Source organism: Cajanus cajan, chromosome 2 (assembly GCF_000230855.2).
Source record: "Cajanus cajan strain Asha chromosome 2, NIPB_CcT2T_4, whole genome shotgun sequence".
In the NCBI taxonomy this organism is placed as follows: domain Eukaryota; kingdom Viridiplantae; phylum Streptophyta; class Magnoliopsida; order Fabales; family Fabaceae; genus Cajanus; species Cajanus cajan.
The window spans coordinates 705951-767365 of record NC_138518.1 but is presented as its reverse complement, the minus strand read 5'-3'; the positions used below and the strand labels follow the sequence as shown (position 1 = coordinate 767365).

At 33.3% G+C, this 61415-nt stretch overlaps 2 protein-coding genes and 2 long non-coding RNA genes across 5 annotated transcripts; 3 read left to right on the top strand and 1 right to left on the bottom strand.

Annotated features, from left to right (window-relative positions):
* Positions 1-2720: 2720 nt before the first annotated feature.
* Positions 2721-4596, top strand: LOC109817257 (alkane hydroxylase MAH1). Its single transcript, XM_020382474.2, has one exon. The coding sequence runs from the start codon at positions 2757-2759 to the stop codon at positions 4257-4259; it is 1503 nt and encodes a 500-aa protein (XP_020238063.2). The 5' UTR covers positions 2721-2756; the 3' UTR covers positions 4260-4596.
* Positions 4597-16254: 11658 nt separating this feature from the next.
* LOC109818136 (F-box/kelch-repeat protein At3g23880) lies at positions 16255-17388 on the top strand. The gene has a single exon (XM_020383541.3). The coding sequence runs from the start codon at positions 16255-16257 to the stop codon at positions 17386-17388; it is 1134 nt and encodes a 377-aa protein (XP_020239130.2).
* Positions 17389-30174: 12786 nt separating this feature from the next.
* LOC114914964 (uncharacterized) lies at positions 30175-34063 on the bottom strand. Of its 2 annotated transcripts, none has more exons than XR_014431256.1 (5): positions 33741-34063; positions 31716-31784; positions 31189-31362; positions 30974-31071; positions 30175-30408 (listed from the first exon to the last, which is right to left on the bottom strand). It is a non-coding gene; the product is annotated as an uncharacterized LOC114914964 (long non-coding RNA). The 2 variants fall into 2 exon arrangements; XR_014431255.1 differs by having other exon boundaries at positions 31716-31790; positions 33741-34062.
* An 8758-nt stretch (positions 34064-42821) lies between these two features.
* Positions 42822-44671, top strand: LOC145954085 (uncharacterized). The gene is made up of 2 exons (XR_014431254.1): positions 42822-43993; positions 44366-44671. It is a non-coding gene; the product is annotated as an uncharacterized LOC145954085 (long non-coding RNA).
* Positions 44672-61415: the final 16744 nt, after the last annotated feature.

The following is a 61415-nucleotide window of genomic DNA, read 5'->3' as shown; positions in this document are numbered from 1 at the left end:
TATAGACGCTTTGTTGCCCGATATGCGTCAATTGCACAGCCCCTCACGGACCTCCTCAAGAAGGACAATTTCCACTGGTCTGATAGCGCACAACAGGCCTTTGACAGGCTCAAGAATGCACTTCTTGTTGCTCCTGTTTTAGCTATACCTAAATTTGATTTATTATTTACTGTACAAACTGACGCCTCTGGTACAGGTATGGGAGCGGTGCTATCTCAGAATGGGCATCCAGTTGCTTACTTTAGTAAACAGTTCTGTCCCAAGCTTTGCAGCTCTTCCACTTACGTGCGCGAGTTGTGTGCCATTACCTCTACTGTGCAAAAATGGCGTCAATACCTCTTGGGGCGTCATTTTGTTATCCAAACAGATCAGAGATCAATAAAAGAACTGCTCACATAGACAGTACTGACACCAGACAGTACTGACACCAGACCAGCAGAAATACTTAGTCAAGTTACTGGGCTTTGATTTTGAGATTCAGTATAAACCGGGGAAGTCTAACAATGCTGCTGATGCCTTATCACGCGTGGATGGTGCGCCTGTATCTGATCAGGGTTCTTTTCTGGTGCTATCAGTGTCTCATCCAGACTTTTTGATCGATCTAAAGTCTTCCTTGCACTCTAACTCTGACTTCACAGCATTGCGTGACAAAATAACTGCCTCCCCTGATGCTTTCCCTCTTTTCTCGCTGCGCGATGACTTAATTTTATATAAGGGGAAGACATGGTTACCCTCATCCTGTACTTTCATTCCCTTACTCTTACAAGAATTCCATTCGACCCCCATGGCTGGTCATACAGGCGTCTCCCGCACGCTTAGCAAGCTTGCTGCTAACTTCCATTGTCCCAGCATGAGGAAAGATGTCCAAGGGTTTGTGGAACAATGTGCCATTTGCCAACAGACTAAGATACCAACGCAGCGTACTCCGGGGTTGTTGCATCCTATTTCACCTCCTTCGCGTTGCTGGGAGGATCTGTCCCTTGACTTCATCGTGGGCCTCCCCCCTTTCAAAGGCTTCACCACTATACTGGTAGTTGTTGACCGGTTTTCTAAGGCCGCCCACTTCGGGATGCTTCCGAAGTCATTCTCTACGATGAGTGTGGCTCAGTTATTCGTTGACATTGTTTGCAAACACCATGGTCTACCTCGTAGCCTTATCTCTGATCGTGACCCCATTTTCCTCAGTCAGTTTTGGCGAGACCTTTTCAGGCTCAGCGACACCAAATTGCGAATGTCAACTGCGTACCATCCGCAAACAGACGGACAAACCGAGGTGACCAACAAAACATTGCAGCAGTACCTTAGATGTTTTGTCCACCACAAGCCATCACTTTGGGGCAAGTTTCTCTCTTGGGCTGAATGGAGCTTCAATACCTCAGTCAATGCCTCCACTGGATTTTCTCCCTTTGAGGTGTTATATGGTCACAAACCTCCACTCTTGCCACCAATTGTCCCCGCGGATTCAGCAAATGCAGCAGTTCAGTCAGAGCTCTCTACTAGAAATGACATTCTGAGCAAACTCGAGTCTAACTTGCGGAAGGCACAAGACTCCATGAAGAAGTTTGCTGACCAATCCCGCAGGGAATTGAATTTTGAGGTTGGCGACTTGGTGTATGTGCGCTTACGCCCTCGCAGGCAATCCTCTGTTTCGGGGACACATTCCGCCAAACTGATGAAGCGTTTCTTTGGGCCATTCAAAGTCACACAGAAAATTGGCACAGTGGCTTATGAGCTTGAGCTCCCTTCCTCTGCCAGAATACATAATATATTCCATGTTAGTTTGCTCAAGCCTCACAAGGGGCCCGTTACTTCTGCCCCTCTTACCCTTCCTCCGGTTATTGAGGATAACCACCCTATTTTAGAGCCCGGTGCCATCCTCAATTGGAAAATGGACACGTCCTCCAATCCCCCACAGGTGCATGTCTTAGTCCATTGGCAAGGTCTTCCTCTCGAGGAAGCCACTTGGGAGCCTTGGAACCAACTCCAGCAGCAATTCCACCTCGAGGACGAGGTGTTTCTCGAACCCGGAGGGGATGTAAGGGACTCAAGGTCCTTTCCATTGGTAGATACTCATAGCCCAACAAAGGCCCATACTGAATTGCCTCATGCCCCTACTGTCATGGCTGCACCAGAGGGTAGCTCCAAGAGGTCTCGTCAACAACCCCAGCACCTGAAGGATTATGTTGTCACGTGTCCCTCCTCCCGTAGAAAGGGCAATTCTGTTAGAAGGGAATGGTTGTAATATTCCTTTTTTATTAATTGCTTATAATTAGTTTGTGTGGTGGTTACCAATTGGACTATATAGCTCACGTTTGTATGGGTAAAAGGCACAAAAGAAATAGAAAAGTATTTTACTTTCTCTCTGAAGATTTCTCTCTCCTTTCTGTTATTCTCTGCTGCCACTTTCTTCTTTCTGCAGTACCTTTCACTATCTTAAATATATTTTTGAATACTTCTTTTTCTAATTTGATAAAATTTAATAGAAAATATAAGGGTTGGTGGATTTCATAATGTATTTAATTTTTATTCTCTTAATTTTATGATTTTTAATAAATTTTAACTGATTAAAAAGACTATGGAGATGAATGTGTTAGAATTATGTTTATAGTAATAGTGATCATTAATCATGTCTCATAGCATGTCGTTTATTTCTCTATATAAAGTGACGATATCTCACAGAAAAATGTCAAGCCATATATCCACATTAAGAACCCTCTCAAAACTCAAAAGGAGAAACACTTTTGATAATTTTCGACATGGCTTTGCTTCTCTACGCAGCCATATTCTTCTTCTCCTTATTATACTTCTTCAACCGTAGAAGAAGCTGCAAACACCCCCTCTTGAGTGACTACCCTATCCTTGGCATGTTACCACCCGTTCTCTTCAACTTGTGGCGGATCCATGATTTTTTCACTGATATTCTCACAAAACATGGTGGCTCTGGTGAGTTCAAAGGACCATGGTTCACCAAAATGAACTATTTGGTCACTTGTGACTCCCTCAACGTGCAACACATGTTGTGCAAGTGCTTCGATAACTACATGAAGGGACCCGAGTTTCGTGAGATTTTCGAACCCTTCGGAGATGGTGTTGTCACTGCCGATTCAGAAACATGGAAGTACGTTAGAACCCTCCTTCATTCCTTGGTCAAACAAAGGAGGTTCGAAGCGTTTGTCGACCAAACCGTTCAAAACAAGGTTCACGCATGCTTGCTTCCAATACTTGACCATCTGCAACAACAAGGGAAGGTGGTGGATCTTCAAGACGTGTTCAATAGGTTCACATTCGACAACATATGCTCCACAGTTGTAGGGTGTGATCCTATGTGTCTTTCCATCGACTTCCCCGAAGTTGCAATTGAAAGGGCTTTCAATGAGTCAGAAGAGTCCATATTCTACAGACACACAGTGCCAATGAGTGTTTGGAAGTTTCAGAAATGGCTCCAAATAGGTCAAGAGAAGAAGATGACTGAAGCAATCAAAACGTTTGATGAGTTCATATATTCATGCATAACGTCCAAGCGAGAAAAATTAAGCAAGTGTAGCAAAGAAGAAATAGATGAAGCTCCATTTGACTTGCTAACAGCTTTAATCACAGCGGAAAAAGGAGAAAAACGTGTGCATAGTGACAAGTTTCTAAGGGATGCTGCGTTTAACTTCTTTGTAGCGGGGAGAGAAACCATGACTTCAGCTCTCACGTGGTTCTTCTGGCTTGTTACTAAACACCCTTTAGTGGAAGCAAAGATTCTTGAAGAGATCAAAGATAACTTTTATGACAATGAGGGGGTTTTAGGCATGGAGGAGGTGAAAAAGCTAGTTTATCTTCATGGTGCTTTGTGTGAAGCCCTAAGACTTTTCCCTCCCATACCTATTGAACGCAAGCAAGCAATTAAGGCTGACACACTTCCTAGTGGTCACCATGTGAATCCAAATACGATGGTATTGTTTTCTTTGTATGCAATGGGGAGGTTTGAAGAGATATGGGGAAAAGATTGCTTGGAGTTTAAGCCAGAAAGATGGATATATAGAGGAGAGGTTGTTTATGCACCATCTTACAAATTCATTGCTTTTAATGCGGGACCAAGAACATGCTTGGGAAAGGACTTGGCCTTTGTTCAAATGAAGATGGTAGCTGCTGCTATTTTACTCAAGTATCGTTTCCAAGTGGTGGAAGGTCATGTTGCTGCTCCAAGCCATTCAATTGTCCTTCTCATGAAAGATGGTTTGAAAGTTAGGATAACAAAAAGAGAATCAATTTGATGGAAGTGGTTCTGTGATGCATGTGTATATGGTTCTGATTAATCTTTACGTGACAAGTAATCGAATTTTGTTAATTTTTGCTTATAGATTAAAAAAATTTGACTACATGTAAAGATTAATAGACCATATATAAAATAAAATTTCAATCTATTTAATAATTTATCCTTTAGTTTGTGTTAAGAGATGTGTATTCAACATGCATGTACAATAAAATGCATTGGGAGTGGGAAATATGTAAGGACTTGGTTTTTTTTTTTTTTTTTTGAATTTAATGGTGTACTATTTTGCATTTAATTTGGATTAAGAAATCTGAATAAAATTAAGTGGTTCTTTTTCCTGTCTTTATTTAATTTATTTTACAAAAAGAATGAATCGTGTGTGTATTAGAAAAATGTTTGTATGTGGAAGGTCATGCTATTCTAACCTTTTAAAGGTTTACATAACAAACAGAAAATTTTATAGAAGAATTTCAATTTATAAGGAAAGAGATATGAATGTTGTAATAGACATTAAGCATATCATGAAATAATGTGCATTTAATTTGGTCTTTATCCTAGATCATTAAAAATGGACTACCTGCTATTTATTTATCTATATATCAAACCCAATAGTGTTGGACATGAGAGGGTGTATTGGAAGAAATTCAAGTCCCACATAGACTAGAGATTAAACTATTAAATAGTATATAAGTGGAAAATAACTCTCACCTTACAAGCCAGTTTTGTAGGTTTGAGTTAGGTTTAAATTCACTATTTTATTAAGATGATATTAGAGCTATCCTATATTCTTAAAAAGAAATGGGTCACCCACCATTGATACATACACTATAGGCATGAAGGGATGTATTGAGAAAAACTCAAGTTCCGCCAATCCTAGATCATTAAAAAGGCCCACTCACCATTTATCTACGTACCAAGCCCAATATTTCTGGACGAGATGGGGTGTATTGGGAAAAATTCGTCTCACATTGACTAGAAATTAGACAATTCAATAGTATATAAGTGGAAAACAACCATCGCCTTACAAACTAATTTTGTAGGGTTGAGTTAAGCTTAAATCTACTATTCTAAGATGGTATCAGAGCCATTTAGATCCACTTTAAATGGGTTACCCACCATTAATACATGCACCATGAGCATGGGGGTGTATTGAGAAAAATTCAAGTCCTGTCAATCCTAGATTATTAAAAAAGGCCCACTAGCCATTTATCCACGTACCAAGCCTAATAGTGTTGGACGTAAGGGAGTGTATTGAGAAAAACTCAAGTCCCACATCACCTTACAAACTGATTTTGTAGGGTTGAGTTAGACTTAAATCCACTATTCTAAGACTTTAATGATAAAGTGTAATTGAATTCAAATTTTATAAATAAAAAAATATATGATTAGAAGAAAAGAATTAACTACGAATGGAATCAATTTTTTTTGACAAGAATTAGTTAAGTAAAGTAAATAGATTCAAACTTAAGTCGAATCTATTAACTTTACTCATACATAATTTTCATTAAGGAATCTAGTTTCATCTTTAGCTAAGTCTTTTATCTCAACCACGAAATAATGTGCATTTAATAATCAATAATAGGTTGTTGGTTTGAAAGGTACACTAGACTCGGTCCTTTTATATAAGATTTCATATTTAAATGATGGAAAAAATATAGTTGAGAGGAGAGACCTAATAATATATACATTTCACAAATATATCAATTGATATAGTAATAAAAAGGACAATAGTCCAAGTTATTGATTCACATACACTTGCATTTATAGTTATTATATATAATTATGATACTAAATAGGTAAATTAAAAAGCAATTGAATTGAATTACTTAAGAAATATTTTATTGTAAAAATTAAAAGAAAACCTAGGATATATAAGTAACTGTAAATACAAAGATCACAACAAAGCTAGCAAGAAAATCTCCACTTCTCACCTCCTCTATTATCACTATACATAAAAATAATTAAAAAAAATCATAAGTATTTTTAACATATAAAACAATTAAGAATATATATTATCAATAATTGAAGATAACTATCACAATAATTAACAAAGAGAGTAACGTCACAATCTGAATTAGATTGATAAGTTGAAGGTAAATTTGCCACAAAGATGATCAACTAGTGAGCTTATCCTTTATATTTGTTTAAATAAATTTCTCCATAAATATTTATAAATAAATGAAGTAATTAAAATAAAATTAAATAAATTTTTACATAAACTAATATTAATTTATACATTATAAATTAATTTTAATTTTTGGATTTCTTCTTCATATTTTTCTTTTCTACAAGTATTTTTAAAAATATTATGCCAACTTACTCTTAGAACATTAACAAGGGTCTGGTTAGAGGTTTCATCAACTTCCTTAGCCTAATTGAAATTCACAAATGATAATAATGCCAGCAACACCAACAGAAACAACATTCATCATTCGTTTATACATAGAATCCAATGCTATAGAGTGCTCAACATTTTGTTTGTACACAAAATCAAATTTCATAGATCAAGAAAACTATGAAATTGTGCGAGACACCAATTAAAAATACAAGGTATATACCAGTGCAATACACCAATTAAAAATACAAGGTATAAATCAGAGAGTCCAGAGAAAATGTAAAAAGCACAACTCACCAACGAGAAATCCAACAGAACAATGGTAGAGAGTTCTTATTAAACAAGTTCATGCAAGCTCTCCAATGGGAGCAACAACAAAACAATTCTTAAACTTAAACTCTCTCGGCCCAGTACGATTCATACACAATGGAAGGAAGAAACCCTAAACTCAATTCACATATATACTAACCTCAAATCGTCCAAAACCCAGAAAATGTTCAATTCAATCGGTCAGAAAGACCCACAGATGTCGAGAAGCCGTTTGTCGGAAAGCACAGTGACCGGAAACGCCCACACATAGTCGACAAACCCTCGCCGAAAATCGCACCATGAATAAAAAGCTTCCTCTGTTGTGTAAACCTTGCACGCGCGAAGAAGACGAAGGTGCTGGAGGGGAAATAGAAAGCTTTTTTACGTCGGACTACATTGAGGCCGACGTAAATTTCAAAATCTACGTTGGATATCAACCACATTAGACCTAAATTTTGAAATTTACGTTGGCCCCAGTGTAGTTCGACGTAAAAAAGTATATTTTATTTTCAAAATTGTCACCGCATCTTTTTTATGTTGGATATTTTTATGTCCGACGAGAAAACGCTGACGTAGATTCTATATTTTGTACTAGTAAATGATAATGAGACTTAATTGAAATATTTTTGTTCTATTGTTTTATTATATTTTTTTCTCGTTTATTTTGATTAATAGTATATTACAAATATGAAGGTAGTTTAATATGATGATTTTTATAGTATAATTTATATTATGTCTCTTTTATGTTTTTATAATTCTATTTTAATATCTAGGTTTTGTAAAATATAGAATAAATAATAAAAATTAATTTGAAAAAGAATTATAAAACTTTCATCGGCTTGACCGACTTGACTAACTCTAGGTATCTAATTTGGCGTCGACCTTTTAATTATGTTAGCATCATTATATTTTAATTACTCAAAATTTTCACACTAACATTGGGGCAATTACCAAAATTGAAAATACTGAAGCTTAAGATTAGTTTTGCAAACAGTTATTGGGTCGGCTTAATATATATAGTATAAAATTAGAGTACTAGCTATCACAATGTTTTAAATCCAAACCTTGTTATATAATTTTTTTTATTGTAAAAGAAAAAGATTAATTTTGAAAAGAAAAAATTGTTTCAACCACAATTCTGTGTCCCTTTCAAAATCACACATAACAACTGTTAAAATTGATATTTACTGTTGATTTTCAATAGTTAGTGTCATCTTATGGTCAATCTTACTTTGAAATTTTTGAGTGAATTAATATTTGTGTATACATATGAATATAAAATATTGGAATTATAAGGTAGTCTAGGTGTTGTGAGGAGTGACATAGAAGAAGTGAGTTCATCAAATTCTCACAGGTATCATAACTCATTAACTATTATTTATCGAAAACAAAAAATAAATTCTAATATAAATATTTTATTTTACTAAAACACCAACAATAAAAAGGAAATTTAAAAATAAAAATAATTTTTTACTAAAAAAAATCGACAGGTAAAAAGGAATGGGTGAGTATTGTAACAAAAGTATAAATTTGGATTTAGTTGTAAAATTTAAAATCATAAAATTTAATTAAATCTTTTTAAACCCAACAGATCTAATTAAACTCAATAACAAATTAATTTAATAAAAAATATTTAAAAGAAAAGTTAGAGCATAAAAGAAAATTTTTAAATATAAACAAAATGACGTACATTATAAAAAAAAGTAATTGTTGTGAAGAAAAACTCTATTTGAAGTTAAAAAAATTATTTCTTCAAAAGCTCATTTTTTCTTCTATTTTTCATGAGCATCTTTTAACATTTAATTAAGATTTTTTAGTGTCTTTGTATAATTTTTCAAAAGAAATTATTATTATTATTTACTTATTTTATTTTCGTTACAGATGTGAGATATTTAAAAAAAAAAATTGTTGATGATCGATTATTGGGAAAAATTCAAGTCTCACATCGACTAGAGATTAGGCAATTGAATAGTATATAAGTGGAAAACAACCCTCACCTTACAAGCCGATTTTGTAGGGTTGAATTAGGTTTAAATTCACTATTCTAAGATCCATCTCTTCGAAAGAATGATACCTATCATGGGATATCTGAACCTAATTTCATTTCAACCAATATAGTATTATGTATTTCCAAACATTTTAAAGGATTATTTTTTAAATAAAAAGTAAAATTATAGCTAGCTTTTTAAAATATATATATTTTATTATTTAATAAAAAATTAACTTCTGCTTTACATAGAATTATAAAAATTAAAATCATAATTATTTATATTTTACTTAAATTTTATACATGCACCATAAAATAATAAAAATATTTTTTCTATAATTATCTCATTTTGACGTGCAACTAACAGTTTTTCTAATCTATAACTCCTCTTAATTAGGTTCGAATTCCCCTTTATAACACTTTTTTTTTTATCTCCTTACACCTGCAGCTTCTGTTAATAGTTTAAAAAACATTAATTGCACTAAAATCCAATACATTACACTTATATTCTTATAAAGAAATCGATTGTTGTAAACAACGTCGTTGATACAAGTAGAATTGAGTTTCTTATGCACCATATATTTTGAGTTTGAGTGTTGTATATAAAAAAATTTATTAATACGAAAAACTCTATTAATAATTATCAGATAAATATTTTCGTAGAAATTTGTTATCGAAAAAAATGTTACTATTTCGCACGATTAATATGATTAAAAAAAGTTAAATGAGTCATAGTAGGATATATTTATTATATTATAAATAGGTTTGCATGTTTAGGGTTTAGGAACATGAATTTTCTCCCAACCACCAAGGAGCAAGGGATGCAATACCGTGATTTAATTCCTCCTGCGTTTTGATTAATTTATCTTGTTTAGGAAAACTAGGGTTATGGTGCGACGTTGTGGACACCCCATAGTTATAGCATATGGGTCTCTTCGATGGACATTGTCCTCAAATGGTGTTGGGTTGCAGTCTCACCTCACCTGTCACCTTAATCTTTCATGGGCATCCATGATCACATGATCAATTAATATTGTTCGCAGATTATGGGTCCCAATAAATAAATAAATGTTTACAGGTTGGAAGAAGAAAGACCTGATCGCACTAGATGGAAAATATGTTAAGCAAAACAAGATGTTGCTTGAGATGAAAATGTCAAGAAATTAAAGACAAGTACATTTCGCACTCATGCTGATGTACGGATTTATATAATGTATAATATTTTATTTTTGTTTTAATCATTCGTTAATAATGATTTATGAAATTATGTTGACTATCATATTTTAATAAACAGATCATTTTGGCATACTTATAAAAAGAAACACTATTTTTTTTCTTGTCACAATTCTATCAACTATTGAGATAGAGACTGCTTTTGTTTGTACTATGATTATTCTTGACCTGAAAATTTTTTGTACACAGCATAAATTAAATATGAAATTTTTTGTTAAATAGATTATTCTTTATGTATGAGTACTAAATATTTAATTACTACGTCAATCCATCATTATATTAAATTAGCATTTAGTATCATGAAAATTTATTCCATAAGTTTAGTGCTTAAAAAATTGATGGTATATACCACTCACATAATATAAAATATTACTTTATCAAATTATTATAAATTAAAATTTAATTTTTTATGTATCTTAAATCTGTATGACGGTTTATAAAATATAAGACATGAGAATTGGATAAATGTAGGAAATAAAAAAGTAAGATAAATTTTAATTATAATATAGTAAGTTGGTTCAGGGTTTAGTGGATGTTAGAAAGAAGAGTATATAAGGTTTTTTCTGATAACAGAGCCTCATAAGCTCATTCTCAAAGGAATTCTAGAGAGAAGTTTTAGAGAGAAGGATTTTGGGTCCGTAAGCTCCTTTGTCTCCCAAATTTCTCTATTTGATTTTTTTTCTCCTCTAGATCACTAATTTCTTCTGTGTTTTCTTGAAATTTAGGTTAGGGACCTTGTTTTGGAGGATTGGAGTGCCCAGGCTGAGCTTCGGGGGAAATCTTCTTCTTCCTCCTCTTCTTGGCTGTTTTGAGCCAATTTTCTGATGAGGGAAGCTAAAATATAGGTTGATTGGTTGTATGTAAGTTTGGGAACTCAATTGGTGCATGAATCTTGAGAATCAATGGTTGAATGGAAAAACTTCTCATTTTTTTGGGGTTTTGGAAAAAATGAGGTTTTTGGTGATTTTGATGCATCGAATGGGTGCATGTTGAATCTGAGTTTGTTTTTTAATAGTATGAAGTCCATGTATTTCTTTCATGGATTTGCATGTGGTTGGATCTCCTGATTTTCAGGGTTTGGTAGAATTTTTGAAGTTTTTGGAGGCTGCTGTTTGAATTTGTACTAGGCGCATGTTTTTGGCACCAAACGTGCATTCATCAAGGGCAACCATTGCCTAATCACGTTGGGCACGAGATTAGCTGCTCCAAGCACGATTTGAAATGGAAGTCTCTAGATGAGTCACACTAGGCGTGAGGAAAGCCATGCCAAGCGTGATATTAGATAGTGGTCTTGTATGACATGTTACTGGTATGGCATCGGGCACAAGGTGGGTGCGCCAAGCGTGGAAACTCCTACGAGTCTCTACCTTCAAGGATGCCTGATGTGATAATTCTACGTCGGGTGTGGGAGAGTCTTAGAGTTCTCGGGTTGGGTTTAGGCCAGGCACGAACTGACTTACATCAAGCATGAGCATGTTTGATAAAATGTTGAATAATGATGATTGTTGTAGTATGATGAGAAAACTATGTTTATATTTGTGTAATAATATCGAGATATTATATGAATAATGTTGATATGTCATTGAGATGCATGTTTAGCATAATGTTGTAAACTAATTGTGTAGTTGAGTAGCTAAGTAGAGATGATATGAGTTGAAAAGTTGTGTGTTAACTGAGTTGTTGTTGTGCTGAAAATATAATGAGACGTTGTGTTGTTATTTTGAGTTGTTGAGATGTTTTGGAAGTTTCTTATCCCATTATGTGGATTGAGATAGTTGTGGTGCTTTGAGAGCCCAATTTGTTGAAAACCCTCCTTGGGAAGTTGTCCCTTGGAGTGGATGATGTGTTGTTCTCCTCTAGGACTTAGTTGATCCCGTGTGTGGGCAAGGTCGAGGTACACATATATGAAGCGACCACAGTATAGGGGCTAGGTTGAGCTATACCGATTACAAGCGACCAATTCGAGTAAAGTACGAAGTTGGAAACTTAGTTCCTAACCGAGTATCGAAGGGTTGTAGTATTTGGAGGATAGTCCGTAGGCTAATCCCATAGGTGGCTTAGTTAAGCTAGCTAATGTCGTGGTAGGCCTAAACCCAGCTGTCCTATCCTAACATAGTACTATATTTCCTTGTTTAAGTGGTAAAGTTTAAGAAACCGTTATCATGTTATGGATTTTTATCCAAATTTGTTGTTTACCTAGCAAGCCCAAAAAGGTTCGGTAGGACCTAGCCACTTAGACTGCTCACCTATATGTTGTAGGAGATCTCCAAGTTGTAATGCCTGACGACACATAAGTTGTTGATGAGTTGATTTTGTGTTGATATGAGTTGTAAATATGTTGTTGTGTTGTGAAGTTGTGGTTGAGTTGTGTGTTTTCATGTGTTGGACTGCGATGATTATACTATGTATGAGAGTAGGGAAGCGGTTGGTTGTTGTGAGTTGTTTGGAGGCCACTCGGCGGTAGAAGCTGGAGTAGATGATCTTTTTTTGTGTAGGCTACCTTCGAGTAGCATTTTGTCAACATTATATATATTTATTTGGCCTGTTGAGCCTTTATGGTTGGATTGATGTATATATTTTCTTATACAGACATATATATATATATATATATATATATATATATATATTCTCTTGATATACTATTTGGTATATATTATCGTAGTTTCAGTTGTTGTTCCGTAGTGTGACAACCAAGACAGGTCATTATACTTCTATGGTATCAAAACAGGTTTAGCCTAATGGACACTTTATGGGGGTAGTCCCTTTCAGGCTTCTATTTTGTTGAACTCTGTATTGTGTTGAATGTTGTGCTGATTTGTGTTGAGTAGTTGTAATGTATTGTGTTGAATGAGTTGTTATTTTTGTAGAAGATGCCTAGAGCAAATGAGTCGATAGCCCATGCCATGGAGATAATGGTCATGGCTATGCAACAATAGAATGCCTACTTTGTTATGATGAATGTTGAGAGAGCTGCAGCTGGTGTAGCAAGACTAGTTGGGTCACAGGAAAGTCAGGACTTGACTGAGTTCCGCAAGTGTCATCTTCCACAATTTAAGGGTGATGCAGATCCAGAGATAGCTGATCACTGGATCTGTGAGATGGAGAAAATATTTATAGTGTTGGGATGTCATCAGGAGAGGAAGTTGGCTTATGCCATTTATATGCTTTATTGGGGAAGCTAAGTATTGGTGGAGGGGCATTCATCAAATGTTGTTGGCTAGAGGAGTGGTTGTTGATTAGGAATGCTTCAAGAAGGTGTTCCTTGAGAAGTATTTCCCGGAGAGTGTGCGACATGCCAAGGAGGCAAAGTTTATGAGGTTTCATCAAGGGAGCTTGACAGTTTCTAATTATGCAATGAGATTTGAGCACTTGGCTCATTTTTATTCATAGGCTATCTCTGAAGCCTAGAAGTGTAGGAAGTTTGTTGAAGGTTTGAAGCATGAGTTGAAGAGGGTGGTGGTGCTTATGACCATCACTGAGTTTCTAGCCTTGGTGGAGAAGGTGAAAGTTGTTGAGCGGTTGGAAGGTGATAACTGGGTGACGAAGACTACTGAGGGACCAATTGGGTCCAGGAGAGGTGGAGGTTAGAGGAAACCTTATGATAGGCCCTAGTCACAACCAAGGGGTCCTGTTAGGAGGGAGCCTACTAACACAGCTAGAGGTGTGGTTTGGAGTGGAATTGTCAGTCTCAGATTAAAAATGTGGTGGACCTCACTTCATTCGTGATTGCCCTTATACCGAGAGCAAGTGTTTCAGGTGTGACCAGATGGTCCATGTGTCGACTAGTTGTCCTACAGGTGCCAGACAGCCCAGCGATGCTCCGAGAGGTGATAAACCTATTGCAGTTGGAAGGGTGTTTGCCTTGACCAGAGTTAAAGCTTCCACATCATCTGATCTAACGAAGGGGAAGGGTAAAGCTACTGGTAAGGATGTGATGATATTATTTGACTCAGGGGCCTCCCATTCATTTATTTCATATGCTTGTGTTGAGGACTGATCGACCATATTATAGGGTATTTTTTAAAATTAATTACGTAAATGAGGCTGTTTTGAAACTATTTACACCTTTGTGGCAATTTATTACAGTGTCATTATGGGCCATAGCGACCCTAGTGCCACGTGTATTTTTTTTAGAAGCCATGAAAACCATATTATAAAAGTCACAAACGGTAGCGCTTTAACTAAAGTCGTTACAGCCACTAACAACACACAACGACTTTTTGTTCGGCTAGAAATTTTTTAAAAAATAAATTAATGAAGTCGCAATAGTTTATAACGACACCAATTAATTATTTTTTGTATAAAAAATTTATTTTAAATTTTAGTATATAACATTTTAAAAAAAATATTTAATTATTTTTGCATAAGGTATAATTTTTTTTATATAAAAAATAAATAAATAAAGTCGTTACAATATGTAACAACACAATTTATTTATTATTTTTTAAAAATTTATTTATTTAAATTTTGACATATAGTATTTTTAAAAAAATTAAATTTATTTAATAATTTTTAAAAGTATCAAATATTGTTATAAAATAAAGAAAAAATAAATTTATTAAATTATTTAATATAAAAATATAATTATTGATATATATATATATATATATTTATTTATTTATTTATAAATTTAAATATAAAAAAGTGAGTAAAGTTTTTTCTTAACAACAAACTAAATTTTTTTTAAATTACTAAATAATAAAATTATTTTTAAATATTAATTAAATATAATAACGTCTTATAACGCCTAAAATTTTTTCTTAAAATATATATTTAAATAAAGTTCCTATAGATTACCACAACTTCAATTAATAAATTTTTTAATAAAATTAATTTATTTAAATATTTAGCATATAAATTTTTTTAAAAAAATTAAATTTATTTAATTAAGACTAACATGAATTGTTAAAAAATGAAGAAAGAATGAATTAATTTTTAAATTGAATTATTTAATATAAGAAACATAATTATAATATATATATATATATATTATTGTAAACATAAATATAATTAAATAATTAAATTTTTTTACTAGTAGTAAAATATAAAATTTTCATATAGTATTAAGTAAAAAAATTGATTTTATAAATATTAATTAAAAATATGAAATGTAATGTCCCTATGTTTCCTAGCGATTTATTTATTTTTTAGAATTTTATTTATATAATATGTAAATATATTAATGTTTTTAAAATATTAATTTATATTATAAAAAATGAAAGTAATATAATTTGAAAAAATAATAAATATAATTTTAAAAAATGAAGGTAATATAATTTTAAAAAATAATATGTAAAAATATTAACGTTTTAAAATTATAATAATATAAAATTTTGTAAACTTCATTATTTAATAAGAACTTTTGAAATATATTATAATAACCAATTAATTATTTTTTTAAACTAAAATTAACTAATAAACAAATAGATTAAATTTTTTTTCAACTTTTCCGGGAACAAATATTAAATAATCACTACTAGTGTTTTATATTAAATATTAAATATCTACCAAAAAATTACAATATTAAATAATTATTACAAATTAATCTGTTAATAATCGGGAAAATAATTGATAAATATTTAATCAATCAAATAATTCAACACATTAATTAAATACTTTAAGTTAAATTTTAAGTAATTAATTAATTACAATAAAAAAATGTCAAAACTAAATTAAATATATATTTTTTTTTACATAAATCAACCTACATATATTAAATATGAATATTTTCTTGTGCAAGAGCATTTTTAGAGATTTCTCTCTTAGGAAAGAATTTAAGTATTTTTTATAATCTTTTAACTGTTTAAATTTAATTTATAAACTAAATTTAATAATTTTAAAATAAATCATTTTGATATATTAAACACAACTATTTATAGGCGCAAAATATCTATTCCTCTCATTTTTGTTTTTCTATTTTTGTAGATTCCTTTAATTATGTTGATATTCCTATTTTTCTTCAAGAAAGAAATATGCAGTTCCATGAGTTTTTATTTTGCATGACCAAGTCTAACATTTCTTAACCTCTAGTTTTCAAAGGAGAGAATGTGAAGCACATAGCAATCGGGCCAATTCGTATAGGCTCTTATAAGTCTCCTTGGAGAATCAAATTTGTGTCTTCACTAAAATCAAATGTCTACTACTCTTGTATTTTCTGAGGAAGTTGTAGCGGAAATTTTGTCATGGATTCCGGTAAAAGCTCTAATGCGATTTAGGTGTGTTTCTAAGCCTTGGAATTCCCTCATTTTTACTCCTACATTTATTAAACTGCACTTTCAAAGATCTCCCAAAAACACTCGCGTCTTAATAGATGCCAATACTTTTGTGTCATCATGCTCTTTACCTGACTTGTTTGAGGACCCATCATCTGTTATTCATCATAGTTGTCAGTTAGTAGAATCTTCTCATTCAGTCTTAATGGTTTGCAAAGGGTTGGTTTGTATGCTCACTTTGAATTATAAATATCGTAAATTTCATGAATTTTGGGCACGATTTTGGAACCCAGCCACTAGGCTCATGTCTGAAGAAACGACACGCTACCAAATTTATGAAAACTTCGATTGTTTCGATTTGCGTTATCGAAGGTTTGGATTTGGGTATGATGATCGAAGGGACTCTTTCGACATGGTGTTACTCATTTTGGCTTGTAATTATCAAGAAACAGAGGTGACAGTTTTTTCCGTGGGTGACAATTGTTGGAAACTGATGTTTAGTTTCTTTGAATATGATTGTCCCATAGGGGGAGATGAACCTATCGGAGAGTTTGTGAGTGGCACTATTAACTGGTTGGTAACTGTTCCTCCGTGGAGTTCCCATCATCACAGGAAAACTGATGATGATACTATGAATCAGATAAAAATTTTTTCTTTTGATATGAAGAATGAGACATACAAATATATGCCGATGCCCATTCCTATTGATTCTGAGCCTAATCTTGGGGTTCTCAAGGATTGTTTGTGTTTTTATCATGATTACATGAAAACCCATTTTGTTGTTTGGCTAATGAGGGAATTTGGAGTTGATAAATCTTGGACTCAGTTGCTGAATATAAATTATGAACACCTTCAAATTTATGGACCTTATCATAAAGAAACTTTGTGCATGCCTTTGTGCATGTCTGAAGATGAGGATGTCATGTTGCTAAAAAACTGTGTAGATCACAATTTGGTGGTCTATAATAAAAGAGATAATGGAATACGCGTTGAAGAAGATGTCAAATTACGATCCTGCGCTGCTTACGTTCCAAGTTTATTTTTGCCATATTGAAATTAAGTTCTCTCGATCTGTGCTTTGCTTTGCTTATACGAATTTATGTTAAATTATGTAAGTGATTTGTAAACCTTTCCATTTTATTGACTATTGTTATTTGTTAATGGTTGAATATTTTTGGATTGAATGAACTTAATTAACTTTATATTTATATTTATAATAGTAATAATATGCTTGTACATGATTTAAAAGAAAATTGATTCTCTCAAATGATTTATTGGTCTTCAAACATTTTTAAACAAAATGCAGAAAGAAAAGAACATTTATTTTAGGGTTAAACATCTTTTTCATCTTCCAAAATATATAAATGTTTATTTTTTATCCTCCAATTTTAAAATGTTAACTTTTAGTCCTTTATTTTTAAAAATAAAATGTGTCAAAATTGTTCTAACTTTGTTAACCCAATTTAACAATTATCCTAATCAGCATAATTCACATCATCACACTTACTAACTTAAACTTCACACATATACACATTTAATCCTTGCAAACTTGGACTCCATGATCAACTAATTGTCCCAATTGTGCCAAATATCCCAAAATGCTAAAAGCTCATATCGTAGAATTGTGCCTTAGTGGTCAGAAGCAAAATTTTGACTTAGACTCTAACACTGATGAAATATTGAAAGAAGTCCTCTAAAAAGAAATCCTAACCATCTGATTCTTGCACTACAACAAAATTCATTTTTACCGACAATTATTTACCGGCAATAAATTAATTGCCTTTGTTTTATTATTTAATAAAAGTATTAGTGACTAATATATAATAGTCACCAAAAATATATTTATATCACACCAAAATTTACTATTAGCGACAATTATTTATTAAGAAAAATTTTAGTTCCACATCGACTAGAAATAAGATAACTAAAAAGTATATAAATGAATAATAACTTTCACCTTATAAGTTTGTTATGTAGGATTGAGTTAGACCTATAACTTATTATTCTAAATTAGTATGAGATTACTCACTATTATCAAGCTCAATAATCCTTAAACTTAAGGGGTTCGACTATTGATCAGAAAATAATATATATATATATATAATTAGAAGACAACCTTCATCTTAAAGTCCTACATCAACTAGAAATAAGGTAATTAAAAAGAATATATAAGTAGAAAGACAATTCTCATCTTACAAGTCCCACATCAACTAGAGATAAAGTAATTATTTATTTGTACTCATCTTACAAGTCCCACATCGACTAGAAAGTAAAAAATATCACAAAAAGATATACACTTTTTTCGACCATTAAGGATTGTGAAAATGCCGATAAAAGATTTTGTAACAATTTTTATTGCCACTAAAAATCATATTAAATGCCACTAAAAGTCTATTTTATTGTAGTGTTGGTCAGTGTTGCGCATAGTGATCCCAAAGATAGGTATTGTTTTAATAGAAGACCAATGTATATTTTGTTGTCGCTGTGGTGTTGTTGGCATATATTGGAGAGAATATTGCACAATGACTCTAGTGTGAAGTCATCAATCACTAAAGAAAAGCGTAAAGGTAATATTTTTTCTTTTGTTTTTTTTATTGCTTATGAGATGGTTGTATCTTTTAGGGTTCTATGTTTTTAATTCATTTTGTTTCGTTTTAGATTTCCTTGTACTGTTGTGTTTCTATTTTGTTTATTTTTTACTTGTTTATTTTTTTTCACAAATGGGGTATATGTAGGGGTATGGGGTTCTGGTTATTCTTCAGCTTCACTGCACAAGTGGGGTATGGCTTTGACCTTTCCATACATACATTTAGAAGAACCGTATTATCTATTTTGTACTACTTTTGTTTGTTTTTTTTACTTTTTTTTACTTTTTTTTTCTTTTTTTTTTTTTGCAAAAATGGGGTATATGTGGGGGGTATAGGTTTCTGGTTCTTCTTGAGCCCCACTGCACAAGTGGGGTATGGCTTTGACCTCTCCACACATACATTTTGAAGAACCGTATTAAAGTAATGCATATGTCATGATTCATGAATATAATCCATGCCTCGATCATATGATTTATGCAAGCTTTCATTTTAGTATAAAAGTAATGCATGCATGAAAGGCTAATTTGGGTTATATAATAAATGTACAAATAGAAGATATACATGCCACGAATGCTCATGTAAAATGTTTAGTAACTTTCGTTAAAATTTTGGACTTTTCCTTGTATTTATCTAACTCAGCTTTAATTTTTATTAAATGTTTTTTAACTTTAAAAAGTAGAATCATTACAATTATGTTTTCTAACTTAGAGAATAATACTATTTAGTCAAAGTTGACCTTAAAAAGGATGACCTAAATAAAATTAAGTCATTTTGGCTTCATTCGTTAAGATTGATAAGCCAAATAAGTCCAAGTCGAGCTAGCCTGTTAAAATAATAACTAGAATAATCTAAACTATCATCAATCTATAAATATGTAACATATTATAAAATAATATAATATAATAATAGTAATAGTTTTTCACTCTTTTGTGTTTGTTTACAAATTTTTACAAGCTTAAAGTTAAGGTTAGTCACACGTTGTGAGAGTTTCATTGCTCCCATTGCACACTTGATGTCTTGACGACTCATCATCTATTACTTTATTGTTTGTTGTTGGTACTACCCTTTGACAGTTCATTTGGAACACATACTTCAATACATTCATTTGAGATGATTTGGTATTTAATAGTGTAAATAATTGATATATTAGATGTGATTTGTATTAGTGGCTTTAGTTGGTGATGATTGTAAATTCTTATAATTTTTTGTAATTTGACCCACATTTACAAGCCATATTTGAAGTTTCTAATATTGGATTTTGACGTTCTTGATGTCCTTGGAAAGATAAAAGGGAGTTTTACAATTTCTCTGTTGGGAGAAATGGCCAATTCGGAGGTTAAGTGACCCAAATTACATTGAAAAGTTGTGGCCCTACATAGTATTTTCTTTTTATTTTTAGAATGTAATGTTAGGATTTGCTTCGTGATGTAATTATTTGATTTAATGGGTTGAGCCTTTAATTACTCTAATTAGGCCCATTAGTGTAGAGTATAAATAAGTGTAACACATATACACTTAAGAGGATATACTTCATCTTTTAGAAATTGAGTTACTTCTCTTAGAAACCTCCCAAAATTATTTCTCTCTCCCCCGCCCCCTAAATTCTGCCTCTCATATTTCTTTTTCTCTGTCTGAATTTTATTATGTGTTCACCTCTACACGAATTATGGTAGCATCTTGATGAAGATGTTTAGCTAAATTCATTCTATCGATTCAAGGATTCAATATTTGTGGTAACATTTCTTCTATTTGAATTTTAATTTCATTTTCTCTTTTTGAATGTGAACATCTTAAAACAACATATTGGATTCAATTCGGATTGAATTTCGTAGAGAGTTGCACATTGCAATTGCATTTACATTTTCGGTGAAATTTCATAGAATGCGATTGTATTCAATTTAATTTTTAAATGGTGGAATTCAAATTATTCTTTAAAACCTCAATGATTATCTTCTTGAATTGGTATTTCTCCAATCGAAATTCAAATTTTTTCCAAAATTTTCATACATTTTAGCATTGCATACAAACTGTTTGTTAAAATTCTCCTTGCTAATTCGCATTGTAAAATTCATGTTCAATGATTTGTCTCTAGATTCTGACCTAGGGTTTCCTATATTACAAAATTGAAATGGAAACTAGTTTAATTTGATAGCATATCAACTGTGATTATCACCCACTAGTTCCAACTCTTACCGATTACCAAGTATGTTATTTTATTTTTTTAAGACGTGTTGTGTGGACTGAGAATTATGAACTGAATTTTTGGCTTGTTGTTCCTTTATTGCTTGGTTTTGCTTTATTTATTGTGTTTGTTGCTTGTGAACTGAACTAAGAATTATGTTGACTTTTTGTGCTTTTATATAACCCATTGTGGGAACCTTGAACTGAATGAGTAAATTTATTTAATTTTGAATATTGTAGTCATGAATGTTGATAACACTTTTGATATGGAGGATAATTTATATACAATAGAAAGTACACTTAACACAATGAGAGAACATATTGTTACTACTATTGATAATTAAAGCAAGAGTAGGATTATTAATGACTAAGACGAAGATACTTAAAAGGATAAGAAAACTAAGTCTAATACCTATGAAGTATGAAATTATTATGAAAAGGTTGGTATAGTTGATGGGGTGGATAAATACAAATCTAATGTTTGTGAAAAATTGTATACATATAAAACTATTATGTGTTTCATGATAGTATATAGTATCAATTAATCATATATAATATAATTTTTGTTATTTTTCCATTGTAAAAAATATATTTAATTTTTTAAAATGTATATTTTTAATTAGGCCAATTTGGCTTGATAGCTCGATGGTCAACATGGGTCAAGTTGGGTACTAGTGAAAAAAATACTTTTAAGATTTGTCGTTTTTGACTTTTAAGATCGGTTCCTTAATCGATCTTAAAGGAACCGATTTTAGAAGTTGAACTTTTTAAGTTCGGTCATTAGCTGATCTTAAAAGTTATCGGTCACGTTAATAGTCTATCTTAAAATCTGGATTTTTAAGATCAGTCAACTCAATAGTCGATCTTAAAAACTAAACTTTTAAGATCGGTCATGGCAATAACCAATCTTAAAAGTTGAACTTTTAAAAGTTGGACTTTTAAGATCAGTCATGCTAATAGAAAATCTTAAAAATTAGATTTTTAAGGTTGACTATTACCATGACCGATTTTAAAAGTTGTGAATTTTTTTTAACATGATCAGCTTGTTTTGAGAAGATTCTTAAACAAAACCTATAAGTTAATACCAAGCAGTTGATATATTTTAATGGTTTGCAATACGTACAAAATAAAAGAGAATTTTTTTGAAACATATCCAATACATAAATGTATACACAATATATAAGTACATAATAAATATTTTATAAAGTATAAGTCCTAACTAGTTAGTGTTTCAATGAAAAATGTAGCACATTGTTCCCTAATGATATTTATATCTTTTGGTGAAAATGGTGATCGATCTATAAATATTTTTTAAGAAAAATTTAGAACAATTAGAAGTATTCATAAAACATGACAAAATAAAAATTTAAAATAAAAACTTTCAAAATTGTAAAACTTACTTCAATCCACCTAGACTCTATTTGTGAATTGACAATAATATGCATTGCCTTCATTACATAGTATTTGTACTCATAGTTTCTTATTTGTTTATGAGATTGCAAAAAGAATATAATAATTAATTTTAATAATAATAGTAATTCAAAAATAAATACCTTAGAAAAATATCATTACTAGAATAAAATAACTTATACTTTAACAAATAACCACTGCATTTTTTTCTTCGACTTTGAACCCCTAAGTATATGATATCCTCCCAATAATAAAATAATATTATTATTATAGTTTAAAAGAAAATGTAATGATAATTAATAAATATAATTTTATTAAAATACATTTATAATAATTTAAGACGTGTAAAATCATCATATAAAAAAATGTGTAAAATCAAAATACATATAAGGGAAGCTTGTTCATACAATACTTAATTTTAATCCACTACTTTGAATAATAGATAAATTGAAAATACAATGGATCGCCACACTTATTACTTTACGCCAATCATTCACCCACGAGGCACAATCACAAGTATGGATTATCTAGCTTGGAAAAGAAATATAATTACACTTTCCTACAATGTTTCAGGTGGAGATCATACATAAAGTGTTCCTACATGTTCATGATATATACTGTATGTGAACTTCAGAGAACGCATAGCATTTTAAAGTACACACAACAATATAGGTTCTCTTAATCCTTTTCAAAGATAGGCTATGTACAGTTTGAGAAAAAAAAGGCCAAGTTTCATTTTCTTTTAAGCAAGTATATTAGTTATATATATATATATATATATATATATATATATATATATATATATATATATATATATATATATATATATATATATATATATATATATATATATATGAGGAGGGTTCAAACGATACCGGTATAACTTTTACTAAGTGTTACACTATTCAATAACTTGATATTAATTTTGAATTTTGAAAATCATCTTGGATTAATATAAATTTTTGTATATATGATCTAAGAGATATGAACTTTCAATCTAACGATTGGATTTTCAAAATTCAAATTTAATATCAAGTTATTGAGTGGTGTAACACTTAGTAAAAATTACACCGGTATCATTTGAACCCTCCTATATATATATATATGATTCATTCTCAGCTTAAATTTGCAAAATCTGGCACTATATATGGATCACATTTATAAAATTGTGGAATTTTCACTTGTTGTTTAGAATCTATTAGATAATATTATACCACAACAAAAAAGTGTTTTTAAGCCAAATCACACAGAATAAAGTGCAATTTACCCAAACATAATACAAAATAGAACATAAATAAATTAATGAAAGTTAAAATTACAAAAGAAAAGGAAGGTAGAACCTGTACTTTTGGAGAATCCTAGGATATTTGACTCATGACCATGAGCAAGTCTATCAAACACTTTCATTCCTCAACTAAAGACTTCTCCTCCATCCACTAGTGGAAAAAAGATTTTTAAAATCGGTTATTTTTAACTTTTAAAATCAGATTCGTAACCAATTTTGAAAGAGTCGATTTTAAAAGTTAGACTTTTAAAATCGGTTAAACAACCGATTTTAAAAGTTAACTTTTAAGATCGATTATTCTATAACCGATCTTAAAAGTCTGGCCGTGGAAAAAAACTAAACCGGAACGGGCCGTTTCAGTCTTTTTAAAAGGGCTCAAAAGTTAATTTTTAGTACGGGACCTGAACGATCCGTTCTCCAGGGAGTACGACCTGTACTCCTTGCAGAACGGTCCGTACTCCTTGCAAAATGGCCTGTTCTCCTTGGAGAACGGCCCGTATTCCTTGCAGAATAGGCTGTTCCAGGTTCAAAATTTCCCCAAACTGAACCTACAACAAAAATAGAGACGAGAAAAGCATGAGAAAACGAAAAGAGACACAAGAAGAACATGAGAAGACGAAAATGAAAACAAAAACGACAATGAAATTTACCTTATTGGAGACTTTAGAAAATGAGAGCGTCATAGATTAAAAAAATGAGTGGAGGAAAAAATTAAAGAGAATGAGAATGGAGAGAAATATAAAAAATTTCTGACGATACTTTTAAAATCCATTATTTAATAACCGATTTTGTATACTACATACAAAATCGGTTCTGAAATAACCGATCTTAAAAGTGTCACTTTTAAGATCGGTTATTTTGTAACCGATCTTAAAAGTGTCACTTTTAAAATCGATTCTTTTGTAACCGATCTTAAAAGTGCCACTTTTAAGATCTGTTCTTTTGTAACCGATCTTAAAAGTACTTTTAAGATCGGTTAAATTTTAACTGATCTTAAAAGTGTTCATGTTATTTACAAAATTGTCTCTGCGTCACTTTTAAGATCGGTTAGCTTGTAACTGATCTTAAAATTCCGATTTTAAATCCAATTTTTGCACTAATGATCTAGAAAAAAAAAAACTTGAGAAAATATTATGAAAATTTATATATAATTTACATTGATTTATGAACATGCACTTCTAGCAAATAATAGTTAGAAATCATTTTAATTCTTAAGACTGCTCTGGACTTAATCTAATCGGTGCTTCCATAATCAATAAAGTTGCTGCACCAAATGCAATTATGCAAGTGATAATTTCTCGTATATACAAGTGTAGGTTCAACAGAAAAATAAAAATAATGATCCAGAGATAAAAAAAAATTAATGAACTAAATAAGAAAAAATTACACTACTATAGCCTAAGACATGCCCTTTTCATGTAAAAATATTTAGTTTATTGACTTTCATATTCTATACCACTTAGGCCCCTAGTGTAAATTGATTACCTTGATCCTTCAAATCATATACATATGATAATATCTTTCCTTTCTTTTAATATAATTAATAAAATCTTCAGTGAAAAAAGACTTCATTATTGAAACATAATATAAAGGAAAAAGTTTGCCAACCTCCCGTTGTACTTGCTATATTTGAGAAATAAATATGATGATGAATCGGGTTACCGAACACTTCAAAATGCTTCCTGTGCTTAAGCATCATGCCATCATGCTCTTGTTTCATCCAATTTTTCTTTTAAATACAAACAACAACGTTAATTTAGAGAAGTCTCTTATAGTTATTACATGACACACACTTCATTAAATTTGATGCTAGGTCATGGAGTTGTTGGGTGAATAACTCCTTCGACCATAGCCCACAGGCATAAATTTGTGAATGTTGCCGAGCCCAAAAGCTAAAGGTACTACTGTACTAGGATCATTCCTTCAATTTAGGTACTCTACTACCTTCATTTCTTGAAGCATTTATTGAGATAGATGGCATCCCAACCGCAAGATTTAATTTCTATAAAGTCCAACACCATATAGTCAACACTTTTCCATTTTCATCAAAGAACTTAACCCAACCATCATTTCACAATCCAACGTTTCATCACAACACAAAGCTCCTCATGCTTCTCACAATCTTCACATTCTGTTCATCAACCACCAAAGCCAAAGACAACAAAGTCAAATTGACGACTTCCAGGTTCAAAACGTAACCTTTGAAAGGATTTTTATTAGTGTTCTGGTGAAGTGCAGCCGCAACGTGAGATTCATGGACACTCTTTTCTAAGAAAACTTTTCGATTTATATATGCTCAATGCGTTTCTAATTGCACCTACAAAGCTTTAAACATCATCCTAAACCCAAACAAAAGCTTGACACGCTATAATGGAATCCTTGCTAGCATTGATGGAGGGATGATGATCAACGTGAAGGATACCTTGACTCCTTGACTCCTTGGATCAAAGCTCTTCAAGGGGGCGTGTTTTGGATGGATGGGCAAAAATGAAAGATGAGGGAAAAGTGTTTGATGAAAGGCTTAAGAATGCACTTTAGGATTTGGCTCACTCCATGGATGATGAAGGCCACTTCTAAAATTTTCTCTCAAGGTGGAGATAGGTAGGGTTCTTAGCTGAAATTAGACCAAGAGGGACTAAGAAAATATAAAGACACAAAAGGCTCACTTTATATTGATTTTCAAAGTATTTACAAGGAGACTAACTTAGGGTATTTATAGAAGGGAGGATGCATTTAGAGTTACATTTGAGAGTGCATGGCCGAGTAATGCAAGCCAAATACATTTCAAATGAAACCTAAATTAACTCTAAATGCTACTTGGTGGCTAAGAATAGAATCTTTGGGTTTGGTTAACATCTAGGTACTTGATAAGACCATGTAACCTAGGTGCCCTTCACTTGGGCCTAAGTCTTGCCAAGTCCAAAAAAAATCCAATGCCACCAAAAAACACGTCTAGGCCTAGTTTCCAACCTTAATAAAATATCCTAATTATAAAATGAAATCCTATAATCTAAGACACTCTATAACATAAGGGTAAAATAGGAAATACAAGTAAAAATAAATTCTATGACTAAAACACCCCAAAATACAAGAGTAAAATAGGAAATACAAGAAAAATAATTCTTATGTCTAAGGTACCCAAAATATAAGGGTAAAATAGGAAATTAAAGACAAGGGTAAAATAGGAATAATAAATTTAATGCTAACAAGGCTTAGGAGAATGATTAATAGCCATAAAAAGCATGTTTCTAGGAGTTTTAACTTTCCTATCCTCTTCCAATCTCTTAGTCATGAACTTAGTAATGGGTTCTACATGAAGCTTTAAGGATGATCCTCCATCACGCTAGCATTCCCCCATAAAGCCCTACCTCACTAGAACCCACCCTCCCCACACCCGCTCTCTCCAAGGACCTCACCGTCAACCAATCCAAGTCAATATTAGTGAAATGGTAAAATCTAACAGTAGAGTGTAGAGTAACTTATGGTTGCATGAAGCTATGAACAATAGCAGAGTGTGGAAAAGCATAGGCGAAGGGTTGTGTGATGCAAACAAAGGTTTGTGGAGCTTGGTAGCAACAAATATACATATAGTCCGGAGTGTGGAAAACACTAATCACTCATGACTTCGAGATTGTTCTAAAAGATACGAACGTCAGGTTCACTCCATTACCTCATTCACTTTTTTTTATTTTTTTTTATTTTAATGTCATATCAACAACATTGATAATTTTTACTTAAAGAAGTGATATTTAATATTAAAGCTATAATAGCATTTCAATGAGTTTTACTAAGAAATGATTTTAAATATTAAACATATAATAACATTTCAATGAGAAATGTTTAATATACATTTATTATATTTGGACTTAGTTTTTTCTAGAAGTGTTATCAAATATTTTCCTTATTATGAGTTTTCTTTCAAATTTAGAATGAACTTTTAAGATCGGTCAATATAGAGCTTATCTTAAAAGTGATACAGTAATATTTTTGTAAATAAGGTTACAACTTTTAAGATCAGCTAAAGTGTGACTGATCTTAAAATTTGTAACCTTATCTACAAAAATTCTACCGTGTCACTTTTAAGATTGGTTAAAATGTGACCGATCTTAAAAGTTATAACCTTATTTACAAAATTGTTACCGTGCTACTTTTAAGATCGGTTTGCTAATAATTGATCTTAAAACCTCGTTTGAAACTAATTTTTGTACTAGTAGTTAGAAAATGGTAGCCTAAAAAATATATATAAATCAACCTAGCCTAACCTAAAATAACATTTGGCTCGTCTACGTTAAGTTAAATTGGGCCAACCCAACCCATTTGACACCTCAAGCTAGAGAGAAGAAAGTTTATGAGTTGGTACATTATCTGTCAAACACAATATTTTCTTCACATCATAATTACATATCACTAATGTGGTAAATTCAAGAAGCATGTCATTCAACAACTCAACCAATTCGGTCAAACTTTTATTAGTCTATCCATTTTTTGTCTTAAGATTGAAGAATTTTGACAACGCAAACAATCATGTAAAATTAACGCAATTTGGATATAGAGATTTCTCCACATCACTTCACAAACTATTATGCACATGTGCGCATTGTAAGGAATCAATACAAACATCACGAATCATGTCCCCTAATATATCATCCATCTCTAAATTGACTTGTTCTTATCTTTGAGATATTTGTATGGTGACATCTCTAACAATTCACCATGCCATGACAATACACTATATAACTTCTTAAGAACTCATGATTGCATAAAACATCTCTCGTATAACTTTTATTGGATGTCTTTGAAAACTGAAACTTACAATTCGCACAAAGAAAATAGAACATTACATTTCTATTTGTAACATTCCTTTATTCAAACCAAAGAATCGCTTGCACTCCATATTCTCATATTCAATAGTGTAGGAACCCAAAAAATACTGATTTTATTCACAAATGCTTTTGACTTTTGTTTGAAAATATCATCGGTTAGGAAATGTCCGGAAACCAAAATAATCCATAATCAATGGTTTTTGAATAGAGTTCAAAAGAGTCGCCACCGATGTTTTATTCAAAACATCTGAAAAAAAAAAAGATTTTCACAAGTCAATAATGACCTTTATAGCCAGAATTGGGTTCGAGGTCGTTACGTGTAAGGAAGATGTTAGACACCCTACAATGTCCTAATTCGGTATCCTATAATGAATTTAGCATAATAATGAATAATTATTGAAATATTTTAATCCCTTTTTATTAATTATTTACATGTTGTTTTTATTACAAAGTAGGGGTATAAACCCCCAAAACACTACTAGAAAAATTAAAATTAGAGAGGGAACAAATCCGTCACTAATCTTCATAAAATCCGTCACAAATAAATTAGTGACGGAATTTGTGACGGAATTGATTCCGTCACAAAATTTGGCGTCACAAAATATTTAGTGACGGATTATTTTCTCCGTCACAATTAGTGACGGAATTAAGGCATCACAAACAGTATAATTTCCGACTAATTTCTAACAATAAATGTTTAGAAATTAATAAAAATCCGTCGCAATTTGTGAGGGATTAAATCCCTCGCAATTTGTGAGGGATTAAACCCCTCGCAATTTGAGAGGGATTGAGAGGTATGTGAGTCCCTCACAAATTGTGATGAACGAATCCGTCACAATTTGCGACGAAGAAAATCCGTCACAAACTGTGATGCCTATTATTGAGTAGAATCCGTCACAATTTGCGATGCCATAATTCCGTCACAATTTGCGACGGATAAAATCCGTCACTAACTGGGTTGAATCCCTCACAAACTGGGCGTCTTTAATGAGGAAACTATTGTTTTAAGAGTCTGGTAATCGATTACCTATATATGTAATCGATTACCAGACAATGAAAATCATATGTTCGAAATTTACTTATTAAAAGGTTCTCTGGTAATCGATTACCCATTTCTTGTAATCGATTACCAGTGTCACATATAGCATATATTGGTGCAATTCAGTTTTCACATGCAGTCATATTTTGTGGTTATTGGTTCTTGGTTTTCTCAATTTGTGGTTATTAGGATCAGTTGCTGCAATGCTATTGGATCAAATCAGATTTTAACACTCTATTAAGACTACTGTTGTTGTTGTGGCTACTACAAACTTAATATGCTAATACAACATATATATGTATGATAGAGTAAAAATGTAATAAAGCAAACTAGTGAAGCAGAGGTATAAGGGTCCTCTCTCAACTTTAGAAAATGCCTCAGCTTATAATTGAAGGAAAATGACATTTAGGATTATTTATAGTTGAACAAACCAGAAGGAGACATGTAATAACATGAATAGAGTACAAGCAACTATGAAAGATCAATGTTGACCATGCAAGACCAATTTGTAAAGTAGGGAGCTCAATGTTGACCTTTCCTGTAGTCCAATAGTGTAAAAATTCGTCTGTGACAAACTTTCCCTATCTAAACCCTATAATTTCAAAATAATTAAAATGATCTATTTGCACAAGCATAGAAGATAGAACTAGTCCATCCAAGACTAAATTACCTCTAGCCACACTGAGGTTGTTTCACTTCCTGTAAACAGGTATTGACCAATAAAAATAGTATCACCCTTCTTCACAACCTGCAAAATTATAGATTCCTGTTTAGCAAACACTATCACTACTAGAAGAATTGTATTCTAAGTCGGTTATTTTGCCATATCTATGTCGGTTATGTAAAAATCGACTTAGATGTATAAATACATCTAAGTCGGTTTTTACAAAACTGTCTTAGATGTGCACATACATCTAAGTCGGTTTTTATCAAAACTGACTTAGATGTATATACACACATCTAAGACGGTTTTTATTCAAAACCGACTTAGATATGCACATATACATCTAAGTCGGTTTTTGCTTAGAACCGCTGTAGATTGTATTTTTTTTAACCAGGTTAATTTTTAAAATAAAACATGTCTGTCAATACATATCTATATATATATATCAATACATGTCTGTCAGATTCATATCTATATAGCGCATGAAGTCATAAAACTTTTTATCTGACAATATACTCAATTATAAATCCCAATACAAAGCTAGGACAATAATATTCTTTAATTTCTCAAACATCATGTTATATAGTATTACGAGAAGAAACCCTTTAATTATAACTAAAATAATTTGATTTAGCTTTTGAGTCCTCACACTGTAACAGCATGTCCACCAAAAGTGTAGAGAATGTTGGTAGCCCCAGCGAAATAGAGAACCAATTTGGTTGGCCCTGAGTGCTTCACTCCCTCAACCTTCAGAAACATACAGAATACAATAAGAAATATAATAATATACCACATGTGTTAGCATTCATTAAATGAATTGGTTTTATACTATTTGTTGAGGCTGGTAAATAATGATTCCTTTACCTGTCCGTGAACAAGGGAAGCTATGGTCATATACCATGCAGTGTATGTGGTCATAATGAGGCCCAAGAATGACCAGATTCTGTAATTGTGGAAAGAAGGGATGAAGACTGTTGTTGCACAGCATGCGCCAAAGATGTAAGTCCAAAAGAAGGTTCTGCTTCTAGAGGAAAAAGACTAATGCAAACAATGATAATTTTTTGAGTAAGTGCCTGATTAGAAGCACAGCTAAACCATGCATCATAGACAGAACCACCATGCCAAAAGAGCCTAGATAATTTGCCAGTAGTAGACTTAGAACCCTCCTCTTCCCTCTCCATGTGTCCAGACCCCCAAATCCATATCATCAAATTTGCAAATTTAAAATCCAAACTAAACCAATGGTCTAAACCAACCTAACCCAATTCAGGTTGTCGGGTTGACCTGGACACTGGACTCATGAACCCCCCTATTTGGAATAACTTCAAATAAAATCTTAACCAAATTGTTATGATAAAAGTGCAAAGTGGGGAAATGTGTAGAACAATTACCAGTTCCTATTGCAGCTGTCGCGTTTGTCTGGCAGTGGCATCTCTTTCTTCCCTCAGGTTTTGTAAAGCCTGGCTCTTCAGAAAAGGAAATTTATTTTAAGCATGACTGGCTAATCTAAACAATAGAAATGGGCATGTAGAGAAGTTTAACTCTCGCAGTAAATGCTATAATGTACGAAATGGTTAACAATGAATGAATAACGTGCAAATGTGCAACATTGGTCACTGTTTTAGAGATGATCAATCAAACAAAGAAGACAGAACTGAAGCAACTACTACCCATTGATTTTGCTGACAGCCTGTTAGACTCGTTATTCATTATAAATATGAATGTAACTAAAAGCAGACAATATAACTTTCTTAACCTAAAAAAAATGAGTGGGGGTCACAACTACAAAAGTAATTACTTCAAATTCAGTCTGTAAGTATAAGCTATAAACAGTCCCACAAGCGGTCAAAATTATGTATCTTTCACAAGATAATCAATCTTTGCCAAACTAACTTGAGACCTGAGCATAATTTTTCTTCCACACTGCTGTCATGGGCAAATTTGTAGTGTGCATAATCTGCTAGATGTTTTATGCAATTTAAAAACTGAGGAAAAACATCTATAAATTTATATAAAGTAAAAATGGAACAGAGGAAACTAGATACCAGATCTATTATAAATAATTGATTTTTGATGCAGCACATGTTTAAATTTTCCATCAGAAGGGTCCTACATCAGGAGTTTCAATGTTTAACTGATTTCCATTTTTATTTTGTCTTTACTAATCAATCACATTTTTCTAGCTTTGTCAATATGTTATTTCCTCCAAATGCAGGAAGTACTGCCCACATGAGTAGTTTGTCCATCAACAAGATGGAACTAATGCTGTCACAAAACCAAAGAATGATGCCAGCAACTGAAGCGACTCATAGAAAACGCCTTAATCAGATTTCTCAAGCTTTTCCGTTTCAAATGCTATGTGAAGTTACAATATATGGCATCGTGGCTAAGTACGTAAAATTATGAAATTCAAAACAAAGAATAAACATGGAATTTCACACTAATTTCCACGAAGGGTAGGGGAAGAGAAGAGACTCACAGAAGAGGATTGAGTGGAATTTTTTCCATCATCTTCAGAGCTTCCTTCAGGTGAGGTCGGAGTGATATATGAAACTCTTAATTTCAATTCCTCTATTAAATTACCACTCTCCTTATTAAACTGCAAGTCAAATTATCAGTATCTGTGATCAATTTTTTTTTTTCCTTTTCAAATTATACAGTTGATCCTGTGTAAAGGACAGTGTAGACTCTCTTACAGTATCTGTGGGGAGATCATCGACATCAGTATTTGCAGTGACTATTGTACTCTGTAAGATTGTAGTTCCAGTGGGTCTACAAGCTGCCAAGTACCATCATATTCATCACAACTACTAGCCTAAGAATCGCATTTAAATTACTCTAACTCGTGCAGCTTCTCACCATGTTCTGTCAGAAAATGCCAACAATGAGTGGGAAATACCTTGAGTTCTTATTTGTTTAATTCAGTCTTAGATGTGCTTACCAAAGACATAAAAAGATTATCCTTAATTGAATACTTTTTAAAAACCCAACCCCATAGGTCAAAGGACTCAAAACCCAACCCTGTATTTGTGCATGCTTACCCAACAAACTAGACTCACAAAAAATTCATGCCCAACAAGAGAAAATCAAATACCGAAAAACAAAAAAGGGGAAAAATTGAAACTTTACATGCAGGGCAAGACAGAAAATGAATACATACCCCCTTTGTTTAACAACGAAGCGCCCTTTCCCCCTTTGTCTGACATCGCAAAAACCCACTTCACCCTACAAAATTTAAAGCACAGAACAATGCAATTAGCGGGAATTTGAGGACGACGAGATTTTGAAGGCGAAGGTGAGAAAGAAATTTTCACTTTCAGAGTTTGAAGAGTGGTGCGGTGTTGAGTTTGCTTAGTTATAGATTTCTAACACCTCTCACAAAGCAAACAGTAGATCAATAAGAAATGAGAGAGAACCAGGCTCAGGCTGAGGCTAAGGGTGATGGCGCCGAAATCACGGAATCCTCGACCTCCAAGAGCCGAACCTGCGCTCAGTCGGAGCCCCACGCCCCCTTCCCGGACCAGGTCCTGGAGAACGTCCTGGAAAACGTGCTCCACTTCCTGACCTCACGGCGAGACCGGAACTGCTACGCCCTCTCCCCCAACCGTGCGACCTCGCGTTTCACTCGCGTCAAGTCCCTCACCCTCAAGGGCAAACCCCGCTTCGCTGACTTCGAAGAGAACGAAAGGGAGAAAGGGAAAAATAGGGTTACGCGCGATTTCGAAGAGGGTTTGGGAAAAATGATTGAGTTGATAAAAAAAAGGGGCGGGAAATGAAAAATAATTAAAATCAAAAATGAAAAATGTAATTGAACAATAAAAATAATATTATAATTAAATGTATTAAATTTATATATACTGATACGAGCAAGAGTTAGATAACCAGTACAAAATGACTATAATTAAAAAAAAATACTTGCTACTAATTATTTAATAAGCAGTGTTATATTGTAAAAAAAAAAGTTACAAGAATTATAAAGTTAATTAAAGGTTTTTAGTAAAATTGGCTCATAAACTAACTGAAAATTTATAAGTTATAAATTGGAAACTGAAAACTTATTAGTTAAGAACTGAAAAATTATAAATTTGTGAACTAGCTAATTGAATTGGAAGTTTTTTGTAGGCTAATTGATAATTATAAAATGTCAAGAAATAATTCTTATAACGAGGATGAGAAAATGACAGGAAAGATAAAGTAGTTTTTAAATTAAAAAGAATAAAAAATAATTTCAAAAAAATAATAAGGATAAAAAAGTAAAAATAATAAAAAAAAGACTTACAAACTGAGTTATTTCAATTAATTTATAAAAATAAATTATAAACACCCATACTAAACAAGCTTATTTACATTGTGAAATTGTCAAGAGATCAAAGTAATTGTTAAATATGTTTTTATCTTCATTGTGAAATTTAAAATATATAAAAAAAATATTAATATATATATATATAATATTTTTTTATAATATATCATAAATTATAGAATTGATTCTTTACTTTAAATAGCATCTCAACTTTATATCATCCTTCAATGAGGACTTGTGTTGTAGATAAAATAGTGGATTTATAATCTAACAGAAAATCTTAAAATGATTTATTTTAATCTTACATGAAATCGTGTTTTGTCCTAATCTAAGTTTTTATCAATAATATATATATATATATATATATATATAACAACACATAAATTTAGAAAAATTAAAGCTAACTATATATAATTTTTTATTCATATTTATCACCCGATTATATAAAAATTGAAAACGAAATCAAGATAAATAAATTCAGAAGATAAAATCCAGAAAATCAATCTAATTCTAAATTTTTTGTTATATTTATAGCCTAATTCTAAAAGAAATATGGAAATCGAGGATACTCATCACTCATTTAAGTAAACATTGAAATTGAAATCAAAACAAATCTAGAAAGGTCAAACAAATTCTAAAAAAGAATATTTTTTTTAAAATTTAAATTCATATTTTTTACTATAAATGAAAATATATAATATAGTATGTGACAAATTATAATGCATATAACAATTTAAGAAAAAATAGTGAAAATAAAAATAATTTAATTGGAAATAATGTTATAATTAAATTTATATTGACAATGAATGAAATAAATGAAAAATATAATAGATTGTGTGGCAAATTATAAAATTGTCTAAATCCTCAATTCTAGGAGATAAATTGACTATTTGTTTGAAATTTATTGTCTTGGAAACTTTTTCTTTGTCATATGAAAATATTTTGCACACATTAAAATTAAACACAAGATTTTCTAGTAAATTTTTTTTTTTGCTAGGCAGATTTTCTACTAAAATAAATTATAATATGTGACCGCAAAATATTTAATCACTACATTAATTTATAAAGTTACTGTATTAGGCATTTTTTAACATCTAACTAAATCAAAAATCCCTAAGAATATTAATAAAAATATATTTTCATTAATTAAGGCTGATGAGTTTAGAGATGAAGACTTCTAAAATTAAAATAGATATCTATAACCTATAAAGGTTAATATTTATAAAAATAGATATCTAGAGCCTAATAATGGTTAATATTTATAAATCTTATTATGTATATACAAGTCAATAGTTACACATTTCATACATAGTTAATTAGTCACATATTTTCACTTGATCTAAAAATTAAATAATCACATATTTAAATAGCCCAGAACGGGCCGTTCTCAAACTGGAACGGGCCGTTCTAGACTACTAAAATATCCTATTAAAATTAAATCGGAACGCCCCGTTCTAACACATAAATTTATGATCAATACGCAAATACAGAACGGCCCGTTCCCAAAGTGGAACGGACCGTTCTAAAATACTAAAATAGCCTATTAAAACTAAAGCGAAACGGGTCGTTCCATACGTGGCTGTTGTACCTTAAAATTTGATTCCAGAACGCGCCGTTCTGGTTTCAGAACGGACCGTTCTGGTTTCAAAACGGACCGTTCTGGTTTCAAAACGGACCGTTCTGGTTTCAGAACGGGCCGTTCTGGATATACATGTTCTTTTTGTTGTTTTTCTTATATTTAAATATAAATGTATAATTTTAATATCTCTATGGTTCCTGTGAGAAACCTAAGAGTATGTTTGGATGAGGAATTTTAATGGGGTAATTCATTTGTTTGAAAAATTTTAAATTTTTGAGGTGAAATACTTTGCTTCGATGGAGAATTTACAAAGAATTTGAATTCCAAGCATTTGTCAAATTCTTTGAAATAATAGAATTTCAAATTCTCCCAAAAATGTAAGAATTTGAAATTCCTCATATTTTTTCCCCTTATTTCACTTATATATTTTATCTTATATCTTCATATTTTTAATTATTGAATATTAAAAAATACTTTAAAAATTATTAAATATTATCTAAATTAATTTTTAAAATTATTAAATATTTAAAAATTGGTTAACTTTTTTTTATAAAATTTTATTTAAAAATCTCAACATATAAATATATTTTTAAAAGCAATTTTATCATGATAGAATCAAATTATCATATCCAAAATAACAATTTAAAATTTTAAAAAAATTGAATTGACTTATCTAAACAAAATATTTTAACAATGATATAAATTGAAATCAAAGTAATTCAAATACCAAGAATTTCAAATTCCTTGAATTTGTAAAATTACTCATCCAAACACACCATAAGGGAATGCAATTGTAAGAGACAATTATATGAGTAAGATGTTTATTGTATGGATTAGAGTACTCTGTGGGTTCTTAAGAGAACCCTGAGAGAAACAAATAAACTATGCAAAAGTATAAATATAACTTATTATATATTAATATACTTTTACAAAAATATAAATATACATATCTTATCTACTATATTTATATTTTTGTAAAAGTATATTAATATATACTAAGTTATATTTATCAAATTATCAATTTATCTATAAATATACTAAAAATATTATTGATATTAATTTATTAGCAATATTAAATTATTAATAATATATAAATTTTATTTATTTAGTAATAATAAATATATATCATTTGTTACATTAATAAAAATTATAGTATATGTTAACTTAAATAAGCAAATAATTGTATAATTTTAAATTATTATATATATATATATATTAAAAATTTAAAATTATTAAATTTTTAATGGGAGAGATTCAAATTGCACAATTATGATTTTTGAGGGACTAAAATTGTTCAATTAAAAATTAAAGGACTAAAATTGCACAATTACAATTCTTTTAGGGACTAAAATTATCCAATTAAAATCTTAGGGATCAAAATTGCACAATTACAATACTTGAGGGATAAAAAATGTAATTAAGCCAAAATTAAATTAATATTTTTTTTTTATTTCACAAGTTTTTTTAAAAATATTTTTAATGAATGTCTTAGTTTCTTATGTTCAAAATTGACAATTTTTTATTTAATTAAATGAATTTCATAATTTTTTCAGTCCTTTAATGAAATAAAATATTTTTAATTTTATTATTTTTTTAAAAAAAATTTAACATATTTTCTTTAATTATGCATAATTCAATATAAAAGTTTCATAAATAAAATTTAATATTTTGAGAGGGAACAATTTGTCACAAATTTTTTCACAAAATATTTTAACCTATTTGTGACGGAATTTTGAAAGGGAACAATCCGTCACTAAATTTTTTCATTTTAGTGACGAAATTTGTGACGGATTTTTTAGAGACGAAGTTCATTCCGTCACAAAATCCGTCACAAACATTTTTTTTTATTTAGTGATGAAATTTGTGACGGATTTTTAGAGACGAAAATTTTTCCGTCACAAAATCCGTCACAAATATTTTTTTTTTGATTCAGTAACGAAATTTGTGACGGATTTTTAGAGACGGAATATATTCCGTCACAAAATCCGTCACAAAAGTCAATAAATTCTTGTCCGTCACAAAACTTAAAATTCCCTCACAAAATGCGTCACTATTAGCGATGCTATTTTTTCCGTCACAAAATTCGTCACAAATATTAATTTTTTTAGTAGTGAACGTTTGAAAATTTGTTGCGTTACATGGTGGCTATCTATTCATGACAATAATGAGTAATCTAGATGAATACAGAAAAGAGAGAGGGGACAATTAGAAATACCTCCAAAGTGAGCTTGAAAGAATAACTTCAAATTGTGGTTCCTAAGTGCATTTTGGTCATCCTTCACTCTACAGGAGACCTTACAAGCACTCAAGAAATATAAAGAAGGGAAAGAAAGAAAGAGAGAGATATTTTTCGATCTAGGTTTGTATAGATAGAGCTCAAAAAATGCACTCCTAGAAGCGTGCATGAGGCACGCATTTATAGGTGTCAAATTCGGAATGGGTCGTTCCTAATTAGGGTTATAGGTCAAAATTTTGATTAGGAATAGGTCATTTTGTTTTAAAAATATATTGTTCCCAACTAGGGTTTATGTGTAAAATTATGGGTCGCAACGACCCATTTTAGATTGGGAACAGTTCGTTTCGACCTAGGGTTTTTAGGTTATTTTTGTTGCTTGTAACGACCCCGTTCCAAATTCAAAACGACTCGTTCCACGCCTGAAACCCTACATTCGAGTCATTGGGCCTTTTTGTTTTTGTTATAGTCCTCTTTGATGCTCGATTAGGCCCTCAGGGGTCATTCGTGTTGTTTCAATAGTCTTTTATCCTTTCTAGGTACCTTAGACGAAATCTGGTGTCTACAAATAGTTTTGTGTAAACAAATCATCCAAGGGTTCTATTTCACGACACTTCACTTTTCAACGTGTTTTGTCTTTGTTTGCACAATTTCTGAGAAATTTCCCAAAAGATCACTCATTCCTATATTACTCCAAGTCAAGCACACTTAAGTGTAAAGTCTTGATAAGATAAGATACCAAAAAGTAAATGCATGTTGTTGTGTGAGTAGTACAAATTAATTTTCTTATTTGATTCATGAATTACCTATAAATATATAATTTATTTAATTAATTTTGTATTTAATTTCAACTTATTAAAATTTGAAAGAACCTTCACAACTAAGTTATAAGTTAATAATAATAATAATAATAAAGTTAAAACTTTAGAATTTCATAATTATGCATTAGATTTTCTAGAGATGTCTGCAATGCGGTTTGATTTAGTTTTTGTCTTAAAAGTCATCAAAATTACACAATTTTAAAAATTTAAAAATCAAATTGAACTACTAATTTGCAATTTTCTATCAATTTTTGATTTTTTTTGACTAGTTTGCGTTTTCTTTTTCATTTGGGGTTTAGGGTTTTGAATACCTCTCAGATTTTTTTTGTTATTTTATTAAGATGAAGTAACTTTTATTTATACAAACTTAGGTTATAATTATGTTTTTTTTTAAGTTATATTTTGCAATTTTTCAAAGTTAATAGAATAAGTTATGTTTTTTTTAAAAAAATATTAAACAATTATTATTATTATCTAAAATCTATTATTAAAGTAAAATTTTGAATTGTAAAAGACCCCAAAATATTGATTTTTGTTTCATGTAATTTGAACAACAAACTGAACAAAATTATTAGTAAGTTTGAACCAAGTTGAATTTAAGCTGAAAAAGAATATTTATATCAAACTCAAATTGAGTTATAAGTCAAGTATTATTAAGTAGAATTACCTTAGTTAAGAATAGTCATTCAACACTCACTATACCTTAATAATTATTGATTCGCACACTTATTCCTCGTGATTTGAACTTTTTATTAGGAATAAACATTTATTACTTAAAAAATTAAGATTCAAATAAATCAATAAGTTCGATCGATAGATTCAAATAAATTAGTAAGTTCGATAAGTAAATTAGAATAAAATAAACATTTATTACTTAAAAAAATTAAGATTCAAGTAAATTAGTAAATTCGATAGATTCAAATAAATTAGTAAGTTTGATAGGCAAATTAGTGAATCAAATTGAATTAATCTCAATTCACAGGTAAAATAAAAGAAACTTGACTCAAACACTTTAACTAATTCCATCAATATTATTTTTGTGTTCTGTGTTCTCTATGGATTATTAATCGAAAACTCCTATAAAAAATAAACTTAATTATTTTCATTAACTTCAATTTTAAGTAAAATTAACAAACTAATAAGCTAAAGTCAATTAACATCATTTAATTTTATTAATTTTAATTAAAATAATATTTTTGTATTATCATTCATTTAAACATGATATAAAACATAAAAGAGATATTGAAGATATAGTCTTAACTGAGTGAAGGATATTTTGAAGATTATAACATTAAGTAAAGGTGAGCAAGACCCATCCACAGATTCTATACCACCCAAGGATGATTGGTCATGTTCAAGTTTTTAAAATTGGTGTGTGCATTTTTTTTTTAGGACAAGTTCAGTTGGTATAATGTTCCACATTCTTTTTTTTTTTAAAAAAAAAATTGTGCATTAATAATAAAACCATTTTATTAAACAAATAATGTTTTATATAACATAATATTATATCTATAATTAGAGTTGATAAAATGAGTTATCTAATCCATTGCTAACCAGCCTAATGCAGTCCATAGATTATAACAGTTTAGATAAAAAAAAGGTCCATATTTAATTTGATTTTCTAAATTGATGCTTAAATCCAACCTTAGAATGTAGACTTTCGTTCCAATTTGACATTTTTAATTTTTTTTGTTAGTTTTTTTTTCCCAAAATTCAATTTAGATAATTATTTTTATTGAAATATTTATTTTATATAATATATAAAACATAAACAATTAATTTATTATATTATTACATATAAGAAAAAGATTAAAAATTAATAAAATGAGAATCATTGTAATTATTTTCATATGAAAAACACTTATTATAATATATTAATCATCTATCATTTTATAAAGTTGTTAAAAAAATTAATTATGAATATATGTTACAACCAAGATCGCAACGGGACGATGAAAATAAAATAAAAATATGAAGTCATCATCTGTTTATTTTACAGAAAAACATTAGAAAAAAAACTACAAAATAGAATATGGTGTACAAAAATCATATTTTTGAATTCAGGAGTCGATTATGTGTAAGGAAAGTATTAGCACCTTATAACGTTCATCCTAATACGATTACCTTTAATTAATTAAACAAATTATTTATAACTTATAAAATATTTATCTCACCCTAAATTAATCAAAATTAACTATAATGATCAAATGTGTTTTATTTAACTAAAACGTATATTTTAAAATTAAAATTATCATTATTGTTATATAAAAAAGAAGATAATATTATTATTTTTTCGGCTCAACAAGATTTATTTTCTATTCTTACGTATCTCCATGTGCAATGGAGAATTAGAGTCACATAGTTCTTTGTATAAAATATTTGCGTGTTGATATATTTTTTAATTAATTTTTTATTTTTATTAAATTTGGGATTCTTGAACTGACTTAACTCATTCACCCTAAAATATAAAATTGACTGAAGTGTACATCAAAGTCAATTCAATAAAATATTTAATTTTAATTATAATTATTTTTATCGATATTATTACTATGGTATATACTTAAAAGATTTTTTGGTTGGATATTTTTATTTTGGAGAAAAAATTTAAAGATATCAAGTTGTCACAACTTGTATCTTAAATTCAAAGGTTAAAAAAATGTCATATCTAATTAACCATTCTTCCAATAAAATCTTTGATATAATGACTTCAGATATTTATATCGAATATTATGATAATATTTTTGATATTCAATTATATTTTGAATTTAAATAAAAAGGACTTTAAGATAAAAAATTGTCACAACTTGCACCTTTAAGCTCTAGAATCAAGAGAATGTCACATTCAAATAATCCTTTTTTAAAATAATAGATATTATTAATATAAATGTTGATGAAGAATCTCATAGTTATTATTATTAATAATATTATTATTATTGTTATAATTATAATACTATTATTATTACTATTACCTAAACATACTAAAATTACATAAAAACCTAATATATATATATATATATATATATATTATTACTTATACTAATTATCTTATATATATATATATATATATATATATAATATAATTATAATCAAAAAATATACTATTTTAGTAAAATTTATCCTTACCAATAAGGAAAAGAAAAAGGAAGAAAAAGTAAATATGATATGAAGGGTCTGATTACTTTCTTAAAAATAATTAAGGCAGATGATAAACACACCTCCACTCTCGTATAAACACACCCCTTTTTAAAAAAAAAAAATATAAAATGTCTAAATTACCCTTAAAAAAAATTCCTAAACTTACACCTCCCTTTCCCGTACCCCGTTCCCCCACCCCCACACCCCCCTTCCCCGCACCCCCACACCCCACACCCCCTTCCACTTGTGATCGAAAATGTCTTCCATGCACTGCTTCAATTACATCTAATTCAGTAAACGGAACTGGCAAATTGTTTGAAATATGGACATATTTCTTCCCACAAAATGTAAAAGGACAGCTTATGATGCTTATCACTTTGGAATCTTTGTAGCTTTATCCCAACTTTTGAAATCATGATTCAAGAGTGTACTGATATGGCTACCAAAAATACAATACACACCTATAGACAATACATACTTCTAGACAAGCAAAATCAACGAAAATTAACCAGCAATTTTTCCAATTAAGTTTGTCAGTTTCTAATGATTAATGAACAAGATAGGTATGTCTGTACTATACTACCACAATCCAACAAATAGAAAGAGACACTGGATGGAGATATATGTAAGAGTTGAGTCAGCCAGCCATGGTTTTGCTTCAGTTTTAAAGGAATGGGACAAAGGGTACCAAGGGAGTTCCAGAGAAAATGATGAGGATATTTTGGGATATTGACCCTTCAAAGGCTACCTTGGATGCCAAATCCTTGTAAACTTTTTCACGCAAAACAATGGTGGTTGCTGGCTTTTTTCCCTACTCCATTTCTCCTTTCACTACGGTGTGCACTGAGAGCAACCTCCTCGTCATAAACAAAAGTGGAAGGGGGTGTGGGGTGTGGGGGTGCGGGGAAGGGGTGCAGGAAACGGAGGTGTAAGTTTAAGAAATTTTTTTTAAAGGTAATTTAGACATTTTATATATATTTTTTTAAAAAGGAGATGTGTTTATATGAGAGTGGAGGTGTGTTTATCATCTGCCAATAATTAATTATTTGTTGAATGGGCTTAGCCCATATGCTTGGTCCAAAACGAAAAGAAAAGAGAGAGATCAGATGGCATTTAGCCATTTTACCAAAATCCTAAAAATAGAAAAGAAAGGGATCTGAGAGGAGTGGGGGATGCACTCTATTAGGGTTTTACGCGTAACCCCCCTCCATGGGCGTCGACGACACAGTGGTGTGTGGAGGTAGATCGGAGCTATGGCCAAGGTGATCAACCGGGTGGAGAAGAAGGGGAAGGCAACAGTTAAAGAGAGAGACGAAACAAAGAAGAGGGTTGTCGTCGGAAATTCCCTTCGATGACAACGCATGATGGTTCGTCACAGCCGTGCACGATAAGGGTCCATGGAAGAAGCTAAAGGCTAACGTTGTTGCCACCAGAAATCGCCTCTACGGCGATGCACGACGACACTCGTAGTGGCTTGGTGACTCATCATAGTTACGAGGGAAAATAAGAACGCGAGTAATACTGCTACCAGAAATCGCCTCCGATAGCAGCACATGGCAGTGTACAACGACGTTCACGGGAACCAATGTTGCATTCCCCTGGTAATATTCACCCTTTTTTATTTTGTTTTTAACTTTTTTCCTATTGTGGCTGGGCTTTTATTTGCTGGGTAGAAAACCCTTAGCTGAGGATTTCAATTGATTCAAAAAAGGGAAATGATTGATTTACAATATGATTAAATATTGATTTACATACATGTTATTTCAAAAAAGGGAAAATGACCACATACAAAACAAGATTAGATAGAATATTAATACCCAAATTTGATTGCATGTTGCCTTTACTTCTTATTCTGCTTTCTTATTCTGCTTGCTTCCTACTTGAGCTCATTTACTCTTAATCATTAGTTATTATCCTTGATTCTCTCTATTTTAATTTTTTTTCCTGTTCATGTTATGTTACAATATTTATAGATTCACTATTATTTTAATCCTTCTTTGGCAATTGGTGCCAAGTTCATGCTTTTGGAAGCATATATGGTAGAAGCGTGATTTTAGGGACATGTTGGTAACTATGGCAGAGAAGCTCAACAAAGCTTGTTGGAGTAGATTCAAGAGCAACAGTAAATTGTAGTATGGCAAAGATTTTGGGTACATAGGAAGATATTGTTTCCTTCTTTCCTTGTCTTTTTCTGATTCTTTTTATTTATTTATTTATGATTAATGTATATATTTTTATTTAAATTTAAATCTAGTTTGTAAATTATTTTTATTCTTGAATCATTGATTTATAAATTTTAATAAATAAATTAGTAGAAAAATTAATGGATAAAAATTGGTGTTTTATAGTTGCCTTTCTTTACTTAAATTTTACTAAAGAATATGAATAACAGTAGTTTTCATATAATTGTAGTAAAAGATAAGTAAAGACTTAAACTCCAATTTTGTATAGGACAAAGGTTGTGTGTATTCACCACTTAGAGAAAAGATAGTCACGAGGATTTAACATAAATTGGAAAGTATAAGGATCTAAAAGCAATAACCATAAGGATCCTAAAATATCAAAATAATAGTGGACTCTAGGATCCAAAATATTGGCAGGACTCATATATGAAAATAGTGGACTTGGAAACCCAAAATATTGGAAGCTAAGAGCACGAGGACTCAAAAATATGAAGACAGTAGACTTAGGGATCCAAAATATTGAGAGCTAAGGGCACGGGGACTCAAAATATGAAAATAGTGGAATCGGGGATCCAAAATAGTGAGAGCTAAGAGCACGAGGATTTAAAATATGAAAATAGTGGACTGGGAGATCCAAAATATTAAGAACTAAGAGCACGGGTGTAGACACCCAATTTCGTCTAGACCAACAAAAGTAACGAAATGGACGTCTATCATCAAAGAAATAGAGCTCCCAAGCATGGAAATAACAGGACATGACATCAAAAGGCCTAAAAGCCCAAATAAGCTGATTTTAGTAGCCTGGAATGGGTTGTTGCAAAACTGGAATGGGCCGTTCCCAATTTGGAACGGGTCGTTCCAAGTTCCTAGAAGGGCCTAAAACCCTAGTTTGGAACAGGCCGTTCCTAAACTGGAACGATCCATTCTAAGTTATTAAAAATGCCTAAAAACCATTGTTTGGAACGACCGTTTCAGTCTAGTCAATTATGTGTTAATCTCATCTCTGGAACGGGCCGTTCTAGTTTCGGAACAGGCCATTCCAGTTACAAAATTAACACAGAACGGTCGGATCCAGAACGGGCCATTCCAATTTTGGAACGGGCCGTTCTGGCAACTTTTTCAATCAATCTTCTTCTCTCCCTTTTATTTCTTATCTTTTATAAACATTGTTATAATAAAAGCAATCATGTAGAAATTTTAGGGTTAATTATATAATTTAAATTTCAAACATGTAAATAGTCATCAATAAAAGGGGATTAAATATTTATATTATTATTGTTTATAATGCTAACTTCATCATAGGGTACTGATTAAGGGCGTTGTAGAGGTGCTTAATACCTTCCCTACACGTAACCGACTCTCGAACCCAATTCTGGTTATCAAGGCCATTATTGGACCTTTAAAAACCTTTTCTTTTTCCAATATTTTGAGTAAAATATTGGTGGCAACTCCATGAACATATTTTCAAAAACCATTAATTAAGGATTAGTCTGGCGTCCGAGCATTCCTTAATTGATGAGATTTTCAAAAGGATGTCTAAACCATAGGTCGTAAGATAAAAAATTTTTGGATTGCGACAACGGGGACTCAAAATATGAAAATAGTGGACTGGGGATCCAAAATATTGAGAACTAAGAGCACGAGGACTCAAAATATGAAAATAGTGGACTCAGGGATCCAAAATATTGAGAACTAAGAGCACGAGGACTCAAAACATTAAAAGAGTAAGCACAAAGGCTCAAAACATTAATAAAGTGAGCATGGAGGCTCAAAACATTAATAAAGTGAGCATGGAGGCTTAAAACATTAAAAGAATGAGCACGGGGACTTAAAGCATAGAAAAAAGAGAATGAGCGCAGAGCTCAAACATTAACAGAATGAGCACGGAGGCTCGAAACATTAAAAGAGTGAGTCTAGAGGCCCGAAACATTAATAGAGTAAGCGCGAAGACTCAAAACATTAATAGAGTAAGCATAAAGGCTCAAAACATTAACAAAGTGAGTGTGGAGGCTTGAAACATTAACAAACTGAGCATAGAGGCTTGAAACATTAAAAGAATGAGTACGGTGGCTTGAAACATTAATAAAGTGAGCACAAAGGCTCAAAACATTAACAAAGTGAGCACAGAGGCTCAAAACATTAAAAGTGTGAGCGTGGGGGCTCGAAGCATTAATAGAGTGAGCACAAAGGCTCAAAACATTAACAAAGTGAGCATGGAGGCTCGAAACATTAAAAGCGTGAGCACGGGGGCTCGAAGCATTAATTGAGTGAGATAGTAGTCGAGTAAGTATGGGAAAGTTTAAACTTAAGAGTTGCGATAAATTTCAATTGGTTCATGATTATTGAAATGTATGCACGATATGCTATATGAAATGACCTTAGTGGAAAAAATTAAATGGGTTTTCACTTTTCATCCTTCTTCTCCATCATTTTTTCGACCTTTGATCCCTTATGAGCGTGAGTGCTCAAGTCAACCTCTTTTCAAATTATTGCGTCACAACATAGGCTTTCTTGACTGGTTAGAATGGTATAATTCAAAGCTTTCAATATCTAATATCTTCCTCAGTAGAGTTAGCATAAGATCTCTCATTTCTTTGTGACTCTTAAAATCAAACATCGTAATTGAAATACTCTGGTTTTTATTTTTATAATTTTATTTCTTTGCTTTTCATGCATTGCATGATGCACCTTTAACATATAATAATGAAATAAACACACAAAAACAATGAATATGGAGAATATGGGCTTTTATTGCTTCAAGGAAGAAAGTACAAGTACATGAGAGTGAAGATAACTAAAACAAAGGGAGAATAACAAATCATATTTTTAGGGTAGCAATACTAATTCCCTATATAGACAACTTTGAGAACCCTATCAATTGGCCTCTAAAAGCATCAGATGCTTACTGAGCATTTTGAACATAGCCTTTGTCTTTCAATTTGCCCCAACTTCGTACCTTGGTTGTAATCTTTACTTCCTTCTTTACTTAATTACTTATACTAATTCTTATATATATATATATATATAATTATAATTATAATCATCATATATATTATTTTAGTAAAATATATCCTTACCAGTAAGGAAAAGAAAAAGGAAGAAAAAGTAAATATGATATGAAGGGTTTGATTACTTTCTTAAAAAGAAATTATTTGTTGAATGGGCTTAGCCCAAAATGGAAAGAAAAGAGAGAGATTAGATGACACTTAGTCATATTACCAAAACTCTAAAAATAGAAAAGAAAGGGCTCTGAGAGGAGAGGAGTGGGGGAGGCACTTTGTTAAGGTTTTGCACGTAGCCCCCTCCGTGGGCATCGACGACATAGTGGTGTGTGCAGGTAGATCGGAGTTGTGACCAAGGTGATTAACCGGGTGGAGAAGAAGGAGAAGGTGTTGAGATTTCTGTTGAACTACTTTTGTTATCACTTTAAATCACTTTTGTTCTATCAACGGTCTCAAACACGGCAAGTATACCGGTCGTTCAAGTAGTAAAATTATCATATCCACAGGGATTAGTAGGTAAAATAAGCATTTATTGACTATTCGTGACTAAAGAATAATTCCAATTTTGTAGTTTGTCATGTAAATGTGAATTGAAGAGTATGACTACTGGAATGTTAAACTATAAAAATATTGGTTTGTGTGTGGAAGAGGGATAGAAATGGTATTATGGTTTTGTGAGATTGTGGGGTTAGATATTACCGAATGTCACACTAATGAATACTTAATCTCTTGTTATATCCATTGCTTAGTCAACCCATAAGTTTACTCAAATCTAATCCCTTAGAGCAAGAGCCTAGGTGCGGATAATGAATATCAATTTCTTGAGTATCCAATACCTACACCCGCATTACGGGTTAGGGTTTAGGACTACTAATGGGCTAAGCTCCATTCCTAGATACATTTCCCACTAGGCATTTGTTTCAAAGCTAGTTTCAAAGGTTATTTTCCAATACCCCAATGGAACCTATATCATGCAAGGAGAATCAATCCAAAGCAAGCATTAAGAATAGAAACATACACAAAAATGAATAAAACAACATGTATATATATCATTAAAACGTAAGGATTACAATAGAGTTCGTTGGTTATATCTAACCCCACAAAATAATGGGTAGAACCACTCAAAAAAATGAGGGTAAAACAAAAATAGAGGTGGAAGAGAGAATGAAGAACCGAAGGAAAGGCCCACACACGAACGGTCCCAAGCTCTGGGAATCCCTTCCTCAGCTCCTAAAACGCGTCCAATGTGCGAATGAGGAGAAAACCCTCGAAAGTTTCTTCAAATACGAGCTTGGGGAGTCAGATTAGGGTTACATGCTCGGCGTATAAGTCTTTGCACCCGGTGTAGGGCCTTCCAGGAAGGTCAAGTACTCTCTGCCTCAGGACACGCCTGACACAATTTTTTTACGCCCGGCGCAATGCCTTCCCGAGAGTTTGAGATACTCTCTGTCTCGATCATGCCCGACGAGGGTAGTCTCGCGCCCGGCGCAGCTATGACTTGCAGAGGTGAGACACTCTGTTTTGCTCAAGCTCGGCGCGGGTAGTCTTGCGCCCGGCACAATCACTCCTCCCTGCTCCTTAGCTCCTTAATTTTCCAATCCTATGGATCTTCTATCCTCAATTCTCTAGCTCAATACCTCCACAAAAAATGAGGTGTATTAAGGTATTGTTAGCTAAATTCTAGGTTAGCTATATCTGCACAAAAAATGAATCAAAAAGAGAACAATTATCTTGCAATGTTGCAAAGGATGAGTGGAATTGTTCAATAAGTCTTGTCCAAAAAGAAGTATAATTGAGACTTAACAACTCCCCCAAACTTAGAACCTTGCTTGCCCTCAAGCAACAGGTAATTAATCTAGCAGATAACAAGCAATGCATGTATGTCAAATTCCTACATCCTAGTTCACTAGTATTTTCTTTTCACAAGCATGAACCTTAGATGAACTTTCAGTCACGATTATTGGAATAGAACATGACAAGGTGAAAACAAAGGTTTCAAAAGAGATCAAAGAGCTGAGAAAAGTTAATGACTATCTATGAATGCATCCTCACTAGGAAAGTGTTTCTCTCTATGCACACTAGTGTATCAGGGTGAGTGTTTCTTTCAAATCTACTACTCACGCCACATAATTCAACTTTGCTCTTCGTTTCCAAATGGAACCAATGGTAATACAAATGCAGGCACTTATCACAAGGTCTTTATTAGGGAAATCTGGGTCAAGCAGTAGCAATCTTATGGTTTTTCAAGGATTGAAGATGTTATGGCTTAAGAGAGCAATTGAGATTTCTACAATGATAATACCAAATGGAACCAATGGTAATACAAATGCAGGCACTTATCACAAGGTCTTTATTAGGGCAATCTGGGTCAAGCAGTAGCAATCTTATGGTTTTTCAAGGATTGAAGATGTTATGGCTTAAGAGAGCAATTGAGATTTCTACAATGATATCCCTCTCCATACCCCAATACAACATTTTAGCACATGCCCTTACCAGGATCCAAGCCATTAGCCTTTATGTGATGCATATTTACACTTTTGCATCTTAATATTTTTTTTTTGTTTTTTGTTTTTTGTTTTTTGTTTTTATTTTTTTATTTTTTTATTTTTGAATGACTAACTACATACTTTCCTTTTCTCAAAGTTCCTCATTCTTCAACTCCCCCAAACTTGTTTGATGTCATCAATTACTCTCTTAACCAAGCAAAAGTTATGGTTAATTTTCACAATTTGGGATAAGTGGACGGTGTGGTGTTTAGGCTTAGGAAGCTACGAGTCAAGTGAAATGTGGAGATGGCTTTTTGGCTTAGATGGTTAGAAAAATAGGGAAATATGAATGCCTTGATCAAATAAATGCACAACATTAGCAAACCACCAGGGAAACTCAAGCAAAGTCTATTATGCAACTTAAGCGTAATTCACTCATCAGTATTTAGGCTCAAACCTCACCCAGCTATGCATCCACAGATTATCAAACTTGGCTCAGTTCTATGATCAACATTGAAACCCGTATGCAACTAGTCATGAACTAAAGATCTAACGTGACTTGAAAATGTCTAAGGTACATGCACCACAAACATCAAGCAAACCACAATCCAGAGTCGACCACAAACATAACAAGTACCAACAAGATTAAAAACTGTGCTAAAGCAGAATATTCACAAAAAATGATCCAACAGAGTAATCACTAAAAAGAAACTAAATATAACCACAAAGTTTTGGAACAGAAATAGTTCAACTACTGAAAATAGAAGACAGAAAAATAAACTGCAAAAAATAAAGAAGTGGACTAAGGTAGGCTCCATCTACATCTATCTATGGAGCCTGGTCATCATCTCCAAGGGCTGCTCCACCATCATCAGCTCCGTTAGCATCAGGAGCTCCACTACTCCCCCAAACTTAGGGGCCTGGTCCCCGGGCCAACCAGTCTATGCATGAAAGTCCTGGTAGCCAGGAGTCGTCGCGGAGTGTAATTATGAAAAAACATGGTGAGCACAAAAAATATACACAGTGATGACCAAGCAAATATAGCAAAATGGAGAATATCCTTAGACCAAAATTAAGCATAACATGGATGCACACGGAAATGGACTGTGACAATGCAACATAAAACACACAAACAAAACATAAAGAAACATGATTGAAAATAGATAAATAATTAATAGGTGTCAGGGGTGTTGTGCGCTGGGTGCAAAATAGATGGGTCGGGCTTAGTATCAATAAAAATTCAAGAGGTTCCAAATCTAATATCGCGCCGGGCGTGACTAAAGTGCACTCAGCGTTGTGGTTACAGAGACCAAAAATTGATTACTAGGCCGGGCGCAAAAGAGTTATGCCCGGCGTGTATCCACTTACATGGTCAATTTGCCTAAGTTTTCTTTAAGAGAAGGCCTTATCTCCACCTAGAAACAGAGTTACCTTATTCCTCACACTCTAAACGAGATGTACTCTATATTTACCCACTCAAGCATGATTCTAACAATGAACATATAACACAAAACAACTATGCGTAACAAACATTAGTATTGAAATCTAAAACACGAATGAGATGAAAAACACATAAACAAAGTTCAGATCTCTAGGTTGCCTCCTAGGAAGCGCTTGTTTACTATCCCGAGCCTGACAGTGACCAACTTGAATTGCTCTAATTCTCCTTCTCCTCTTGTTTCTATTGTTCCTCTTTGCCCTGTGTTCAATCTCATGATTGCTCAACAACGGCTTAGAAGGATTGGTCAATCTAGTTCGAATAATACCTTGCATACAAGAGAAAGCGGAAGACTAGAGTACACAAGTTAGCTCCATGAATTCATTTGCTGAAATAGAAATTAACAATAAAAGTAAAGGAACAAGTCACAAATAGCTATAAATACTAAATTGCCTTGCTAATCCTCGGCAACGGCGCCAAAAACTTGTTGAGATTTCTGTTGAACTACTTTTGTTATCACTTTAAATAACTTTTGTTCTATCAACGGTCTCAAACACGGCAAGTATACCGGCTGTTCAAGTAGTAAAATTATCGTATCCACAGGGATTAGTAGGTAAAATAAGCATTTATTGACTATTCGTGACTAAAGAATAATTCCAATTTTGTAGTTTGTCATGTAAATGTGAATTGAAGAGTATGACTACTGGAATGTTAAGCTATAAAAATATTGGTTTGTGTGTGGAAGAGGGATAGAAATGGTATTATGGTTTTGTGAGATTGTGGGGTTAGATATTACCGAACGTCACACTAATGAATCCTTAATATCTTGTTATATCCATTGCTTAGTCAACCTATAAGTTTACTCAAACCTAATCTCTTAGAGCAAGAGCCTAGGTGCGGATAATGAATATCAATTCCTTGAGTATCCAATACCTACACCCGCATTACGGGTTAGGGTTTAAGACTACTAATGGGTCAAGCTTCATTCCTAGATACATTTCCCACTAGGCATTTATTTCAGAGCTAGTTTCAAAGGTCATTTTCCAATACCCAATGGAACCTATATCATGCAAGGAGAATCAATCCAAAGCAAGCATTAAGAATAGAAACATACACAACAATGAATAAAACAACATGTATATATATCATTAAAACATAAGGATTACAATAGAGTTCGTTGGTTACATCTAACCCCACAAAATAATGGGTAGAACCACTCAAAACAATGAGGGTAAAACAAAAATAGAGGTGGAAGAGAGAATGAAGAACCAAAGGAAAGACCCACACACGAACGGTCCCAAGCTCTGGGAATCCCTTCCTCAGCTCCTAAAACGCGTCCAATGTGCGAATGAGGAGAAAACCCTCGAAAGTTTCTTCAAATACGAGCTTGGGGAGTCAGATTAGGGTTACACGCCCGGCGCATAAGTTTTTGCGCCCGGCGCAGGGCCTTCTAGGAAGGTCAAGTACTCTCTGCCTTAGGACACGCCCGACACAATTTCTTTTATGCCCGGCACAATGCCTTCTAGAGAGTTTGAGATACTCTCTGTCTCGATCACGCCCGACGAGGGTAGTCTTGTGCCCGGTGTTGGTGTTCTAGGCAAGCGCACCCAAGTCTCTGTAGTATAATTTAAAAGGTTGTCGAACCTCAGGGACTTGTGAAGTAAGCTATGATTTCTATTATATTAATTGATGCTTGTAAATTTAAAACTTGAGTAATTACACATGGTCAAATTTGGTGTGAATGATAATTCAAAATTAAGTAACCAAAAGATTAGATTTAATAAAACAGATACGAGAAACAATTTGGGATTAAATTCATCAATCTCCCTCCTATGTATTCCTAATGATTCTATCAAATGATTTCATTACTCTTTGCCATTGAGTTCTCTATTTTCATTCAAACCCAATCCCTTGGCATAAGAAATTCTGAGATATCTAACTCAATGAATGATTCCTCACTTCATTCAGTTTAATATCCCGCATTAAGAATCAGAACTTGTTACAACTATTAATTTCAAGACCATCTCTGGCTCTCAAAACTAATAGGTGATTCGTTCCAAGTCTAGATTCAGAAAACGTTTTCCAACCAAATTCTAAATCCAAAATCAAAGATAAATGATCAGTTTGTTAAAGCATTAAGAACAGAATACAAATCACTGATATTGAGTAATAAATGAGATGTATATATATAAATCAAAGAGGAATACACAGGAGTTTGATGACTACATTAATCCCAAACCTAGAGCTTTAGCTCTCCATGGTACAAGGAATCACAAAACAAACAAGATGAAAGGTAGAAGAAAGAGATCCTCTGAAGAATCGCATCCCCACGAGCTCCAAAGTGCTCTGTTTCCTCGTTCCTTTCTGTTCTTCACTTCGTACAACTTGTGATACCCCTTTTTCTCTCTCCTCTGCCCTTTTATAAGTGCTAGAATTAAAACAGAGTAGGCAGGAAAGAGAAGAATCCGCTCAACGCCTTGAAAAGACTGAGCGGTTTGAAGAATTCTTCACCAGGAAGTAATCTGAAGGGCTGAGCCATTCAAATCCGTTGAGCGCCTGAGAGATTCTTCATTGTTAAGCAAGCACAAGGGGCTGGGCGCTTCATATCCGCTAAGCGCCTAGGAGGCAGAGAGCACTCCTTCTTCCAGGGCCAAATCCACTCAACGCCTTAGAGTGGCTGAGCGCCTCTCCTTTGCTGCATTTGTTGAGCTCTCTGGCTTGAAGGCGCTCAGCCGTTTCAAGGCGCTCAGTCGTTTTCCTCCAGATTTCAAAAACTACAAAATAAGAGGAAAATTTGATCAAAAACTCATCACTCCATGTAATAATGTAAATTAAGAGCCCCTCTTTGATTCTTAATGTATTTGCCAAAATTATATCAATATATACAATAGAAACTTATCAAGCTACCCCCAACTAGAAATTTGTTTGTCCTCAAACAAAAGATCTTAATTGAGAGAATAATATAACTAACTTATATACCCAGTGAAACACTACAAGTTTCACCCAAAAAATATATGTTAATGCACTTACATGATTTTAAGGAGTCCACATGATAACAAAAATTATGAACACCAAGCATACTCAAGGGAAATGTCCATTTATCTTCCATTATTTTCAATCAAGGCACTAAGATTTTCCTCACAATTGTGTATCTCAATAATATGCTGTGAAGGGTGAGTGTTTCTCTCTTTTCATGCACCAAAACACGCTAAGTCTACTTTGTTATTCATCTCCCACAAGTCTATTGTTAGAACTAAACAGGAATCACTAAGGACTTAAAGAGGGTTATAATGTGGCTTGGCTATAAGAGAACTTGGTTTTTCTTTCAAAGATTCAAAGGACTGTTTGGCAAGAGACATTCTCACTCATATGGGTTTATATCCAATCTTTGCACTTTCTTGAATTCTCTTGACTCTTATGTCTCATCCCTCTTTTGATTGAATTTACTGGTTCCTTCTCTTTCAGAATATTACACAAATTGATGAAATGGTAACAAGGAACCTTGATTTTAACTTCTTTTTTTTTTCTTTTTTTTTGACATTGAATACTACATATATACACAGGGAACAATACTTTGCTTGTGCAACTCTAACCAAATGAACACTCCATACATTTACCCCCAACTTGGCTCAAACCCACTTGTTTCATGAGAATGTCTCTTACCAACAAGGCTAAGGACATCATGGTTTTTCTTTGTAAGCTTAGGGGTTCTGTTTAGGGTCAGATTTGTTTGCTCAATGGTCAATGTAATTCATGGGTTGGCTTTTTGGCTATTGGCTAAGTAAAACAAATGCCTTAGTAAATTCCATGCATAGCTAAACTGTAACTCATGGGAGACTCAAACAAAACTGACCGCATGAATCAGTGATGACTCTCAAAGATTGAATTTTAACTGTTTGGCCCACTCATTCACACGGTTTGGTTAAGTGCCCCAGACATCAACAACTTCAGACTCATTTCAACTTCACTTGAACATGCTTGAAGCACATACTTAAAGTCAAAAATGTACAACCACTTGTGCAACAATGTAGATTTCCAGATTAGCAAACAATGCTTATTGAAAACTTGAACCATGAAAATGCTCATTCTAGAAAGATTATCAATTTGATTCCTTAAAAGAATTTTGTCATCACCACATGAGGACACAAAACACATCAAATACTAATAAGATATTTGCATGAAGGCACAACAGAAATCAAAAGAGAGAGCTTGAAACTTACCTTGAATCAAAGAGAATGATGGTGTGTTTGGAAGAGCAGAAAGTGAGAGAAAATGAGAAGACCAGGTTTGAAAGTGTTGGGAATGAAAGACAAATAAAGGGATAACTTCTTTTCTGTTCATGGATTGGTCTTTCTCAATTTTTTTTGAGGCGCTGAGCCCTTTCTAGGCGCTCAGCCATTTGGGTGCAGAGAGCAATATAAAGAAAAGCGCTGAGCGCTTTGAAAGCGCTCAGCCGTTTGATGCAGACATCTCAACCAAAATGTTTTGCTGATATGAACGGTTGTGCCATTTTCAAGGGCTGAGACGTTTTCCCCCTGGGAGGAAAATTTTAGTTAAAAATTAGACACTACAGCCAAACGGCTGGGCCGTTTTTAATGGCTGAGCTGTTTTGTCAGTTTTGTAAACTTACCTGGAAGAAGCACATTTTGTTCTCCTTTCACGCTCCCACTTCCAGTTACCTTCAATAAACTATAAAAAGCATAACACAAGAGAGGAGAATGTTGAAGGAACAAAACATTTGATAGAATGCACCATCAAAACATCAAATCACAAACTCAACTCTTCACAAGCATAACTACATATGTGTAGACCCCTAAAATTGTCCGGGTCGGAAATAAAGCTTGAAGACCCTCGAAGACTGAAGGAAGATCATCCAGAAGGACTCCTAGAAGGCCCAAGGGGGGTTCTCTATAGGTCTAGAGGTCTTAGGATAGCCAAAAATAAGAAAAGTGGGAGGAATGAAGTCAATACGGCCTCTCAGGGGTTCACTACGGTCGTATCGAGTATTTTGAACTACAATACGGCCGCGGCGAACTCAATACGGCCGTATTGAAGTCTTGAAACTTCAATACGGCCTCTCAGGGGTTCACTACGGCCGTATTGAGTATTTTGAACTACAATACGGCCGCAGCGAACTCAATACGGCCGTATTGAAGTCTTGAAACTTCAATACGGCCGCAGCGAACTCAATACGGCCGTATTGAAGTTCAAAAACTTCAATACGGGCCGTATTGATCCCAGGGGCCGTACTGCGCCTATTCCCTATAAATATGACGTCAATTGGACGTCATTTGACACTTCCACACACAGTTTTAACCCTCTCCTTGAGTATTCTGGGGTTTTTTGAGCAGTGCTCTCCCTAGAAATCACTTGGAGAGTTGATCCGACGAAGTTCTTGAGCCTCGAGCCATTTTGCTTGAGGATCGAACCTAGTCGAAGGGAAATCCTCCGGATTTCCAAGTCAAAAATTATTTTTAGGAAGGAGTGAGCGGGCTTGTAGAGCGAGGGAACGCCAAAAAGCTTCCCAGTTTTACTTGATATATAAAAAGCACGCTTCAAGAGGTTTCTTTTCTAAAAATCCCTTCTTTTACTGCTTTCTGTGTGCATATTTAACTGTCATCATGTAGATAGTTAATTTATAATTGCTTAGAATAAATAGGGGTAATTTAGTAATTTTATATTGTTATTTTAGAAATAATCTGTCATAGGGAACCCGAAAGGGGCGCTGTGGGGTGCTAACACCTTCCCCACGCGTAACCGACTCCCTTACCCGACTCTGGTTGTAATGGCCGAAGTCGATTTTTGAATCGATTGCCTTATCCCTTTTTCCAATGTTTTGAGTAAAACATTGGTGGCGACTCCACGAACCCTCCTTTTGCGAAAACCATTAATCCATGGAGGGTCCCGCTTGGGATTAATATGGATTGGTGAGACTTTTAATAAATAAATTGGATAAGATCGACAAGGTCTCAGTTTGAGAATAAATCGTTCTAATAATCCAATACATTTTCAAAACCAAAATAAAAAGCGAGCTCGACCGTCTTCGCGACCGCCGAGGCCCGTTTGGGCCGGTGGCGACAGATGGCGACTCCACTGGGGAAGCTTCGAGAGTCAGTCCCATTTAGTGACAGATTATTTTTAACAAATAATAGTTAAAAATTACTTTATTACCCCTCACTTGTATGATAACATGTTTATCTATTTGGCTTTAAATAACTGTTGTATGTTTAAATTCCGCAATTGTTTGAAATACAAACTGTACACAAACCTTTGCACACAACAGTTCCCTCTATACCCGGGGGCATGAGTGATTAACCATAGGGAGTGGATGTTAGTACGGCCGGTTGTCGAATGGGTCTATAGGTGCCCGTAGACCGTTGTCGGAAAACATCACTCAAGGTGATAACCATGAACTTGAGTCCGACGGTGCGTTGGAGCTTTCCATCGACCTACGATGAGAGGAATTGGGTCCCTATAATGGGGGCACCTTGGGGGCCTTGGACTGGTGAGAACAGTTAGAACCTACCTTGAATATGCACCATTTCTGCAGGATACCCCTACCTCGTGATTCGCTCGTGACTGTTCGTGGATGAGTGAATTGTTTGTGCATTTTTATGTGACATTGTATGAGCATATATTTGCACCTTTTAAACATACAACATTCTTGTTTACAATAAAAAAATATATAAGAATAAATAGAAATAAAGATTTTCTAGTACATGGTGTTAACATCTGCCTCCATTGCATTCATATAGGTAGTTTCCCTTTTCACCCAAAATATACAAAAAGAAAAAAATACGTATTTATCCAAAGCAAGCAATATCATGCATCATCTTAGGAATATCCCGAAAACATGATAATGCTTAGTTGAATAAACACTATGCATGCATATTCATCGCCATCATCTCATATCATGCATTGTATTGTAGATTATGGAGAGGTCTAGGGAGGTGCAAAGGCCATTAAAGAAAGTGGACTTCCTATTATACCGTGTTGAGAGGTTGGATCACCTCTGTACCTTGATGTCAAGAGAGGCTCGCGTCGAGTTTGAGAAATCTTATGGGCGAGTTCTCGATTTGATGAGGATTTGTGTGGATCCAGCTTTTCTGAGGGCATTGGTTCACTTCTGGAGTCCCGATCTGCACTGTTTTGAGTTCCCCCAGTTTGACCTGGTTCCTACTCTAGAGGAGTACGAGCTCATGTTACGGTGGCCTAAATCAGCTGGGGTTTACCTTTTTCAGGGGAACCATGTGGCCGTAGAAAGAGTAGCCACTCAGGTCAAACTACCACTACGATCAGCTGCCTTAGTAGGGAACGGCAGTATCAAGGGTTGGAAGCTTGCTATGATCGAAGACCACCTTTCTTCCTTGGCTGGTGAGGGAGATTGGTTAGCTTTCAACAAGACTCTTGCGTTAGCCGTGTTTGGGACGATCCTATTCCCCTTTCACGCTAACACAGTGGACCATGCTGCGATGGACGCTTTCTTTGCTTGGGACGTGCATATGAAGAGTCCCGTGCCCGCTATTCTCGCCGACACCTTGCTGTCTGTTCATCTATCTCAACAGAGGCAAGGGAAGATCATCCGATGCTGCACCTCCTTGTTATATGTGTGGGGCATCACACATTTCTACGCCTCTAGTCACATGGGGGCTTTGCCCGATCCGTTGAGAAGCTTCTCAAAGATCCCCGTCTGCCGCCGATATGCTTCCGAGTGGAAGGATGAGATGGAACAGTGGAGTATCGAGCACTTCACGTGGGTTTGCCCTTGGTTCCGTCCGAGCCATGTATTGACAAGATGCGGCAGTTATTCGAGCATACCGTTGATGGGCCTCAGAGGTTGCATAACCTACTCACCTAAATTGGTTATGAGGCAACTAATGAGGACCCAAATCATTCCTACTATAGAGGAGCTGGGAGGGTTGTGTTTCTCTTTCGATCCCGAGCATCAGAGAGATATGCACGCTGTTATAAGAGCGTGGGAGAGACCAACCTATGAGGGAGATCTCGAGCTTGGAAAGCCTCGGGTATCCGTCTCTATTGATTATGAGAAATGGAGGAATGAGAGGGGGGTGTCACAACCATCCACCTCTTGTACAACCACGACTACAAGGAGGGTGTTGCAAGAACAGGTCGACGCCTTGACCAAGAAACTGGAAATCATGGGAGCTCAGATGAGAGTTCTTGAAGAGAAAAACGAAGAATCCAGTTTCACCATTGATGGTCTTCAAAGGCAATGCAAGAAGAAAGACCATGAGATAGAGCGGCTCAAGGATGAGTGTGCTAACCTCAACGAGGAGACTACTCGGGCATCCAAAATGCCAAAGGTTGAACCGAGTAGTCAACTCCAAGAAGTCAATATGAAGATAGCACGCCTTGAAGCCGAGCATGCAAAGCAGGCACAGTTGATCAAGGACATGCAAGATGATTTGTTTCTGACTCGATCCGACGCACAGCAATGGCGGGAAGTCGCTCAACGACAAGCCGCAAACCTTTCCGATTTCCGCAGAAAGGAAAGGGAAGGATTGGCACAAATGGCCAAACTCCAAGAGGAGAAGGATCGAGCCGAAGACGAGCTTAATGAACTACAGGCCATGATCAACTACTATACTCAGAAAGCGAAGGAGGCTCAGAAAATCAGTGACGATATGAGCCAAGCGGTCCATACGCAGATTGAAGCAATGGGTCGTCATGTCGAGGAAGCCGAAGATGAATGGCAAAGAAATATGAACCCGCCTGTGGGTTTTTACCGGCTTTTCTCTTATTGTAAAAAATTGCTTCAAAGCATTGTATAAAAGTTGTACACTTTCTTTAATGAATAAAATCGTATTTTTGAGATTTATTGCCTTTGCATCTCATTAGTCATTCATTTTGCATTTATCTCTCTTGGTAATTAATAATAAAGATTAATAAAAAGAAAGAATTAATCGATGCGTATGTTCAGAATGGATCGCACGCCATTTGTGATAAAATGCAAACCAACAACTGCGCAAAGCAAACACACGACGACGCCGTTGTTGGTAATCAAGACAGAAAAAGGGGAAGGTCCCACGCCCTTAAGGATTGTCGCACCAAGACCATTCCCTTACGAATCGAATAAGGCTGTGCCATGGATATACGACATCCATACTTCTGCCGACAGTGATATCTCTAATATCGCTGGACTTGGGGGCATGACTAGGAGTGGCAGGATCTACACTCCCGAAGATCTTCATGATAAAACCCCCAAGAATAAAGAAAAAGAAGAAAAGAAAACCGAGGAAAAAGAATCCGAGGAGGAGACAGACGAGCTTTTGAAGTACATCCGACAAAGCGAGTACTCCATCGTGGATCAACTTCACAGGACGCCAGCGAAGATTACTCTGCTGTCGTTGATCCTAAGCTCTGAACCGCATCGACAAGCTTTGTTGAAAGTCTTGAACGAAGCATATGTGTCGCATTCCATATCCCAAGACAAATTTGAGGGAATTGTTGGTCACATCACGGCTAATGATCACCTCACCTTCACAGATGAAGAGATCCCCGCTGTGGGACCAAACCACAACAAGCCCTTGCACATCTCTGTAAAGTGCAAGGAGTATCACATCGCTAAAGTCTTGGTAGATAATGGATCTTCCTTGAACGTGATGCCAAAAAGAACGCTCGATCAAGTGGCAATCAAGGGAGTCCAAATGCGCCCGAGCAACATGATAGTTCGAGCTTTCGACGGATCTAAAAGAGAAGTAGTGGGAGAAATCAATCTTCCAATCCAAATTGGACCCACTATCTTCAACGTCGAATTTCAAGTGATGGATATTACTCCTGCATACAGCTGTCTCCTCGGCCGACCTTGGATTCATGATGCGAAAGCTGTACCCTCTACGCTCCACCAGAAAGTCAAGTTCATAGTGGGGGACAAACTGGTGACCGTGCAAGCT

What these genes read in the sequence shown, in the direction of transcription:
- LOC109818136 (XM_020383541.3), top strand. Translation starts at nt 16,255, where the DNA reads ATGTCTACTACTCTTGTATTTTCTGAGGAAGTTGTAGCGGAAATTTTG.
- LOC109817257 (XM_020382474.2), top strand. Translation starts at nt 2,757, where the DNA reads ATGGCTTTGCTTCTCTACGCAGCCATATTCTTCTTCTCCTTATTATAC.